Source organism: Dermacentor andersoni, chromosome 8, assembly GCF_023375885.2.
Source record: "Dermacentor andersoni chromosome 8, qqDerAnde1_hic_scaffold, whole genome shotgun sequence".
Taxonomy (NCBI): domain Eukaryota; kingdom Metazoa; phylum Arthropoda; class Arachnida; order Ixodida; family Ixodidae; genus Dermacentor; species Dermacentor andersoni.
Genome location: NC_092821.1, coordinates 11,941,050 through 12,013,138, shown reverse-complemented (window position 1 = coordinate 12,013,138; position 72,089 = coordinate 11,941,050). Strand labels below are relative to the sequence as shown.

Below are 72,089 nucleotides of genomic sequence, written 5' to 3'. Positions count from 1 at the left end.
GTGCATGCTGATCTGCGCGCGCTGCGCCGAAAGTGACAAGGCGCACCGCAACACACACAAAAGAAGCGCTGACGCGAGGGAAACATGTACTTAGCGGTTCAGCATGCTCATGCCCGACGTATCCGAACGTAAAACATTGCAAAACCATTGAGATACGTCATACGTACTTCCGTAAAGACAAAGCCGGATCCGTCTAACCTATCTGAGAACAAAGTTAGAAGGAGACGTCGGACGTACTTTTCACAACAGCCTTATTGTGACCCGAATTTATCACGCTGAAGAAATTATCAGTATCAGCGTTTTGCATGTCTCTAACCACCGTTGTGCTTCTGAGATATCAGATTTGAGCCTACCAGTAGGATTAGCCGTATAACTCATCAGTTAAAAGTACTTGGTCTAACCTTCATAATAATGTTCCATTTTGTACCTCACTGTGTATCATATATGTGCCTCGGTATTTAAAATTACTGCCTCTGCACGTTTTTTGAGGAATTACGAGGGCATTTTCTAAATACACGGTACGAAGCCTACGTGCATGTGTGAAATAACGATCAGAGGGATGTACAGCACTTGTCGCTTCCGTGTTGATTCGCTGATTACGGGTATTTATGCAGTATCAGGCTAGCTAAGCAGCCGTCCCATTGGATCAGTGCGATGGTTAAGTCTATCCGGAAAGTGAAGGCCATAAGGGTAGTGGACAGACCGAAAGGTGAGTGATTATTATTCCCGAGACTGCAGGCGGTTTACTCGGCATTTTGGCGCATTGAATTAGGTAAGAATTTCAGATGATACGTTAGCTTCATCCCATGCGATTTGCACTTCCCAGGGCTGACTGACTGCCACGCCAGCCTTATTGTGGCGCCCGAGTTAGAAAATTTGAAAGCAGCAGCGTCACTAAGTATTGGTTATTTCATTGGCAGGTATACTTGTATTGACAAAATAGAAGATTTACTTAATTCAGGTACCATTAGCTCTTGCGCACTGCAAAAGGTAGGGGCAATGTGGCACTTGTAGGCAAGACCTTGTAGCATTAAGGTAATAATCTTTAAAATCACAAAACGATCCACGTAGACACGGTAATTGAAGAGTAATAAATTTTCTGAGGTAGGTAAAATAGTCGGGAGCTTGCTTAACGTTGCGCAAAGCCCTTCAGTATCTATAGCATAGTAATAGGGCCAGGAAGAAAACTTAAACATGAATTTGTAACACTATGGCATTGACCGTAAATACAAAATCAGCAGATTTTTGAGATTGGGCATTACAGGTCATAATATGGGAACGAAACTGATTAACTAGTCGACACAACCTAATAACCACAATTGTCAGCAATGTCACTACCCCTCACTATCTGTCACTATCTGTCAGCAGTGCGACCATCTCATCTGTTCGGTTGTCTTATAGGAACACTTATTGTTTACTTCTCCAAAGGGTGCAAACTTTTTAAGAGTGTATAATTGTGGTAAGCTAAAGAAAGCATGCATAGAAGAGTTTTTCAGGCTGCCATTACAATGGGGCATCTGTGGCTGTGAATAAAACTGCGTCATCGCGTTCAGCAGCAGAACGAACCGCGGGCGGCTTCGAGCAGTTTAGTAATTGAACGTGCTATTGAAGGTGATACAAGCACCAAGCACTGCATAAGCTAGATTACAAGGAATGTAAACCTGCTTACAAAATTTATTCGCATAGAATGCGAAAAGGCATTATAAAATGGGAGCGCTGAAAATTCGATGTTTAATTTCTTGGCGCTAGTGAAGCGTGCAAAATTTTGATGTTTATGGAGACCTAACTCCATCCGGAGACACACCTGTATTTGCTTTTGTTTTGTGCCTTTTCAAACGTGTAGAGATGCTGCAATATAGCAAAACTATAAGTAAAGAACCTGGCAAATATCCACGGCGACCCTGAGAAAAAGGTAGACCCAGACGCAACGAGTGTACAGCTGCGCATAATGAGGAAGTCGTCCTAGGGGCACGCTCCAGTCTTGAATACTGTCCAGGCTCCAAAAAAGGTGGCAAATTCTGGGTCGGTAGGACGCCACACGGTTGAAAGCGTACGTTGCTGCCATTGTGCGCAAAAATTCGACTCCAGTCTCGCCTATTTTGCCCTTGCCGAGAAACACCATGATCAGCTTGAGCAGCAAACGGGCGAGCCATAGGTGGAGAACGATCGAGAATATTCTGGTTCTTCCAGTGGGCTTGAGAGTCGAGGTGGTCTTGCGGCCCCGATCGATGTCTACCACAGTCTCCACGGCATTGAATGGCCCGATGCCGAAGAACCGCAGAGATGACAAAGCATCTTTGAGAATAATGCAAGTATTGTTCGCGGCAGTCTGTAGCTTAGTCTCTTTCGGCCATAAACGGTGCATAGTAGAAGTTATAGGTGTCCCAACGTTGCGCAGACCCTGGACAAAGAAAGTGGCAATGTTCTCTTTACTTGAAGTCATATTTTCAAAAAGATTTCTTTCGCTTCTTGCTCAATGCAACATACGCGCAATGAGTGCGGAAATGAAAATATGCAATTTTACAGAAACATGTAATCGCCATGCCACATTGTCATGGTAATAATGCAGCACGCGGAAGCACAATTTTGCACAAAATGAAAATATATTTCACAACCATCACGTTTTTTCTTCGTATACACATAAAGATGGAACTCGGAAACAAATAACCTGCGCGTGGCGCGGCGTTCAATAAAAAACTTGCGATTGAAATCCAGGAAAAAAATTTACCTTGAAATCGGAATTATAGCTGAAACAAACTATTGCTCATTTGTGAGCTACTACCACAGACAAGTTGGTGATTAAACGAACGTAAGAGCAAACAATTTCTGCCCTAATATTTGGGTAACATCTTTTTTTACTAGGACCGAAAGAGTAAAGGCAGTAAATTAACAGCAAGATAGCGGCACCATGTTTGACCAAATGCAACATTTTCAAATTTCTCACGTTTTTCTCCTGCCTAGCAGCAATGCCTGAAGAAGATCAGCGACGAGCCCAAGCCCTATGTGGTTTGAGAAATGCGGATCTGACGATCAGGGCGCTGTATGCAGAAGTTGTTCCATAGATCGAATGAAGTGATAGAGCACGGCTGAAGTGCTAGTCATTAGAGCGACGTTGAATGAAAATGAAGCACAATTCTTTGAATCTTTTTAGCATACATCATGAGTTTCATCGAAGACCTCGGAGACCATTATCAATCAGCTCGACAAATGTTTGCGAAATGGTAATGAACTGTGTGACAAATGAAGCTCACTGATAGACAAAAGAATGATTTGAGCTTGTTTTAGAACACACAAGTTCAAAGTCATGGGGGCCATTAGGCTGGCGCTTTCATATTTTGCTATATAATGAAGCTTGCAAAAACCATATATCCGTTTGTTCGTAATTTATTCTGCAAGATGTAGCATTTGTTTAGAGTTTTTAATTGTCTTTGTGGAATAATGATGATGGCATACAAATTCTAATACAAGAAAATAAATATGAATGAGCGATTTCTAGATGGACTCAGAGCGCATGACAAATATCGATGTCTTCATCAAACGAGACTAGCGAAAAAGATAAAATGTGATAAATTTAATAATGATAACATTGTGACGAGGGTTCATGTGAATTTACAATACGAAGAATGCAAATGTTTAGCTCAGCGAAAGCAGTTCACAGAGTAGCACGCGCGCCAGCACAGCTTCGTTCTCCTCTCCATCCAAACTCCGCTCGCACGTGTTAGTTCTGCGTTGGCAGGCCATGCACACTGGACGAGTCATTCAGAAGATCGACTGTAGAATGGCTTAAGGCGCGACATGTGTCAGCTGTGTCCTTCTAGAGTGGCGACCATTGCTTGTTACGAGGGAGACTACATGCGTGACGTCAATGAGGCGGTCGACAATGATAGTTGGACCGGAGCAGCGGGCCAAAAACTTCCGACACAGACCACGTTTGCGGGCCCGTGTTCAGAACCACACAAGGTCACCTTCGGTATAAGACTCGGACCGATGGCGGGCGTCCTTGAACGCTGTTGAGACGCCAGCGTTCGGAGGCGTGCGATGTGACGGGCTTCTGCTCAACACAATGTCCCGGCAACCGAAGTTTTCACGTCCAGCGTAAAACTAAGAATCGTGTCGAGACATCTGGGAGGAAAGCGAGCGTAGAGAAGATAAAATGGAGAGTACTCTGTGATTCTGTGCTTCGCGATGTTTTAGGCGTAAGTGATATAAGGTAGCATTTCGTCCCAGTTTTTGCGCTTGTAATCGACATAAACGGATAACGTGTTCACAAGAGTGTTGTTTGTGCGCTCTACGTCCATTGGTCTGCGGTGGATACCTAGTGGCATGGCGGAACTGACAGGCAGACAGAAACATTATCGTCTCGTCGACGTTGTCGACGAACTGACGCCCGCGGTCCCTGATGATGACTCGTGGAGGACCCTGGCATAGAATTACAAAGGGAAGCATAAATTGCGATACGTGGAAGGCCATTGCTGCAGGTATTGCAGCCGTTTCTGCGTAGCGCGTCAGATGGTCGACACAGATGACTACCTAACGATTGGCATTGTTCGTGGGAATGGGCCGAGGAGATCGACACCAACAGACTCGAAATTAGATTTAGGAGGCGGTACAAGATGAAGGAGCCCGGACGGCGTAGTCGTGAGACGCTTGTGACGTTGGCATTATTCGCAACCCAACACGTGTTCTTTCGAGTCGTGTGGCATCTTGCGCCAACAGGACCTTTGCCAGATGCGGTGTAACGTCCGCAAAGCCCACATAGCCGCAGGCTGCGTTGTCGCGCGTGAAGCGAAGAACGTGGCAACGTAGAGTATCTGGACCGACGAGAAGTAGGCAGGCTCCTTGGCCTGAATCATGTTTTTGGCAGAGGATGTCGTGTACCACAAAACAGCTTGGTTTGGGGTGCTCATTCGCAGAGGGAAACAGAGGATCTAAGCCACTCTCGTCATGTTGTGCTTTCCGGAATGTCGCTAGATGAGTGGTGCATTTTTGTAGGAATTCTACTACTTGTTTTTATGCCTTTTGCCGCCATCACCCCGCTAACATTGGTCGAAAGTGACTGGGCCGCTCCCATTTTATCTGTCAATAACGACACATCAGGAACCCGCAAAAACTTGATACGTCAAAGGGACATTGACGCACTCATTATGCTTGGCATAAGGCATAAATTTATGGCACAGCCAGAGGCAGGGGCCCTATAACGTAAAACTATTCCAATGTGTTTTTATTCCAATCTCCTGACGTCAAATTTGCGGAACCGCCGACGCAAGCATCGGGCGGTCACCCGCCGGGTTCTCTGAACAGACCAACCAAACGCTCTCCTCGTTCATAGGAGGTCACTTTTGTTTGCTTTAAAAACGAATAACATTGCCTTCATTGAGCGGCTAGTCTTATCTAATTGGCTCACAAGAGGCGAGGATCACGCTCAAGTGGAGAGGGATTCGATAGGGCCGAGCCACTGCACTGAAAATCGATAACCGGATGAAGAGGGTGGTGCCGGCGTCTGCGATTGGTCCGCTTTCCCTTACTTAGCTTGCGGTGGCTCGCCGACAATCACGGCGGCATGCAAAGGAAGCATAAGAATGACGCTAAAACGGATCCTCAGCAAAGGAGAGTTGGCAGAACGAGGTCATAAACGGGCCGAAAGTGCTCGAAAATGTTACACGGCCACGTAGAAAATTCTATTACAGGCAAATAAACCCATGCTCTTCGACAGGTGCGAGTAGCCAGTGCCTGAGCGATTGGCGGCAGCCATCTTTTATTCCTTTCGGAACGGGGCAGCCTGCGGCTATTCAGAAGAAAATTAAGTTTTGTTCGGCATATTAACGCATCTTTACCGCGTACACGTCACTTTGACGCGGTGAGTTTTTGCGGTTTAGGTGACGTCGCGTGAGAGGCAGGTGAAGTGGGCACAGCCCGAAAACTTTTGACCAATGGCCGAGGGCTAATGGCGAAGAGGCGTCGAATCAGAAATAACTGTTTTTCTTTTGTTCGGTCAAATCATGCATAATCTCTGTGTACACGTTATATCAGATGGGGAGCTATCACGGTTTTCGTGACGTCGCGTGACAGACAGGTGAAAAGGGGGTGGTCCAAAAAGTTTTTGACCAATCGCGGAAGGCTGATTGCAAAATTGGAATAGAAAAGTTTGGAATAGTTTTACGTTATAGCGCCCAGGTTTGACTCAAAAGCAATAAAAAAATGGCTGCCCCGCTCATCGCTACGGCGGTGGCTCTTTGCCATCGCCGACGTGGACACGGAGAGCCAGACGACGGATTTGGCATGCCGAATGACCATTTTCGACGGCATTTTTGTCTCTCGAAGGAAACGGTGCGCTATGGCCCGGTGTGGAACGCGGTATGGCCCGTCGTACTTCGGAAGGAGTTTTGAAGTGAGCCTAGGCGTGCGGTGTGGCACTAACAACCAGACGAGAGCACCCGGGCGAAAAGTGGGAGCAGAGTTCTGGGCATCGTGAACGGCTTTTTGATGGTTGTGGTCGCCCGAGGTTAATCGGCCGGCCAGCTGGCGGCATTCCTCGGCGTGTCTGGCGACTTCCGCGATCGGGAGGCATTTAGATGGGTCCGGCCGGTAGCGCAGAACGGTGTCAATTGTGTGCGAAGGATGACGGCCGTAAAGAAGGTAAAAGGGTGAGAATCCCGTAGTGGCCTGAGTCACAGTGTTGTAGGCGTAGGTGACAAACGGAAGAACTAGGTCCCAATTAGAGTGATCAGGTGAGACATACATGGCGACCATGTCACCAAGAGTTCGGTTAAAGCGTTGCGTGGTACCGTTAGTCTGTGGGTGATAAGCAGTGCATTTACGATGAACAATATCGCATTCAGCAAGTAGTTTTTCGATGACTTCAGATAAGAAGGCGCGGAGTAATAAAATTACTCCTTTGGAAGGAGTAATGAATCAGTAAAGAATTCAAGCAGCATGATATCTGCGAGAAGAAACTTGGCATAGGAAAGATTGAGATGTATGCACTGAAAGAAAATTAGGGCGATTCAATATTCTACAAAACATTCACCAAGGTGATTTCCGGGAAAGTCACAACAACATTTGATTCAAACCAACCCAGACAGAAACAGCCTCCAGGTATGAGCTTTCTATAATGGAAGACATTCATGTCATCGATAAGGTAATCTAAAAATTTGCAGAGCACAAGAAACTGTTTACATGGCTTCATATATAGCAAAAAGTAATTTGGATTAATTAGATACACATGCAGTCATAAACGTTGTAGATCATAGAGCAGAAGAAGCAGAATGCCCTGGGAAATATCAAGACTATGCAGCTATATCAATTCGCCACGCAAAGTGGAATAGCAATCAAGAAAAGTGTAAGGCAAGGAGACAAAGTCCCGCAGCTGCTATTCAATGCATGGTTAGAAGTGTTCAAACTACTACAGTTAGGTGGACCTAGAGTGAGTATTGGAAGGTTGAATAATATGGAAAAGATATAGGTAACCTTCACTAACTTGGTGAGATAAGAAATTCATGAGTGACATTCAGCCAGCAGAATCTATGGGGGCGAAATGCGAAAACACCCGTGTACTTAGATTTAGGTGCACGTTAAAGAACCCCAGGTGGTCGAAATTTCAGGAGTCCTCCAATACGGCGTGCCTCATAATCAGAAAGTGGTTTTGCCACGTAAAACCCCAGAATTTTTAAAATCTATGGAAAAGTATCTATCTTTACCCAGGTGAAATATCAATAGCAGGTACTGATACAAAGCAAGAAACTTATACAAAAATTTAATGGGTTGAAGAGCACATAGAAGGCATTACCGAATCGTGATCGCCATGTTACCGATATCCTTGAAGAAGGTTTAGAATCACTGCATTCTACCGTTTATACAATATGGGACATAAACATGTAGGTTAACAAAGGCACTTGAGAAGTCGAGGACTGTGCAGAAAGCGAAGTAACAAAAATTGTTGGAGATAGCATTAGGGCAGGAAGACAGCGGCGTAGTAAATCGTAGGAACTGATATGCTAGTTGAGATTAAGAAAAAAATGGAGTCGGCAGGCAGGCCATGCATGTGTTCAATCAATTGTTTCTAATTGATAACAGGGGATTACATAAGCGTGACCGAATGAATGACAAGGAGAAAGAACGGCAGCTGAGGATGGTAGAAAATTGCTTAATGGGACAAAAATATGTTTGTAGGCATAGGATGCAATCAGAGCGCATAAAACGGGATTGTAGGGAGAGGCATTTGTTTTGCAGTGAACAAAAATAGGTTTGTGGTGCTGACAGTAGAGACTCGTGAAGGTGCAGAGACACCTCAGCTGCTGGCACACTAATCAAAATGACAATTGGCTCTGAATAAGACCACCCCAGTTATGAAAAATAAAGCAACGTTGTCTTGACATCTTGTTTTATTATGCATACTACACTAATGGCTTCCACAGTTAAGGGCGCTTAGTACCAATATTGCAACGTGCATTTTTCTTTGTAAATAATGATTTATACGCGGTTGATTCATTCCAACAATCCACTTTTTTTGCAACAAACATTCTGCTGCTTGAGGCACTCTACCGCCTGGTGGCAGTAGGCGAGCGCCAGGCACGTGCTTTTGACAGTGTGGCAGAGGTCCAGACGGCTGCTCTGCAACAGCAGTATCGGTGCCCTCACTGCTCTCCAGTCAAGCCCCAGAAGACACCTTATAAAGGAGCTTTCAGTTTATTATTTTGTTTATTATTGAAGAGCATGAATAAAATTACTGCAATAAACATTGTGCTATGCATATTAGGACACTTGCATCACGCACTTGTGTCTTCAAAGTGGGCAAAAACGTAAGACGACCTGTGCCACTCTTGGACCATGTGAATGAAATATACACTATTGCAGCATAGACGTCATTCTGCTGTTTGTTCTTTCTATGTGCAAGAATACAGTGCGTGTTGATTAGCCACAAAATTAATGGTGTGTGCGATTCACAATGAAAAGACAGGGAACATAGCAGGAGATCAATAATGCTATAACCTGTACACTGTGCATATGGATGCAACACTCTCCGATTCAAACGTGCCATTACACGCATGTTCGATACCACATATTCTTTAACAATGTCATATATTCGCATGTACTAATTTTCACACAGCTTAAGGCCTTCAATAGCTCACTTGTTATATATCTGTTTCATAGGCCCAACTAATTGTACACTTTGTCCTTTTGTGTTCTACGGAAAGCAGCCTCCTCTACAGTCGCATACAACTTCAGAAGGCAGGAGAGGCCTCGCCCAAATGACCAAAGCGCAGCAGCCGATTGCCTCCACGTCTAAAGAAATAGTCCCCCTCCAACGAACGGGTATAGTGTGTCCGGCGGCACGACGTCAGCCTAGAGTGCGTGCCCATTGGTGCAGGCTTGTGTTCAGCTGCCTTTGAAGTGCAGATTCCGCGGCCTCCTAAAGTTGTATCCGACTATAGAATCAAATAATGCCTTGGACCGGTTGCATAGACTTTAGCAACTTGATAGCATGCAATGATCATTAACACAAATCTATAAAGGCATCCAAGCAAAGCTGGCTGGCCACACTTCCATTATGAGGGGCTGTAAAAAGGTCTCAGCAAATATTCGCATGACGTCCTTGAAGAGGTTGTGTTTGGTACTTCTTTAGAATCAAAAACAGATTACAGTGATTGTTGCGTAGAACGTCAAAACAAGCTGAGCTTGGTTATCTGCACAGCCCGTAATGGAAGCTTGTGCTTCACATGAGAAACAAACTGCTCTGTCCAGTACAATTGCTGAGTCCGGTGTGGCGCCTATTATGTGAACAGTGTCAACATACAACTTTCACTTTTCAAAGGCCATTCATTTCACCATAATTTTTGCATGAAGCTTGTTTCAAACACTCCTTGTATTATATGAACAAGAGAATTTGAAAGCGAAGCTTTGTTTGCAAACCTTCAGAATTCCATAGTTGTGTGGCAAGACACTGGCATGTTGTTGGATAGCTCACATTTCCTCGGTCCTGCACCAATGAAGCCCAATGCTCTACATTAAGTTGAATCGCGTAACAATGCGACGGCACACAAAGAAGAGTAACACACACAGCAGAGCGTTCTGCTGTGTGTATTTCTCTCCTTTGTGTCCCGTCGAATTGTTGTGCAATTCAACTTCAAGCTTCTATACCAATGCACCCAGTCTTCAGCCTCATCAATGCTCTAGTTATTAGGCCACAATGGCACACGTCTTTGAAATGTCCTAACAGAAATTATATCTCCTAAAAATCACCATAAGCGTTAAATTTTGCAGCACAGGTGTGTGCAAGTGCAATAATCTTTACCACTAAACTCACAGGAATCAAGGGAGAAAGTATTAACCAGCCTTACTGCTGCCATTACCATCGTCATCATGACACCAATAGAAACAGTACCACGTTTCAGTGAAGGGAGTGCCGGAGGGAAAGGCGTGAGAGCGAGGCTTACAATAAAAATAGCAGTTACAAGACATGTTCAATGCAAAAATATGCTACATGTCGCTCATCCTACTTAGGCATTGCGGCAAGCTTTTACACGTTTGAGCATATCACGTTTTCTGTAATCATCGCTCTAAAGCTGTACAAAAGCTCTACTAGATCTGCAATTTGTATTTTTATCATGGCGGCTTAGAGACCTACTTTTCATTGGCATCTGCACCACACTTCTCCCAATATGTAATTTTGCCTTGGTCGTTCATGACACCTTAACGCACACCGAGTTCTGCAGCGCTTTGGATCTGCATTGTTCTACTGCTTAATAATTAGAGCCCAATTATGAGACGAAAACATACGATTTGTCCATCCACAATAACGCTGTCCCCCCTCCAAAAAATACACTGAACCTCTGGCACATGCATCAACAGCGAACAGAGCAAACACCCTGAAGTATTTCAGGGTGTTTGCGCCTGCACCTGTACCTGAAAGTCATGCAAGCCCGCACAATAAGATTCTCAATGCATTTTCATTTCGCCACAAATGCATAGGCTCAACCGGCTTGGCGCAACATCCATATCTCGTGCTGCAATTGTGCAATGCCCCGCTGTTTCATAGTGCGGCCGATTGATAACGCATGACCAAAATTCAGCATTATGCACACTAACTCCACCATGGAAGAACCCCAAGTTTTTATGAGATTAGTATTCATAGGGTGCTTCACACAATTTGTGATATCCATTTATCTATTTATACTTCATTAACCTGTTTCCCAAGAAAGAGAGCCATTTGGAAAGCACCCTGACAGACAGGTAAAACAATAGGCAAAACGTCAGCAACCAGCGAAAATTTCAATATCACAGGCAGCCGCATGCGAGATGTTGGTAACACAAAATTTAAGTCGGCTACACAGACGTGACAAATTTGGCAATATGGTGCGTCTAGACATTGCTTCAATGCTAATCACAGCAACGCTTATATTTGAGGCGCCTTAATAGCTACGTACGTTCCGTCGACACACCTGACTGTAACGTGCCAAGGGAGACGACGCTTACAGCAGCATGGTCAGTGCAGGAAAGAACAAAGGCTTATTGAGAGCGTGGCTTATAAAGACATGAATGCAGCGCGCTGTACACACTGCGCATCACCAATGCGCATCCGCGCTGATATAATCAGTACACGTGTCCGATACATCCTCCCTCGGGCAACAAACAAAAGAGACTTAGATACATATACACATTTGCCAAAACTTATGACACTTGCTGAAAATGTTCACCATAATGAAGCTTCTGGGGAGGCCGGACGACACGAGTCGACCTTCTAGTAGCATGCGTCGGTTGGATGCCAGGCGAAGGATCGCCGTCACTTGCTGGTAGCATTGATCCTACGGCTGTTTCTAGAGATGACGCCTCGGAGGCTTGCGCTGTTGGTTCAGGTGGTGCTGCAGGCGCTGGACTGCACCGCATGGATCTCCACGTGATCTGTGGTACCAGAAGTAGTGCCAACTTGATCTTTGCCCTGGTCAGCCGTTGAGCGTGACAACATGTCAGCGAGAACTTGCTGTTTCCCGGGAATGTACTGCAATACAAAGTTGTATTTTAGTAGCCACAAAAAGAATCTTTGCACTCGCGGTGGCATGTCGGCGATTTCCTTTTGCGCGATTGCTATAAGCGGCTTATGGTATGTTTCGATAAGCACTTTTCTTCCGTACACAAACTCGTGAAACCTTTCACAGCCAAAACAAATTCCGAGTGCCTCCTTTTCAATTTGTGCATAGCTTTGCTCGGCTCGGGTTAATACACGAGATGCATACGCTACTGGTCGCCGTTCATCATTGTAGCCTTGCAATAATGCTGCACCGACACCTTCCTTTGATGCGTCGCACGTTATCTTACTTTCTCGTTGCGGATAAACGATTTGAAGCAGGGGGGCAGTAGTCAAAACTTGCGTTAAGATTTGCCACTCTTGCGCGTGGTTTGCTGTCCATTGGAACTCTGTGCGGGACTTGATAAGCTCTCGTAAAAGCGTCGTTCGCTCGGACAACCGTGGCACGAATTTGCTGAAATAGTTCAGCACTCCCAGCATCCGCTGGACGTCAGTCTTGGACGTTGGTGTCGGCATGCATGTTCGCCAAGCTTTCGATAAGCTTTGGGTCAGGCTTATGCCCGTTCGGCTTATGACGTAACCAAGGAATTTGACTGATTTCCCACCGAGCTTGCACTTCTGCGCGTTGAAAGTCAATCCTGAGGCCGAATCTTATAACGGTTCGGAATACGAACCGTTCACTTCGCCGCTTACGTCACTAGATGTGCCACTCCCAAGCCGGTGGTGTAAGAAGGGGAGGACGCGACCAATAGATGAGAGGGTGCCACCTCTGAAGTGTACGTCATTATATGACGAGCTAATCGAGGAATTGCAGAATGTTTCTGCTTGCTAAATAAATGTAAAATATAAATTAAATATTATACGCCAAGTTCTGAAGTATAAACGTGTGGTGCCGGGCGTTTACGCAATGCAGAAGTAATTTATTAATGTCATTCTTTTTTATTCTCAGCCGACAGGCGGTATCGCAAGCGTAAATGAGTTGGCAGAGCGCAGCGCTATGTCGTCTGCTACCAGGAGCTCGCACGATGCACGCAACAGGAACGCACTGCCGGCACTTCTCAAGTAGCGAGCGCGACAAAACCGTGAACTGGTTCTTAGGGACACCTTTACTAGCCGACTATATCAATTTTCCATCTTTTTCGCCCTTCGTCATCGGCTCGGACATGACTCGCGCGCCGCCGCGCTGCTGCTGTCCCTGCGATAAGCCCCACGGCGCGTCGCGTGATAAAAGCAATGGAACTTGAAATTGAACATTACGATACACGGGCCCTGCATTGCCTGCGCGAAGTCAAATCGAAGAGTGTGGTGCTGACGGTGTGCGCTGTGCCGTAAAATTGAGTAACAAAGTGCGGCACTCCCGAACCAGAGAAAAAAAAGGCAGCCAAATAAGAGATCTCCACAATATCTTCCCGTCCTGAGTGTATAGTTTTATCAGCCGAACGAAGGAAGTGCTGAACCAGCCTAGGTTGAACCCTTCTGACTGCTGAACGGCGATCTGCCAGCTATTCACGCTGGCGATAGCACTGAGAATTCGATCTCATGCAAATATCTCCTTGGCATTGGCTTTGAAGCTGAGGTCACGGGAAAGCTGACCCAGCCCTTCAACCGGCCAACACAGTAATTGCGACAGCAACTTTGTGGACAGTGTCGGCAGCAGAGATCTAGGTCATTCCGATGAATGCTTCACGTCCGACCTACCTCTGGGAGCTGCAGGCCGGTGGCGATGAACCGCAGCGCGCAATATTCCTTCCTCTGCGTGAAATGGCCACTCGTACGCTTGCAGCTGAGTCCCCTCCATTTGATAGCGTAGCCTGCAAAAGGTTTACTTAGAAAGCCAGCAAGGGCGGTGCAACTCATTATCCGTCACTTCTTCGAACGCGTATCGCGCTTCCAGCCGTGGTCGACACCGAAAGAGGAACGCCAAGCAGACGACGAAGGCAAGTAATAGCCTCCGAAGCAACCAACGCACGCGCGCGCAACGCCCGCGTGTCTCCGGGGTCGCGCGACCGGCGCGCGCGGCCAGGGTCATAAGCCCAAGCCAAGCCACAGCAACGGAACCCAAAGCGGACTACCTCTTCGCCGGTTCCTACGACCGGTTCGCTTTGAAGATGATTGACAGATGCGCGACGTATTCAAAAATTGTGATACCGCCCCGCTGCCTCTGACGACCTGCGACGTAATCAAAATTTTGGCCAATCAGGTGAGGCCAAAGGAACGGTTCCCCGACCGAACCGTTATAAGATTCGGCCCCTGCTTTCTCGGCAGCCTTAAGCACTTCCGTCAATCGTTCATCGTGTTCTTTTTTACTGGAACCCCAAACTAAAATGTCGTCAATGTATACCAGCACCCCAGGTAGGCCCTCGAATACTTGACTCATGGTTTGTTGAAATACCTCCGGTGCGGACGAAATGCCGAAGGGCAGACGCAGAAAACGGTATCTCCCAAATGGTGGAGAAAGCGCAGATCTTAGATGTGCGCTCGTCAAGCGGTATCTGATGATAGCCGGAGTTCGCGTCAAGACAGCTGAAGTACGCGTCATTGGCTAAACGGGCTTCCAAATCCTCGCGCCTAGGAAGCGGAAAATGCTGCCGCTTTATGTACTTGTTAACAGCTCTGGGGTCCATGCCCACCCATAGCGTACCATCCTTCTTTTTTGCAAGAACTAAAGGACTGGCACAGTCGGTAGGCTCGTTCACTTTAACAATTATGCCAGCACGCACCATTCTTTCGAGTTCCTTCTTTAGAGGCTCTTCCAGTGCCAAAGGAACTCGTCGAACTGGTTGCACGACTGGCACCGCTTCAGGTTGCAGGACCATGCTGTATGCCTGCTACAAACAACCTAGGATCTTGAAGACATGCCTGAATTTCTTGAGAAGTCCGTCGTCGGAAACCTTGTCTACGGCACCTACTTTACGCTGGACCAGCCCCAAAGCCTCACTAGCTTTTAGCCCGAGTATGGCCTGACGGCCATTTTTCACAACAAAAAATGTGACATGAGTATTGTAGACAATGTAGAGACAATGTAGCATGAGTATTACGAAGTTTTACTTCCTTCGTAGACGTTCCATAGCCCGCTATGGTACCGCCGTTATACGCCCTCAGCACCGAATTCGTTGGCTTCAATTCTTCAGCTCCCCTCAGTTGGCGGTAAATTGACATGGGAAATAGGCTTGCCTGCGACCCCTTGTCCACTTTACAGATTACCTCGCGATTGCGAACTTGGGCTTTAGCAGTCCAATCCCTTCGTGACTAGATGTCGCGATCTGGAGAATGTCGAAGTCCTCGTCTTACTGTTTTTTGACTTCGCTGACTACCGCTGACGCGCAACTACTTGCAAAGTGGTTCAGCTTGTGGCACAAACGACACCTCTTTCCAAACGCTTGGCATTGCTTCGGTTTATGCCATCGGTTGCACTTACGACAGTGAAACTGTTCTTTTCCTTGCTTCCGCTCTTTTCAGGGTGGCGCCGTGCGCCTCGATACGGCATCGACTCTGTCCTGCCCGCTACGCCATACTTCGTTTCGCTGCGCTGCCGTCTCCGCTGCTTTACACATTTCCTCTGCTTTTTGCAAAGTCATTTGGCTGTCCCGAAGCATTTTCTCCCGTAGTCTAGGATCGTGCGTGCCAAATACGATCTGGCGTCTTATCATGGATTCTTGCAAAACGCCAAAATTACACTGCCCGGCTTGCTTTTTCAGGTCACGAACAAATTTTTCAAATGGTTCTCCCTCCCCTTGCTTTTCTGAACGGAATACATATCTCTCGTGCGCTTCATTGCTCACTTCGGCACAATAGGCATCAAACTTTCTTACCACTGTACTGTAGTCGGTCTTGTCTTCATCCAGCGCGAACTAGAAGTTGTTGAAGATGTCCAGCGCGTCGTCACCCGCCATGCTCAGCAGGAGGGCTGCCTTCGATACTTCCGTTTTCGGCTGGTCCTTTGCCGCCATTGCCTGCAGAAATAACTCAAGTTTCTGCCTAAAACGCTTCCAGTTTCCCGTGACGTTACCCGTCAGCCGCAGTGGCTGTGGTGCCTTCAGCAGGTCCATAACGTGTTCTTCGCGGGTACGATTCCCCTCAGGCGTCGACAGGCAGCGGAGCAACTTCTGACACCATGTAACGTGCCAAGGGTGACGACGCTTACAGCAGCATGGTCAGTGCAGGAAAGAAGAAAGGTTTATTGAGAGCGTGACTTATAAAGTCATGAATGCAGCACGCTGTACACACTGCGCCAATGGTTGTCTTGCCTTCTCATTACCTGCCTTGGTCATACCCATTTCTTATTGATTTCGACTGAAATGTCCTTAACTCGTGTTTGTTGCAGAATAAGGGAGATTTTGGAAAGTTGGTACGGTGTCGTTTATGAATTTACCAGAGTGAAAGACAGGGACATGAAGTTTATTGAAGTAACCGCACAAGCATGCACCAAGCGTGGCTTTAGGACCGGCATACCATAGCGGAGTTTCAGTCGAAGTGCGAGTATGTGTGCAAACCTAAAATCTGCGGTCTCTAGCTGGAAAATATGCACGTCGCTCTGAAATTCTTCACCTCAGTATATCACGAGCTGCAAATACCTTAGCAGCTTTCGCTCAGTTTCTCATTATACAGTGGTAACTGCCCTGTGAGTGCTTTGGTTATTAAATTCGATGCACCAATTTTATTGCAGCTATGACGATGAAAACGTCCGCGATGTCGCAGCAAGCGGGCGTGTCTCGGTGAACGTCTGGGGTGCAATAACCTACGCCGGTCTGGGTCCGCTCTTCCGCATCCCAGGGAGGCTCACGGCCGAAGTCTACAATGAGATCGTCGACACTGTTCTCCTTCCTTTCGCCGTGAATGGACCTTTCCCTGACGGGTGTTTTTATTTCCAACACGACGGCTGCCCTGTTCACACTGCATCCTCACTGCAGGAAAATCTGAACAAGTCTGGAATTGCACAGCTCCTCTGGCCGCCAAAGAGCCCCGACCTGAACATAATTGAAAATGTTTGGGGTTTAATGAAGGCACGGTTGGCTCGCTCCACCTTGACGAACATTGACGCAGACACTCTGTGGGCAGCCGTTGAGAGGGAGTGGAATGTCCTCCGACAGGACCCAGAACTGGCAGAATCTCTGTTCGCTTCTATCACGAAAAGGATAAAGGACGTGAAAGAAAGAAAGGGCGCCGCGTTGAAGTATTAGGACCGAGGTCAAAGGGTTAGGCCTGGGATAATGCATAAGAAGCATTAGTCTCTTTTGGAAGCCAATAAAGAAGGGTTGAAATGAATTTGCGCCTAATGAACATTAATGGGTAAGCATCAATGACACGGCCATTTTCAGAGGCAGTTCGTTGCTTAGCCCTCTCCCTATACGATGCCACTGACGTCGAAAGTGAAGTAATTCTTTACATAACCATGACTGAAATTCGCAGCACCATTTAGAGACCATAGCAGCCTGAAGAGATATCGAAACGGTTAGCGTTTGTCAAATTCAAACGCCTTAGTGACTGTCGTTCCTCGTTTGTCTCTTATTTGTGACCCGCTGCTCTGGCTTGGCGGCAGCACACATTCTAATCGCGACCTCATTGTCTGATCTCGGCCTCAGGGACCAGCTTGCACATGTGGATCCTTTCATCGGTGATGATTTCCCTCTGCTTCGCACGTGTGTAACAACAGAGCTTTGAAGGGAACGGGAGCGCTCATCCTGTGGTCGCTCCTTGCAACAGTCATAATAAGATGGGTCGTGCTGTAGTCATAAACACAAGAAAATCGTGATGCGCCGGGACAATCGGACAGCTCTCGACGACCGCACATAAAACATTCATTCTTAAAATGTTTAGGGCATACCTGGTTACAATATTTCGTCATAGTACAATTGGCGGCGCGAAAGCTAGGAAAAATAATAGAGATATCGAGCATATTATCCAGACTGGAGTTTATACTTCCCGCGTCCTTCGTCGTTTTCTTTGGTTGGAGCCTTCGCAAATAAAATAAAGAAACAGTAGAGGGAGGCCGCACATAACCGACGCATCGCGGGCTTAAGCTAATGTTCTTGGTCACCCATTCTTCCTGTCCCAGCAACAATGGCGTTACATAGGCTAGATACAGCTTCGTAACGTCCAATTTCAGATAATACCGTAGAATACGTCGTGCGCACTACGACCACTGCCTGTTCGCAGAACCAAAAAAATAAAAAATAAGACTGATAGCCCAGCAGGGAGTGACGGCTGCTGAAGGAACAGCAAAAAGAGTGAGGGAAGCAGGCCTGATACCACCCTTGCCTCGGCAGAGAATTCTGGGCCATGGCGCTGTTCGCGTTCCCGGTCGGCGCTCGCGCGATAACCTTCAAATCGCGCTCGACTGTACGTGAACGGGTCCAGACAGTCATACTGACGCTTGCTGCCGCTGGATGCAATGGCACAGGCTGCTGCTGCCGCCGCCATGTTCCCGAGATGAACTCGGAGGGGGTTCAGCGATGTACGAGTTTTGCACGAGCTTGCCTGTCAATCAAAACCAGAGGTCACGCCCCACGCTTGGCTTGTACCCCTTGTGCGCACAGCCACCACGGTTGGGCCACGCCCAACATATTTTTCCGCAACAGCGACGTGCCGAGCTGAGAGGTGTAAACAATCTTGACCGCCGACATAAAACACGCACAACGCACTGTCATCGTTGATGTACTGAGCACCACTGTCAAAAACAAAGCATTGACTGTCGCTGGCTTATGCCTATATCGTCTCGGGCTGGGATGGCCCCACAACACGGTTTCATTGCCTGCATTGTGACGACGTAGCGCACAGTAAATAATTATCGGCACGTCATTGTATCTGCTTGCAAGGCGTCGATGCGACGGGGTGGACAATGATGCTGCGGAGTGCGTATCGCAGCAGTCGTTTGAGATGGCTGCTCTGTCGTCGGTGATGTATCGGAGCGACAGCGGCGCAAACACGACCAGCGTCCGAGAATCGCTCGCTTTGCGAGACCCAGTGCAATGGAATTTCTTCATCACAAGCACTGAGCACTCAACAGTTCCAACACCTTTCTCCATTCGAAGTCTCATTTCATAAATGCACATAAGAGACCTCACCTGTCAAAATGCGATTGCTGCGGTGTCATTACAATATCCATCTGAGATCACTGCTGGCTCCAGCAGTGGTAATCCGCAAGCACCTAAGAGTGCACACCACACTCAAATACTGCGTACGTGTGCTCAGAGGCACCTTCACTGGGCCAGCGATGACAAGCGATGAATTGTGTCGCTGGGAAGCACGCACGTCTTCACAATGCATCGCACAGGCTTCGCGCACAAAGATAAACTGGTACATTTTGGCTGTACTGCGTCACTATGGACCCTAAAATAACGTACCGTCATTTTGCAGTGACAGCCGTTGCTCTCGTATCAGACTAGTATGTCGTTTTTAGTTGGTGAAGCGGCGGCCTTAATAGCCTACTGAAGCGCCTGCGACGAACAGCCGTACCACGGCGCTGCGTTTCTATTGCCCTAATAGGGAAAGAGTGGTCATGACTGGCTTTATTTGGAATAGCACTGCAGCGCCCCTATGCGACTGCTCACCGTATGAACTCCATCGTGCGAGCGACCCTGTTCAATGCATCCGCCCAGAACACCTATATACACTTAGAGAAGGGAACCTGTGCCTTCCACAGTGCATCGAAAACAAGAGTAGCGGTGGCGTTGCGAACTCAACTACGCAACCGAGAGATGGCGCTTGCACTATCATCATCATCATCATCATTACGTAGTGAGCAATATGGCCGCTACGGTAGCGGCTGCTGGGGTTCGTTGTGCTGCTCACTCGCTGGTTTTGGGTGTGTTGCTACCGCTTTCGGAGCGGTGTTCGTGTGTACGATACCCTAAAATGACTATCGATACCTTTACTATATCGCCAGGTGACCGAGAGGACTCAGCTGGCAAAAAAACATGTGAGACAAGTAAGCTTACATTGTTTATTCTCAATCGTGAATGAAGCAGTAAATGACCACAATTTTCGTACATGTCAGGTGAAGCTAATGGTGTCAGTTACTTTGTTTACAACATACAGAAACACAGATAGTAATCTATTTAACGGAATTGAAAGCTGAAATCGAGCGAAGTTCTTTTAACGCGTTTGGCGTGCCACTAAAGCAAGGACAATGATATTGTGCTCCCCTACGGTAGTACTGGTGTTGCATACAGTGTTTTTTGACGTGTTCCATACTATATGTATGTTGTCTGCCTTCGACAATTCCAGCTAGATTAAAAACAATAAACATAAGTGCTCAGAAAACATGTACTGTCAGTAAGGTAAGCTCGAGCTGCAATGTCGCATTGTTTTCTTAACACATTGGCGATAGGCGCGAAGTCTAGGGGGGAAAAAAAAACGTTGTGCTAAATTTTAGATCACATATTTTGCGTTCTTGATATTTATACTGCACATTTAGTATTCAGCTGCAGCAGTAAAGGCTTTGACACAAGTGGAGTACTCGTAGGTAGGCAATGAACGTTATGGAGACGACAGTGCTTACAAGCACCTCTGCCAATATTGTATGTAAACAAGGGCACTAAATAAACATATAAGTATGCCCAATTATTGCTCACGGATCCTCGTAAAATGCAATGTATGGTGTCATGTTGAAAAAAAAAAAACATCTTGGTTTGCGTGTTAAAACAATGCAAAAAGGTTACGAGGAGATGAACACGTCAGTTGAGTAACAGAGGTGAGCAAGGGAAGCCTGAGGCTGCAGCCAACGTTTCAAAAATCAAACATATTTGTGAGGGCGGTGATGAAGATGAGTTCCCATGCTGAGGCTTCCCTTGCTCGTCCACTGTTGATCGGCTGAATGTTGAGCCAAACTTCGAGTATATGTCAAAATTTTTTGTGAACACACAAAAGGTATGTGATCTGCTGTTTGAAGAGAAAGAAAAATTGATTTTATTTGTTCGTCATGATTGAGAAGTGTGGAGCAGGCCAGTTGTGTGAAGTTGCCTGTTCTAGCCATTTTTACGGTGCAATGCAAGCCTAGTTACTGATTTTTGCAAATGAAAAATGCAGTATCCAGATATAATTGTGACCCTATCACTTACCATCTTAACAATGGTCCCTCAGATTTCATTATGTCCTATAAATATATTGGTGTACACATTACAAATAACTTAAATTGGATAAATATAGAGTATGTCATTAACAATGCAATTCACCTGCTCGGGTACTTACAGTGCAACTTTTCCAAAGCGCTGTCTACTTTAAAACTACGCCTTTACAAGACGCTAATATGCTCAAAACTTCAATATGCATCTGCAATATGGGATCCCAGTCGCGTTAATCTTACTACTTCATTTGAACTAGTACAAAATAACTCTGCTCATTTTATTTTTCTAATTATAACTGTACCGCGAATATAACCTTAATGAAGCTAACCAGCACTTATTCCTCTAGCTAGTCGCCATGATTCGCTATTTAATAAAATTTTCCGTCATACCACACTTCACGACGACTTCATACCGCGCTTCAAGTACATTTCAAACTGTATCGATCATCACAGTAACGCAGGGACTGATTCTTGCTGCACGAAGCCTTTCTTTCAATCTTTCATCCCCCGTACATCTCAAGAATGGAACTACCTTCATCAAATTTCGTAGCCATCATCGATAACAAATTTTTTTTGCAAAACATTAGCTCACATTGTATAATCAGGAGAATCATTGTATTACCAAAACTCACTGCTCTTAGTTGTTTTGCTCTACGGCTTTGTAACCACTCCCCTCTTTAATGGCATACGGCCCTGAGCGCAATTTAAATAAAAAATAGAATAATAAAGTGAAGAGTGACTGCCAGAGTTTCAGTGAACATGAAGCATCATTTCCTCAAAAATTGCACTGAGCAGTTTTGAAGGCTTTAAAATTCTTTGCAGTGTCGTGTAACAAATTAACGCTATGAAGGCGGATGTGATACTTGTTGGTAATGCCCGTCAACCTGATTTTCAAATAGCAGATGACAGAATTTGTGCATTACCAAGTGTGAGCTTGCTACATGACGAGAAAACAAACAAGTTGGGACTCAACTTGTTACTTCTCCGATTGTCATAACATGCACTTAAAATCAAGCAAGCTTGTATGTCAAATTTTAGCATTCCCGCTCGGTACGATACAAAACTGTAGACTGTTACTTTCCGGATAGGGCTCACAGCCCTCTATTTGGTAAACTTGCAAACATTTCATGGTGAGGCACATAGTTCAAGAGGACCTGTTGTCATTATGGCGTCCTCTGAGCTTCTTATGGCTTGGCGTGGGCAGCTTGCAAACCAAAAATCTCTCTTGTCATTCTTCCTGAAAAGAGAAATCATGAAGCCATGACGAACATGCAAGCAAAAAAATGGCGAAACAAGAGTTTTTCCAATAAATGAACAAATCACAGTTCTAGTTGAAGCTTTCAGAAACATACCTTGCGAGGATTCTCGGTCTGTGGTGAAACATTCACTGGTGACTTGTACGTCCAGAGACAATAGAGTCCAAAGTGGGGATCAAATATGAGCAGCATCTTGGAGGCTGGAGGGAAAAGAAGAAAGCCTCAGTTACTATGGTGGAAGCGTGGGTGAGTTTGTGATTTATGTATGACAAAGAAGAGTGCACAAAACGCTCCATGACAGAAAACATACACACACAACACTGTCCTGAGTGTGCACTTCTTTCCATGGTGTCCTTGTGCGAGCTGTGCTTTGTGAAGACCCGATTAAATTTTTTGCCAGCTACTAGGTAATAAACGCAATAATTTTATTATGTATCAAATGATAGTAATCCAACTGTATCACCGGAAGTACACTTGCACTAATGTGCTGCGAATTTATCGCAATGTATCATTCATGCAGACACAGCCAAAATAATTCATTTTTTATACTGCACGCCGTGTTAGGAATTTTTGCAACTTGGCAAAATAACAAGAGCCTTGTTTGAATTGCCTTTGAAGAGCAATAACTTCATTATGATTTTCCACTTTGAAACAATAAATGACTACAGCAATCTGTTTTACCCACCTTGCACCCGAAGAAATTGAAAGTTGAAAGTGCGAAGCAGTGCTTTTTGACTCACCGGTGCACACAACCAGAAGCTGCAAGGTTAATCCCCTTTCTTGGGTAGTTTCCAGACAGACTGTGCTCGGTTCCAGCGATGAGTTTTCACGCTACCTAGCACATTTTTTTCAAGCAACCCGTCATAACGCGGCTAGATGCGGCAGACCACTGACGACGGAAGCCGTGTATGTACCCATTACACCAGTGAAACGCCGCAGCTGATAAAATTGACTTTCTTTAAACACGGTCGTCTGGTAGCGGCTATCAAATGTCGGATGCATAAACTGGCTGTGATGTTATAGTTGGCTAATTAATACGAACCTGTGTGATGGTGCACAAAGGAAACGACCCGTTCGCAAATATAACCGCCGTACAATTTGAATCGATAAACGGCACGGACTGCAATCGATACCACTGGGCTGCTGCGTATCACTTGTCGGTGAGGTCTCAAAACCATTATTAAAGTAATAAAGCACAGGCTTTAATAACGTAAGTTTAATAAAAACAATGGTCTGTTTATTTTGCAGAAAGTAACACGTTAACTATTTTTGACGGTTATTATGTGTACATTTATAGATCAAATATTGAGCCGCGTTGAGCGCCCTTAGCAGAACATAAACAAATAAAGTATGCGACCAAGGGTGCTATTCTCGACACGCATGGCGGCTGCACGGCCGCCATTATCAACCATGTTGACTCTCTGATTGGCTGTCGCGAGCTCACGTGCCTTGAAATTTGTGCCGGGAAACGGAAGTTTTGCGAAATGTCATTTTGCGTTTTCATCAAGATGACGAAACGTGACGTGGAGCTGCAAATTTTATAGACTAATACATTATTTTGGTCCTTGGCAGATATATTGCGATATTAGCGCTTCAAAAAGAATGTGAGTGGTAGCGTGCAGAAGCCAGTGCAATGCATCTGCAATTGCGCGAATATGTGGTGGCGATCCAAGATGTGCGCCATGCCAGCTTGCTGATTGGCTGAAGGAATATCTCGTGAGGAGCGTCACAGGAAGGGCTGTTTCGTAAACGTCATTTTGACGATGCTTGACGGTGCGCTGGGCCGCCATTGCTGAGATTTTCCGCCATAATTGTTGCTGCAACGAGCCGCGCGAATTATGCTAATGAGCATAATTCAATATGCAATGGCAGCCGAGAGAAATGCGTACCGCCACATTTTGCCCGTCGTGTGGCGCCACGAAAATCTTTCTTTCATAACGCGTGCTCATAGTAGTTGCATCGCTCTCGGGTGGTGTTGGCATTTGTGTTTGGGGCCATCATTTTTTAAAGGAACGCGTTTATACGAAATATTATTCGTTGAACATAGCAAACTTTCGGCACTGTTGTCCACTTTTCACTGCTGCATTTGTATTGTAATTAAGATTAATGTCTTTTCGCACAATCAAAAGTTATGACAATGGCCTCTTTCTAATTTATAAAAAGAAATGTACGCAAGGCGGCGCCTTGAAGTTTCCTCCCGTGGTGCGAGTAACCAGCGAAATGAACAAGAGATGGCAGCGCCGGCGCTTGCGTCGCGCTAGTGGATATCTCTGGCGCGCGCAACGCTATCGGTGATATTCGGCCGTTTCTCAGCCAGCCGAGTCGGGCTGAGTCACTTGCGTTTCATTAGATAGCGATAACGTGGCCTAGAACGTGCGCGCATCACCACTGGTAGGTCGCGTGTGTTGTCTCAAGCAAGAAAACAAGCGCGTTGGCACCAACATGCGATGACATTCCATTTTCCGGGGACACGCATCCTAGCTATTGAAGCAGACGACGGCTTGTACGCAGCAGACGACGGAAGCGAGAAGCGTTTTCGATGGAATAATCATACGCTTTGAGATAGCTGCTTTATTTTCACTGCGGAGGAAAGCTGTTTTGCTTTAGTGATAACACTACATTCAGTGCCTTCATTTCAGTTTCTTAGGCGAAACGTCAAGTTGGCGTCACGTTACGTAAGCAAGACTGGGCCACCAGCGCCATTTTGTTTGCGTCGCGCCTACGTCAAGCACCGAAGAAAATGGCGGAATGTCCAGAATAGCGCCCCAAATTACAGCAGCTCCACTTACGCGCTTATGCTGGAACGCGCCGCGGTTGATTTTTCGCCCTCTGTGGCGATCGCTAGAACATGAGAGTGTGCGGGGCCTGTTATCCGCTTCTAAGCTTTCGCCGCACTGTCGCTACTCGCAGCAAGAAGTGCAAAATTTATTAATCTCAGTTTCTCATCAAAAATTTCTAACATTCAAAACGAAAAACAGATACTTAAAGAAATAAAAATGATTGTTATTTTAGCTGTTGTATTTTAGCGTATTCGATTGAGCGAACGTGTAGGTGCAAGGATAGGCCGCTTGTACCCTCTTCGCATTCGACGAGGATAGAAAGATAGTGCCCGAAAGAGGAGGCACGCCCTTGGCGCGTCCGGGAAAGGCGTGACAAGCGGCTCCCGGCAATTGAGCAGATAGACTGCGGGACAGTCACGATATTGCTAAGTTACTATTATCCGTTGATAACAATACGCAGCGCTGGCGCGTTTCGTTGTGTAGCCTTCTGCGTTGAAACGTGGAAGCAGCGTGCCGCGCAGGAAGCGCTCATGTTGTCATACGCGACTTTTTGTCTACATTTTTTTTTGCCTGTAGCTTTTGCGCGTTGCACGCTATCTCTGTTCACTGACTGCCGTCGATCAAACTCTGGTAAAACTCGGGTGATCTCGGCGCATCCTGCTTAGCAACCCTGGTCGCCCAGTAGTCTGTGAGTGCTACATCGCTTCCAGGTGTGACATGCTGCCCCTGAAAAGCAGTTAGAAAATTGGAGGACGCTTAAACACCGCCTTTAAGAGTGGGACGCCATAACATTTAAGGATCCCTGACTGTTACTTACGCTTCCCGGCGACAGGAGCTTATGCAACCGTTATGTTTACCGGAAAATGCCAGTGGCGAACGCTATGCAGAAAGGCGAGCGGTCTGGATGAAATTTCTGGCCTGTGGCGTGGACCAATCACGGAGATAGTAAAGAGCCCCGCCAAAACATTACATCTTTTTTCAGGCTTCTGTTACTGTTTCACACTTCTTATGCTTAAGTTCAAGAAGATTTAACATAAAAGGCATGCGCTGTCGGTGTTCTGTTTCATAGCTGTCGTTCTCACAATTCCTAGAAATAAATTTGTCACGAATGTAAGACAAGGTATGAGCCACTTCAGTGATAGAATGGTGTGGCAATATAACCCGCATATACCGCATATGATATAGCGAGTAAATATACTAAATATATACGGCAATTTTCGCTCACTGGACGCCAACACCGGCTTTCCTGCGAGATGCGGCCCTTAACGCGTTCGCATTAACAATTATTCCCGCTCCGCGAAACGCACAACCGACGTGCACTCAACCTTGGCTCCGGTACACAAACCAACCGGCCAAAGCCCTGGCACCCTTCAAAAACGTTTCCAGCGGCGAGCACAGAAAGAGGCCGAGGAAAATAAGAAAGGGGGATTGCACACTAATGCTTTCGCATTCACAACTCATAAGTGCTTACGTGCATTCGGATGTTTATTTACTTTGGCGGGCTAAAGCTTGCTCCCAACTTCCTTCACCGGCATGATATAGAGTGACGGTGAGTGACGAAGGATGTGATTAGACCTGAGTATGAACAGGAGTGAGTAACTCGAAACGCGATCACGAACGAAAGTCAGCAGCGGTGAGTTCGAGTGCGTGTGAGTCAATGTCGGCGAATGTAAGCGAGTGCCGGCGAGTGGGAGTTGACGCGACGGGAGCGGAGACTGGTCGCCGGCAAGGGTGAACGAGAGAGTATAGAACGTTTTTTCATGGGTGCTACCATACTGCGTGCGCACCTGGCATGCTGGCTTGGGCCAGTTATGTCCGGTATACGCTCGGCGCTGGTTTCTGGTCTCTGTTTGTGCCCTCGCCCGGTCTGTTTACTATGACGTCGCGCCTTCTACGTGGAAAATGGTTCTGGAAGGCGTGGGTTAAGTCGGCATTACCGGGCTTTCTGCTGGCGTTGAGACAGACGGACCATGCAGCGTGTTGTGTGCGCGCGTGTTTGAGCCTACAGTCAGCCTCGGAAATCAATTGTGTATTTCTGATAACTCCATTAACTAATGTGACCTTATAGCAGTATTCTCCTTTACTTCTAAGCTGCGGTTTAGGAGCAATGAAAGATACACGATGATCGTAACAGCATGGGTACCGTTCTGCTACGATAGAATTCGTGCTGACCCGCCGTGGTTGCTCAGTGGCTATGGTGTTGGGCTGCTGAGCACGTGGTCGCGCGATCGGATCCCGGCCACGGCGGCCGCATTTCGATGGGAGCGAAATGCGAAAACACCCGTGTACTTAGATTTAGGTGCACGTTAAAGAACCTCAGGTGGTCGAAATTTCCGGAGCCCTCCACTACGGCGTGCCTCATAATCAGAAAGTGGTTTTGGCACGTAAAACCGTAATTTTTTTAAGAAGTCGTGCTGCTGCACCTTAAAGAGAGTTGAAAATGCTAGCTGTAGTTTAGTCATGCCATATAGGATGACTAATTGGTTCGGCAGACGTGGTTTCTACCCGTGAACAAAATAGTTTTCGTTAGTAATAAGAGCCTACCATACACTGATAATTACACTTGCCCGGCCGTTTACGAACTGTGTGACCGTCCGAACCAGTGGTAGATGCTAGATTACAGATATCTTTGCTCTATATAGCCCATGGTCCAAGCATGCGACATCAACGGTTATAGATCTATAAACGTTGTGCCGCATGACCGAGCGGTCTTATTGCGCCGTTATTCCGTTAAATATATATATATATATATATATATATATATATATATATATATATATATATATATATATATATATATATCTTTTTGAGAAAGAAGATCGTAACCGAATTTTTTTTTTCGATTTTCTTTGTCCCGTTATCTACGACGCACCCAACCGTATTACGGAAATTTTGTCATCACAAATAGCCATCGCATTCTCTTTATGCTATCTCTCTCGCATATTATGATTTCACAGGGCAAACAAGGCAAAGCTCACCCAGATACCTGATAGGTGTATGATGCTGGTTCACCAACTAAAGTGGTCGTTGTGCTAAGCCGCGCCGTCAGCCTCATACAGGAGGCTAGCGTAGACGTATTATAGTGATTTCAAGTCTACTAGACTTGAAATACGTCGGAATGACGCCGGTGTATCACAAATATTTTGTAGTGCCTGGCGCTTAGATGTTCCAGGGTGCCTTAGGTTGGTTATACCCGAGCACGCTCGTTCATGTTTTAGTTCATACGATAAGCGATCAGATAGTATCAGATCTTTAATTTCCTGACAATACACAGCCACCGGTTGACATCGTTGAATTAAAACCGATACACCCAAAATAGTTCACAACACACACACCGCGGCTTACGATGCGTGGCAAATGTTTGCGCCCCAAGAGATATATCCGCATACTGTAGTTACCGATGTACCGAAAGGCTACACACTGGTTCCACGACGACCTTACAGGAGCAGACATTGCGTAAATTTCACAAAGTACGAGCTGATGGATCTCCAAATCATTCCGCAGCACGCGACGTCGGATGGATCGGTAGCTGCTGTGAGCGTCCCCTTTGAAACACGGTGGTGCGTCGCGCCACCAATCTCATGTTATTGTATTGCCTAATTTCCTACTTATGTTAACGAAGAAAAAAGAAAGAAAAAATCCACGATGAATTCCTATAACCCAACTTTCTGAGCTTCTATTGCGAATAAAAACGACGCACAGCGTGAAGGACAAGGACTGCGATATGCGACGTACACTGCGCTTTATGAACGGACATTGTCCATTGTATGTCGCCTGTTGCAGTCTTTGTCCTAGGCGCTGTATGCCGTTTTTATCATGAATTACCAACTAGCCCAAGCAAACACCCTAGTTCTATTGTGAACTTTGTTTTCGCATGCCTCCGTTGTTTGTCGTATCCCTACTTTTCCTCCTCCAAACTTCCTATCGCCGCTTTCTGCGGACATGTTTACTTTATTTCTTTATTTATTTATTTATTTATTTTACAATACTGCAGGCCCTCGTCGGGCCCATGCAGGAGTGGTTACAACATGGAATACAGTACAAAAAAAGAAGAAAGTGAAACTACTGTTTCCAAAATAAAGAGCATTAGCACACACAAAAATGAACATACCCAATAAATATATACACTCTGTTTAAGTTAGCGGTTCGGGAAGCAGGAGAAACAGCGTTTACCATAAGAATGCATCTACAGAGGCAGCATATGAAATACGGGTAATTTCACCAGCAGCCCTGTCGAAAGGGCTGCTGCTTTTATCCGGGTGCCACGATGTCTCCGTCGACGTCACCATACTGGTCAGGTGCTCCCAGTGCAGTGCACGTGGTATAGTTTCTTGCGACATGTTTCGTCCGATGAAGCCAGCAGGGCTGACAGCCGGAGGTAGCAGCAGATAGGCCTTTCCCCTTCCTCTGCTTTCGCTGAACCCAAGTGGTTTAAGGAGGGCAGAGATGCATAAGTAGACCGCTGGTCAGATACCTTCACATTCTAAGAAAATATGGAGGGAGGGGAGCACCGAGACCCGCTGCTCACCTTCAACGAAATAACAACACATTATCAGCTGTCGAGGAGGACCTTCCCGCTCCCCCACGCTAAACTTACTAGACCACAGTCATCTGTAGTCAGAATGCCGCAAACAAGGTCGTTCCCCTCGAGAGGCAGAATGAGCCTTTATTCACCGGACGTAGAGCCGCAATGTCCGGATTGCTGCGAATTGTACTGCTCGCTATCGCACATGCTTTGGCAATGCTCCGCGTTAAGCGGCACCGTGTTCAGCAAAGAAGACTGGATGGACGCCCTGCGAAGCGACGACCACCAGACCCAGCTCCAGGCCGTCCAGAGGGCTCACGAAAGGGCGGAGGCTCACGGGCTTCCCGTCCCAACGTGGGTGCGGCCCGCGACCCCTGCCGACCACTAAACCAAGAGTGGGTGGGAAGGGGTTCCTCAGGACCCAATAAAGTTCTTTCCTCCTCCTTTCGACATTCCCTTCAGTGGACTTGGAAGCACCGAACGAGCACGGATGCTGATCAATTTTTTTCTGATCGCAAAGGTTATTGACAAGCATTTAGTCTCTTCAGTTAGAGGCAACGACGTAACATTAACGGTGCTCCCAACTCCACAATGCTGTGTTGCTATTTTGCGGGATTGTTTTAATGTTGTCCGCTTAATGTTACTAACATCCGGAGACGTGGAACAAAATCCAGGCCCTGACTCTGATTCAGATGAATGTTCGCAGCGGGAACTAATGAAACGCATTCTAAGAGAACAAGTGAACGAACAAAACACTGGTCAGATACCTTCACATTCTAATAAAATATGATCCATTCTTTCTCTCAATACTTTCAAGCAGCGACTCATCGGATCGTACAAGCCACAAAGGAGGAAAGGGTCGCAGCGTGCCCTTTCCTCCTCGCCCGTTGAAATGGTCTATATGAACACGAATGAATGTTGATGACCATGAATAGGAGTAGCTGCCGACGAGTTTAGAGCCCGTGGGTATGGAGGAGTACCCAGCCAGGAAAAGTACTGGTGAGTGACTGTCAACGAACATCCACTTTTTTGTGTCCATCTGTGAGCGTCATCACTAATTACTGAAATGGATTCTAGAATCCTCATGATGTAAGTACCATTCCGTGCGTGACAGAAGCCGCGCCTGCCAGATCGTAGAGCTGTCCGTTTACGCTGACTGCTGCTGCTTGTCTTGCTCGTTCTGTGAATTTTGCAAAAAGCAACCTAAATTTAACTCGTAACTTACGGTACGCAGGACCAAGGTTTCACGGAAACACACGACGCTGAAGTCATTGTCTTTTAAACATAAATATATTTGCACTAACGGTGATGTCCATAACCATGGCCGTAACCATGGCCGTAACCATGAGCAATTCCGACGCCGTAGCCATAAGCACGGTGTCCATAACCCAATCCATGCCCGTAGCCCAGTCCGTAACCGTAGCCATGATAAAGGGGAGCTGGGTGAATTGTCTTGGCGTACGATGCCGATACGGCCACTGGAGCGACCACTGGAGCAGCCACGGCTACAGGAACTGCCGCAACAGCAGGTGCCAGCGCGACACCGTGACCATATCCATGGCCGTGACCATAACCATGGCCGTGACCGTATCCATGTCCGTAGCCATATCCGTGCCCATGTCCATGTCCGTAGCCATAGCCGTAAAAGGGATAGCCACCATAGGCTACGTTAATAACGCCAAGCAACGCCAACAGGACCTGCACGAAAGAACGGATCATGTGTATCTTTTACGAGAAGATAAGCTAGAACATTTCTACGTATATAATGTTTGAATTAATGTCTAAAAATCTCAACATGATAGCCGTTTAAAAGTGCACTTGGCAAAGGAAATATGTTGCCAAAAAGCTGTCTTTTATCTGAGCCGTTCCCTGCCTTCCTAATGTTTACTAACATCGACACGGTATATTTGTTTACTGAGAACCTGCCGCGGCGGCTTAATAGCTTTCGCGCTACATTGGGAAGCATCATATCGCGCGATCAAATGCCGACAGCGGCGCCGCATTTCGATGGAGGCACGAACACCCGTGCGCGCTGGAGAACTATTGGAGGTCGAAATCATCCCGATACCCCGCTACAGTGTGGCTCCCAATAATATCGTGGCTTTGGCAAGTAAAGCACCAGAATTCGTATTGACTTTGCTTAGACACGCATGAATGCATAAAATGTTAAATTATTCCGATATATCGGATCTTACAGAAGATAGTGGTGGTGATAGGAGCATGGAATAAAGCAAAGCTTATGTGTCTTATGATAAGCTTTCACCACTACTGAGACTAGAGACCGCCTTTGCTCTACCTTGCAATGGTGAATGGAATACACATCATTGGCAACACTATCAGTTGAACAAATATTGAAGCTTTCGAAATATATTGAAATTTAGAAATGCACTGAGCACTTTAATGTAAACGGTGCTTCCTGCTGTAATGACTGATAAATATGTGGGATCTTCTCTGGGACGCGTACACAGTATTACACGTATTAAACGAGACTTATGAAGAACTTCTCATCGCAACTTATACTCATTCGGAGCTTTCTCCTAGGGCAGTGCGAATATTTGATAACCTTGAATAGCGAATCAAATATTGCACTAATTGATTCGGTCTTCGAATAAGATAGTCGGTATTAGGAAACAGAACTAGGCTCCGAATATAAGTTATTAAATAAATGATATAGCGTGCAAACTCAATTAAAATATTTGAGCAAAATTGCCATAAATGTAATCTGGCTGGGCATAGAAGGAGTACAACGCAAAAGTTACGCGGTATTTATCCCTGTAAACCACAAATATTCGCAAATTCCGAAGAATTAAGGGAATGCGAACAAACTGTCCGTATGCATCATTTTCGCTTTAAACGAACAATGCTTCCAAAAGAGTAGTGGTATGACAGTAACTTGTGGAGAAACCCGAGTATTATGATATTAAAATTGTTTGATAGTAACTGCCAAAAGGAATGTCTGGTATTCGAAAACAATTCGAAAAGTGATTAGTGATTCGATTCGTTTATGGCACTGGTTTATGGCATTGTATTTGATTCGGTCTCAAAAACTATTCGCACGTCCACACTCCTTTCACACGGCTGCGTATACTTACCAATGAATGCATGTCTAGAAGGGACAGCTGAACTGCGCTTGTGGCTATGCACACTCCGGGTACTTTGCACGCCGAGGAATGAGCGAAGGCGTCACTCGCGTCTCTTATATGTGGTGCCCCGAGACAGCAAGACGGACGCGCTCCGTCACCAATATTCCAAACGGAACCAGTTCAGGCCACCATTCTCAAGATCGTGACGATTCCTTAGTTTAGTGGGGCTCCCACGCAGCAACAGGTGGGGCACACTTCCTGTACAAAGAAACCATTGTGCACGCTGCTCGAGATTCCGTTTCTCGCTTTCCTCTCCCGCATCATTTCCCGGGTGGTCGCGAGGCGGTCCAGTCCCATTAGAAGACGCGTAGGGCATTACGATGCTCCTAATGGTGCGCTACTTTTTGTCCGATTTGTTTGGCTTTCGCTGTACTACTTTTTTTTCTAAAAGCACAGTCATGGGTCGTGTGAAAGGATGCAGAGTTTTCTTTCTTGAAAGTTTGAAGCACTTAGCGCGTAAGGTCGACCCCTTGTGACTTGCGTGGCACCGCTTCGACATTCGAGTAGATTCTTTTTTTTTTCCTTTTCTAAGAGGCGAACATTCAGTGCTGAAAGGAAATTTATCCTCGCCATTGGCACACTCTCATATGGCACGTCCTTCATGACACATCCTTATGCGGAACTCTGGCTCTCATTAGGTGCACTATAGTGCGCGACTGCAAGTAGAATACAGTTTATAGCCAAGTAGGATAGATGTATTCCAAAGTTTACATTTTGTGCGCCACTCGCGGGCACCATAGTAATTGCATCTGCGATAGTTCTGCTGTTCGGTTGTCCACTTGCTGTCGCTTCGCTTGACCCTTCTGTTGTAAGCGCTGCTCGTTGTGTTCACTAGTAAGAATGTCGAATCGCTTTCGTTGCCCTTCCCGGCAGCAGCTATGAGCGGCGTTCCAGTCCTCCGTCGGTTAGGCGTCGTAAAAGAGGCGTTCTGCAACGGCACTTGCTCGTACTTCGGTGCGACACCTACTTAGAAGATCACTTTTCTCTTTGGATGTAATTTCAAACTAACGCTATAACTACCCAAGTTATAGTAGACACGGTGAACTTAGTCACTGAAAGATGTGCACTGCCTTCCCTGACCGCGCCGCCACAATGAAGGCCCATTACCGTAAGCCCCGGGGGTTGAGGCAAAAATGGTTATGAACTGCCGAAAGGAACGATAGGATTGAGATTGAAGCGCGGCTATTGAAGAGAGAGAAACAGCCTGTAGAAAATTTATATTTATACTAAAGTGCAATGCCAATGGTATTGAAGGGTATTGGCCTCAAGAAACCATTGTACCTCTCACTTTCTGTTCCTTCATCTGTCCAGTTACTCGAGTGCACGCATGACGGTTTCAGCAGTAATTGTTGGCCTTTGAAAAAAGGCTTGCTACGTCGTTCAGAGAAATCCAGGTGCGTTTGCATGTTTGTTGTGCACGATGTGATAATATTTGTCAGTGGAACCAGTTACAAGGCTGTATTGAGTTAGGCACATCCACAAAATAGTGTCGACTATTGTACTTTATTTCAAACAAGGCTTATTGTTGGACAGAAAAATCACTTTCAGCCAAGGCGCTGATAGGAAAGTTGAAAACAACGAGGTTGGGCCTCGTGAAGGCTCTGCGTTTCCAGATCCGAATGAGACCCGATTGCTCTGGCTGAAAAGAACCAGGGCCAAATCAGGCTGGCCGGAGCTCTTTCTATACTTGTATATCGGATAAACTGTGTCCCCACACTGCTTCAGCCGATGTCAGTGAGGCATTTGTCATTGTATGCCTGTGTTGCCGGTGCTTGTATGCTTATGAAAGAAAACAACCTTTATTTGTACAAGAACGAAGAATGTGGTGTACGCACTGCTCGAACGTTCAACATAATAGAGTTAAATAAAATACTAATAATACTATTATCGCAGTTTTCATCAGAATGACCAAAAATTGGCGCTTTTTTGCAATACATGTTAGACTTGTAGCAGCCAACTACCGTCTGGATTTGCTCTGTGCACGCTTTGCTCCCTGCCTAACATGCAGGAAAGTGTATTTACATACTGTAATAAGAATTATGGAAATAAAGCAGGCGTCAGCAAATTTCAAAGCTTTCTAGAAGAAATATAAACAAGTTCTCAGATTTCAGCAAACCTTTCATTTTGATCAATTATCTAATTTGTGGATAAACATGTTTCCTAAGTACAAAAAGAGGGAGAAAACAAATGTCAGTTTTTCTCATTTGCCAATCTTAGAAATTCAATGAAATAATTTCTTGTGAATTGGTGCACAAGGTGAAGACAGGTATATCCTTTTTATTGTAACACGCATTTGGGTACGCTACTTGTTCTTCGCAGCTATGTGGATTAGTGGCATAGGAAGAACCCCGGACGTGAGGTTGTGGGTAGACTGAACACTCGATTTCCAGAATCAAAATTAATTTTGCTTTACAGAGCAGACTATAGGTTTACACTTGGCTAATTTACTGAAAGCACGACCGCGTTTCACTGGATGTTCAGTGTGTTTCATTATGTGAGCTATTAATAAAGTATATTTTTGCTCCCTCGTTACGCCTCAAGGTGATACTTTAGTTACCAAAGTATTTTGAGCTGTATTTCCGCTTATCGAGAAGCAGAATTTGCGTTATTCTAGGCAATCTGCAGTAAGTAGATAGGCTCCTGTTTGGTCAAGCTTTAATAAAAATAGTGGAGCAGTGTAAAAAGTGAAGTAGTGTAGAATAGCGTTAGTGGAATCGAACATATGCCGTCGAGCACGATCACTAGGCTACAATCTGCTTTTACAGCGAAGCTGTATATGGTTAGTTAGTGTATATGGCATAGACCAAAAACATGGGCCAATCCTGAAGACACTGCAATACGGGGCCGACCCGCGGTGGAGGTGAAGCAGGCTTCAAACACTCCGCCTACTTGCAGAAATGAGTTTAATGTCTGGGCCCCAAATACAGCCTGTATCAGATATTATGCTGATAAGAACAGACACTAGACTTTGACCAGCGTCGGCCACGTCCACGTTCGCACCGCCCTCTCATTGTCCGCGTTCCAAGCACTTGCGTAACTCCTTTCCATTCTTTCCGCTCGCCGGTGCTGGCGGTTCCGTCGAAACGTCACGCGTATCTAGCTTCATCCGGCTCCTCGGGCCGGTGGTGCCGCCGTCCACGCGATTGTATATGTGAATATAACCAAAGGAGCTATTTTTTGGGGTACTAATTTAGTGCGGCCTGTGTTGTTTGTGACCCTCGTGATTTTCGAGTGACCTCAAAACCGTACTGCACTGCGGGACGCCGACCAACGCACGATTGCCTTTGCTACGATGAAGCAGTGTGACCTCGGAGTGCGGTGTGGTGCGTGTGTGTTCTACGTACCTGGATTCCTTCATAAAGTGTGTCATGCCATGTTTTGCAATACTCTCTAAGCTAAAAGAACCTACGGGGGCACAGGGGTTAGTCTTCGAGGAACTAACTGCGCTGCCACAACAATTACTCCATTTAGGGAGCAACAATAAGGGAACCAGCGTTTAGAATTAGCAGTTATTAGCAGGGAACCAGCGTTTAGCAGTTATTCTCTTCGAAATGCACCTGCAGACGAGTTACTCTCTGGACGATGAAATGTTAGTCTGCCCAGTCGCTCTCTGAGGGCTAACTCTTGGTATTTGGAGTTACTCTCTAAGGACCAGCTCCCTATGCTTCCCGTTACTCCGCTAGGAATGGACTGCCCAGCCTTCCATATCTGCAGTTACTCCTTATGGGGCGGAATTTCTATCTCGAACATGTTTTTTAGGCGCTTCAAACACGACCAGAGCTGCTTGGGTGCTTGTAACATAAAATATGGACAAATTGGAACAAAGCAACACTTTATTTTTTTTCACTGCATCAACATGTGTGCAACATGCTCAAGTGGAGTTAGCCGCACGCCGCTGTGAACACATATCAGGCGACATATTAAATCAAATGTTTCCTGTGCCTCCAGCGGGAAAAAAATGTAAAATGACCAGTACAGGGTAATCTGTCTTGTCAGGGCAGAAAGAAGGCTATCTTCCTGTATTGTAATCCTCTCAAGCTACACATTGAGGGCTGTTGCTCCGAGCAGAGTAGCACCCTCGAATGTCACTGCAGGAACCGGATGAGGCATTCGGGTGCTGCAAAAAGGAAAATATGTGGTTTTACATGCCGAAACCAAGATGTGGTTATGAGGCATGCCGTACTGGTGGACCAGGGGTTCTTTAACGTGCTGCTGCAAAAAGAGTTGAGCCAAACCTTTATATTCTGCGTGCACTCAGCCACATTGCAGCCGACAGAACATTTGTACGAGTCAATCTGAATTATACGCTTCTATGCAACTCAAAAAGGTGAACTGCAACTCAACATACATCCTATCTATACAATTCAGCAGCAGGTCAGATCATCTTCGTACTTATGGATTCAGACGTTCTTGTGGCTTTGTTTATTTCCTTTTTATGCCTTCAATGTCGCAAATTTCAAGACTCTCCGAAGTGCACAAGGTGCTGCGAAAACGCAATCGTCACTATTTCGAATGATTGAGCTTGTCAAGATGGCCAAATCGAAACGTGCCAAGCATCTCAAGGAGCTGCCATGCCCGCAATAAATTAATAAGGGCGTTTCACATCGTTCCTCGATGGACGAGTCCATGCCTTAATGGTCAATAAACAAAAAAAGTGCCCGTGGCTTAATAGTTTCAATGAGAGGCTTCTCTGCTAGAGGTCCTGTGTTCAAATACTGCGGTGGAGCAATTTTGATAATGTCTATATAATTATTTATTACCCAACAGACTGCTCAAGATGGTGAGTTTCTAAAGTTATAAGGCTCTTTGAAGCAAGAAGGACCAAGTTAAGGCAAATCCACGTACTTTCCATAATTCCCATCCTTGTACAGCCACTCCCATTTTGTAGATCCCGTAGATACTAGCGTCTGAGTTCCCTCTAGTAATTATTCTATTGACACGTGTACATGTTTATCTTTCTCGGGTGACCACGTTTCACCAGCGCGGGACGCGCCTTCCCGTATAGGAAGTTTCTGGAATGTTATCGATGATTCCATCCGCTGTCTGTCACCGAACCTTGTGTAATCTGATCGCATGTATACCCGGCGCGAATAGTGTAGAACTTTGTGGAAGACACGCGGGTCCCAGCGATTAGACTGGAACGTTCGACGATTGATGTATAAAAGCCGCCGCGCTTGACCCGTTGATCAGATTTTCGACGACCGCCGAGTGTATTCGCCGCTGTCGTTCTTTGAGTGTACCGTGGTTTTGAAGGCACAAGTTCACCCAATAAATCGCTAGTTTCTTTAATCAAAGTATTGCTGCCTTTTTCACCGTCACTACCCCGTGACAGCATAAAACTCCATGCTTTACGCCACTCGTAGCCCGTGCAAATGCGAACAAAATCTCGCTCCGCCGATGAAACGTCGAGAGATGGCAGCACCGGCGTTAGCCTAATGTTTATATTGTGTTTGCCTACGTCACTCAAGAAAAGGTTGCTCGTACCAGAGAACTTCCATGTTTTTCTGGTCACGAAACTCCACCGTCACGCTATGGGAGAGGTTCATATGCTACCCAAAGATGCCGCGACGCGGCGCCACTGTGCCACAGAGGGCATCGTTCGCTTAGCGAAACGCTTGCGCAGTGCGAGGCGAGCTGAGTGATCGGGTGGGTTCTGTGCATGTGCTGCGCTATTTTTCGAGTGCTGGGCTGTTTAGTTGAAGTGGCAGGGTGGGACAACGATGACGAACACGTGTTGCAAGTAACAGCTGAAGAAGTAGAATGGTGGTATCTCTAACAAGCCATTAAAAAAAATTGCTTTATTTGTGATGTGCCGACTTGTGTTCGTTTCAGAGTTGTTTTGCCATGTGTTATGAAATGCTTATGCTTTACACTTTCTTGTTTATAGCAACAATCGATTATGCATTCTGTATTTATTGTCATTCGTTTGCTGGTGTTTGTTTCCTGCCCCCCAGTGCATATCTCTCACGTTTTATGTTTTTTTACGCCTATTATATCAGTGTCATGCTTTTAACAAACTTCTTGCATAGTGAATGGTGGACCATTCGTGACCGGACGCCTCTGTGCTGTCTATATTTCGCTCCGCTTATTTTACATGATAAATAAATGATCGTGCTTGTATGTTGTCTTTGCACCAACACGTTCTATTTCTTTTCTTAATCGAGTTATAAAGTTGTTGTTTTTTTTCATTTTTCGACCATGATAAGAATATCAGGGCCGGTCATTGTAGCATTTTAACACATTGTAAATAGTTGCGCATTAGGAACCAAAATACCTAGTCTCGTCGTTTCTGCGTCGAAACCACGAGCAGCGTGAATAGAGCAGCGAGCAGTAAGCTGGGCTTACTGACGCTTCTAAGCGACTGCTTGCTAAGGCAATTGCCTAATTACAATATAGCTAGTTTCAACTGTGCAGGTCCTAACAGTTCACGTTCGCCTTAATTCGTTGCTCAAAGCCGCACCGAAGACATTTAGTAGCGAAGTTTGTATTGCATTAATCCTACCTAAATCTCATTCAGAAATGGCATGGCTTTGCAGAGAAATCTTAAGCGCACGGATTCTTTGTCATTAAGCATTCTACGGTAGCAGCCCTTTGTAATAACAATTTCATTATTTTGATCTCCTTATAAGTTACTGCCCACAGTCAGAGTCCTTCTCTACCACAGTTTAACAGAAAGTGAACAGCTGTGCTCGGCGAACAATATGGCGCTATGTGCAACGGAGAGTTGGCGCTTATACTTACGGGTAAGCGGGGGTGCAACAGCCCATATGTTTGCATCTGGTGATAAGTGGGACCATTGGCGCTTTGTTGCGAATGCGCGGTGTTTAATTTCAGGCAAATATTAAAGAGCGGAGCCCACCGAAGTGTTGGGGCGAACGGCGATGATGAAGAAATCTGAACCGATACCCCTCGGCCGAGTACAGCGGACGCATTTCGACGGGGGCGAAATGCGAAACCCCCGTTTATTTAAATTTAGCTGCATTTTAAAGGAATTTAGTAGCCAAGTTTGTCTTGCATTAATCCTACCTAAATCTCATTCAGAAATGGCATCGCTTTGCAGACTTTTAGGTGCATTTAAAGACATTTAGTAGCGAAGTTTGTCTCGCATTAATCCTACCTAAATCTCATTCAGACATTTATTTACGTTTATTTAAATTTAGGTGCATTATAAAGGATCCAAGTGGTCAGAATTAATCCTGAGCCCCCCACTACGGTGTGCCTCATAATCGTATCGCGGTTCTAGCTCTTAAAATCCCAGTCTTTTTTTTCTTTTTTGGTCTGAGACCGCCGCAAGCTCCATGTTATGAGCGGCTTTCTTTTCGTCCCGGGCGCTCATATCATGGCAGAAGACGCGCTCAGGCAGTAGTTTAAGCATATTCAATGTAAAAAATAGTTACGTGAAACTCACGCGACGGTTCAGGAAGTTGAGCAAGCTAAAATACCGAGGCGGCCCCACACACAACCACAGCGGTAGCGGCGTTCGCATGCCCTCTCATGCACGGTTGCGCCTCTAGCGGCGGGCGCTGGCTCTATATGAAACTGAGGCGGCAGTTTCGTGACCAGAAAAAAAATGGAAGGACTCTGCTCGTACTCTTTCATCCTATTTTAAGAACAAGCCACATTTACACAAACACGCCATACAGCATCAAAGTTTAAGTGCACATACTTATTCAATATCTATTTATTAAAAAAGCAAATCGCATACTTTGTTCGCGCTAAGCTTACTTATCTGAGGTTCTCAAGTTGCGCGTGCGGCAGCGGCACCACATTGAGTGTGATAAACTTTGTTCGCATGATAAAGGGCGTGTTTTGTCAGATGGCTTGTTCCTGCGACGCTCTTCCGCAAGAAGAGACAAGCGCGCGTTCTGGCACATGTAACCGCAGACCTTCTTGTGTTCCGGGTGGCTGCACCACGTGTGGTCAGCCAGCGCAGTTATCAGCAGATGCTCACACAGAGCATAAACGACACGGCACAGATGTGGAAAGCCGGAGACGATCGAGAGACCTATGTATGCGCGCGGGTGCGATAGGCGGTTGTTTCATATTTTTCTTTACTGCCATCAGACGTGCGGTTGTTCGCGGTAGAATCGCCTCCTTTGGGAAGACAACTCCGCCTTAACTGATGCCATTTATTTGCACTTGACAGCATTGTCCTGAAAGCGCACGCAGTTAAGGAGAATGGTAAACCCCCAGACACGAGTGCGCTGATACAGCGGCGTGATCTCACTGTCACGGCTGTAGTTGTCCTAGCTTAGCGCGATACAAGCAGCAACCTTATGCCATCTTCGACTGGTCGTTTCGAAGCGCTCTAGAGCGCTCTCGCGAGCAGCGTTGTGTTCGGCTGGTTGAAAGAGGGTGCTCGGGTTGAGTTCGGCTGGTTCTTTTCGATCACTCTCCTCCGTCTTCGAGCGCTCCGAGGCGCTCCGAGCCCTGTCGTCGGAGCAGTCGTCGAGATTGAGAGCCTTTCCGGTCACGTGATTACAACATGCCGTCGCGGCGTCGTCGTCTGGTATTCCCGTGTCGTCTGGTGCCTGTATTATTTCGCTTAAAATGCTACGAAAAATCCGCTTGAGCGGTGCGTTGATGCCCTTACCTTTGCTGGCAAACGTGGAATCAAGCAGCGAGAGCTCTGAGAGCGATGACGACGACTTCAACCGTACTTGTGAGCAGAAATTTGCCCAGCTCTTCGACGTGCCTAACAGAACACCGAAAGTCACAGGCTACGTGAAGAGCGTTGTACGGACGTACTCGTAGAAAGAGGTGGGTCGTTACAGCGAACTATCGTGTTGTAAGTAAACTGAATACGTTTTTTTCTCCATCAGTTTCGCAAGAATTTCCGGCTCCCCAGGAAATCGTGCTACGCCTTAATTGAGCGTTTCTCCAAATCCAGCTTCTACCCCTCGGACCAACGGCACGGTGGCTCACCAGCCAAAACGGCCGAGGAGCACATGCTTACCTTCCTTTGGTAAGGAAACCGTAATGCGTAAGGTTTACTCTGTTTCAAGCGTGGCTTTGGATGCGGAATGAAACACGGATTGGAAAAGCATGTGCGCAATGACTGAACTGCACGATGTGTCACCGCTGCGTAGCCGCGCGGTGCGCATGCTGTAAAAATAAAAGATGAGCGTCTGCCAATGAATGAAGCAAATATCAAAACAGTGGTGAACGCTTTAAGAGTAATACGTCTGCATTTTCCGGCCTAATAACACACGCCTTGTTTCTGACGGGCACTGTTAACGGTCAGGAAATGAAACGCGTGCTCTAGCCGCATAATATTCGAGTATGCATAACGCCCCTGTGAGAGAATTCTTGCTACCGGCCATGCGTATTTTAGCACATATATGGCCATGTTTATATGTAAGCTACTCCCAAGTTTGAAAGTATGCGATCTGACGTGAAGAGCTGACGAACGCACTGCGATGAAGGCACAATGCGAAACATGTTATAGCATTTCGTTATGGGGTAGTGCAGTTCGCTGCTCATGACCTGCTTATTGCTTTTATGTTACCAGGTACGCGGCCAACAAGGCTTCCATGAGGGAGGTGTCCGTACTTTTTGACACAGCTGAATCAACGCACGTAGTGATTCTAAATAGGGTTCTCAACTTGATGTGCAGCATAGCACCAGAGGTGATCTACTTTTCAAGCAACAACAAAGCTGTTGCAAAATAATTTGAAAAGGTAAGGTTACTTTCTTGGTGCATGCGTTCAAGGCAAACCGAAAAAGTGATGGAAACGGTTACCATTGCATACGTACCGAGCACTAGCTACTTTCCTGACCACTTGCATTCGCAATCATACAATGATATAGAGAACGTGTTCAGGCCAATGTGGTTAGTCAAAATGAGCAGTACAGGTGCTAGTTGTGAATTTCATCATTGATCTAGGTTCATTGCTTCTGGCTCGCATATTTGGAAATATTGTGCTTTAGCACTGAATAAATTCGGTGGATGACAAGCAGAAAAGCATTTTCTATGGTTACTGCACCTTATATGTTGCTTTATATATGTGTTATATGATATGTGTTATTGAGCAGCTGTGGGTACTTCATAGTAAACATACCTTTCCTCAGGTTGCTGGATTTCCCAACGTGCTTGGGTGTATTGATGGGACATACACTCCAATCAGATGCCCCAACAACAAACTCAGATCAACATACACAAACAGACATGACCAAGTTTCAATCACCATGCAAGGCATATGCGACAGCAATGGGAGATTTGAAGACATTTTTACAGGCACCCCCAGCAAGATCCACGATGCCAGAGTCCTTAGGCTGTCAACAGTGAATGAGGACCTACCAACAATCTGCCAAACCAACCGGTACCACATTCTTGGAGATGCTGCCTACTCAATAAGGGAACACCTTCTTACACCATACAAAGATTATGGCGACATGACAGATGCGCAGATTGTATACAACCACCGTCACTCTTCAACGCGAGTCATTATCGAAAATGTATTTGGGCGTCTCAAACAGAGGTTCCGCCAACTGCGGTACATTGAATTCCAAACTGTGGACAAGATAACGCAATTCATCATTGCTTGCTGCACACTGCACAATATTTGCCTAGACGTTGGGGATCTAAATGTCGATGACATTCGAACAGATGACGACCTGCAGGAAAAACAACAAGACATCGCTCAGCATCACATTCTCCAAGAGGAAGAACTCAGGGAAGCAAGCCAGTGTGCCCCGACACAGAGAGAGTCAGCCCTGCTGCACCTTGGGGAACTGAAGCGGAGCAACCTGGCACAGCGTTTATAAGTTTGCTCCTTCTTTTGTGATGGCGTGAGAAGAATGTGTAAGCACTTCTCCTCATTTAAAACAAGGCATTGCAGTAGCACGTTTTCTTTTTTATTAACAAAAGCAGTTGTTACAATTTTGTTGTACAAAGCAAATGTATGGCAGACTTCCTTCTGTAATAAAAAAAATACAACTCGCGTAAAGAAATGTCCCACCGCTTTGGAGTTAAAATAAATATATGTTGGAAACATTATTTACAGTGTGCCTCACTGCTTCAAGAGTTATTGGGTTGCGCTCACTCTCCCTTCCTTGGCGATCTCCCGCAGTGCCTCCGTGTAATCTGCGTGTGCTTGGAGGATTTCTTGATGTCGCCGTGCACGTGCTTCCTCACGCTTTCTTTCTGTTTCTTCCTTTCGAGCTTCGCGCTGTTCATTTGTTTTGTACATCTCATCAAAAAACATCTTCATGTGCTTCATGCGGTCAGTACTTGGCCGTTGATTTCTTGGGCGCTTAGGTCTTTCTTTGGGTGTAGTACCATCACAATCCAGCCTGCCATTTCCCACCTGATCTGGAGGTGCTGTGTTGACGGAGCCGTGGCTATGTTCACCCGAGTTTGATGGTATTGACGATTCAAGATTTGGGTCCTTTGCAGTGGCATGTGCAGCAGAAGGCAGCCTCTTGTACACCACTTTCTTAACTCCCCGAAGAACTTCTGGTTCTAGGCTGTCATCTATAGCTCGAATCGATGCAAACTCTTCCTCAAATGCCACATTACAGCGTGAATGGCCAGATGTGCGATTATTGCGATCCTCATTGCGTTTCCGCTTCGCAATGGTCTTAAAACGACTCTCGCACTGAATACCAGTTCGCACAACATTGAGTAAAGCAAAAATATCGCGGGCAATTTGCTCAAACATTGCCCTCTTGCATTTGAACTTCTTCATTAGCCCTACATATGGCGCATACTTGGCATAATAATCGAGCAGCAGCTTTGTCTCTCCATCACTCCAGGCAGCTGTAAATGAAATGAAAAATGTTTAAAATAAAGTATTAGACAAGTGGCAATTACAATTGTAAAAGAACCATTGTATAAAACATAGTTTGTTGCACAAAGGGCCGAATACAGAGCTAAAATTTGTATTGTGAACTGAATAGGTATACGGCACTGCTCCAACTCTGTCACGTGCACCACCAGATAACCTTGAACAGAGGAAAATTACCAGATAGTACCATTACATAATGTTGCTCTGTTAAGATGATCAGTGCAGTCAATTTTGCCTTACATTCCTGAACGAAGATACAATTGAGATGGTAACGGAACAAATACAAAATAACACTAAAAAACGTCAGTTTAGCCTGACTTGTTGTGTGCAAGAATGTATCTGCATTGGTTCTGCAGACTATAGTTGGTTGCTAGCTGAAGAAACGTAATGTAACGTTTTCCTGAAAAATTATTCGTCTGAATATGGTGTCAGCACATGACGGAGGCCACGGCGCTCAGTGCTTTCCAACACTTCAGCAGTTCTTTTTTTAAAGGAAGTGTTCTGAAAACTGTTGTTACTTTGCATCTTAAGAGGAGGGAGCAAGAAATTCAGCAATTATGTGGGCTTGACGGGTACCATGCCCCATTTCCAGGCATCTGCTGCAACATATGGAACACAACTATCAGGTGCCAACAGAGGGTACTGTAAACTTAAAGCCAAGTTTACTAGAATATATGCCACATGTAAATCACATGAAAATTATGGAAATACAATATCATAAAGTAGAAACTAGTGAGAAAAAAGTCTGCTGTGTACACGTATATAGCAAGCATAAAAAAATAATTTAATACGGCAATGACTTTTCAATTGGGTATTGCAGAATAAAAATTAGCAAATAACACTTCTTTAAAGTGTGAAGAATATGAGAGCGTAAGTGGTGAGAGCGAAAATAAAATGGAAGCTGTAGTAAATCCAGTCATATGTGCACTATGTTAAAGTATACTTTGAATGAAGTGTTCTTTCTGTGCTTTAGGTATGACAGCGTCAGGGCTAATGCTAAGTGCTAGCAAAGTATTTGTGATGGACGGTAACTGGGACTGTAATTTTCGGCATCCATAGTTGATTCTGCTAAAGAGAATGTGCCAAGCTGGAGACCGACAAAAGTGGCATGTGTGTGGATTTTGGTTAGTTTAGAAATGTTCTGTAGTAGTGCACCATTTCTCTCTGAGCCTTTTGCGTCAGGCGAATTACAGATATAGGTAAGTATTTAAAAAGAATCATCCTAAACTCTTGCAGCAAGGGATTACTATTAACCATAAAGAATGCTGGCTATGATGCGAATCGTTTTCTTTTGCAAAAGCTGCCTTAAGGTTAAGCTGCAGTGGTGCCCCATGCAAGACGAGTGCATCCAAGGTGGCTGGAAAAAGGAAGTTGTAAACAAGTAGCCTGATTACCTGAGCTGGAGTAACCTTCATTAGCATGCACGCTTTGGAAAGGTTGCTATTTTTATGGCTGACTTTTGAATTCTGTGACAAGAGGTTCAGTAAATGTCCGTCACACTTTATCTCACTTACATGTTGGATACTTGTATTATCGGACAATTTGATTCGCGTTTTTTTTAATACTGTATTTCTTGTTGTGAAGACAACATCTTTAGTTTTCTATGTGTTAATGATGAGTAAGTTGGCAGTGCCTCAATTATGAAGCTTTTTAATATGTGGCACTCATAGACAAGAAAATTCATTGTTAATAACTGCATTCAGAAAAAGGTTACCTGTGTAGCAAATGTCAATGCTAAATTTTTTATAGAATTGTTCCTGTAAAGATGGAGCTATAACAGACCGAAAATGGCACTTTGAGGCACTCCTGCATTAATAAATAAGAATTCAGCTTGGTTTCATTGATTACTATAAATTGGGTGTGGTGATTAAATAACTTCACATTAAGTTTAGAGCTGTACCAAGACACCATATTGCTCAGGTATTGAAGGCAATGTAAGATGGTTAAGTCTACCGGAACCATGCGATAAATATATAAATATACCCATTGGCAGTATTTTACATTCAAATCCCTGCAGTACTCTTTCTTTGTTCAAGGTGTGCCGGAGTGCATGGGGTGGAGACCTAAAGTGGCCAAAGCTGAACTGCACATTAGATAGAATAAAATATATCTCGCAGTAGGTGACAATTATTCACGAAATCAGTTTTTCTATGCTTTATGACATACTGGCAAGACCAATATCGAAAATTCGGTGCAAAGAGGTAAGTGACTGCTAGGTTGAGTCCTTTTAGCAAACTCCTTTTGCTTGTAAACAAACAGTGAACTAACCCTGAGTAGATGCCGTCAAGAATCATGTCATGAGGAGCCTGTATGGGAACTTACAAGGTGGCATTATCATTTCACTTGTTTTTGCATATTTGCCAATTTTCTCATGGCCGCACTCAAGGTGACGTGGATAGTTTTGGTATTGCAGCTAACGAATCCAGTCTAATTTATCCCTCTTTAGCGTCCCTTGTAAAGTTTTGCTTTCGAAGAAAAATTACAGTTATGAACATTGTTTACAGAATCAAAGTATGTTTGAGTCAAGAAAGTTCAGAAACTGAGTACCTAGCTACAAGCAATGAACTGAAAACGATAGGATAAATTTTAAGGAATATGGAAAGGCTAGTACAGATTGAACAGGTGAAAACAGGTTTAGCTTATATTTCGAGACAAACAATTTATACTGAATTTTTTGCTGAGATAAAAAAGCCGAAGTTGAGTTTTGCGGACCATTTTATGTGCACAGCAGATAGTCACCAAGGGAAACGCGTTGAGGATGGCAGAAAATTAGGCATGACAAGTATTGGAAATCTGAAGGGAAACAATGACATCAGTTGACACAATGTGTGCAACTGCCGCAAGCCTTGCAGTGGGCGTCCAACAGCTTGGTTATTATTGCTTTGACACATATTGCATTACAAATTTTAAATGCATTATCAGGGCAGCAGAGATGAGGCAGTAACAGTTATGATGGCTTAGTCGGGTGCATTTTGCTACATTACTGAATGTTGACATAAAAATTTTACTGCTACAATGCTTTCACAATTACTTTTTTAGTGGTCTTTCATCTGCGTACAGTGCACTGCAATGTGATGACAAGAATGCTTCATGTTGTAGGCAGCCCCAGCGCAGGTGATGTTGAAATATTTAGGTAATTACTGTAGCTGGTTTGCTCTTTTCCGCATTGATGTGGTATTACACGAGTCCTTAATAAATACAATCAAAAAGCTGTAGCCGAAGGCATACACACTCAAGTGACTTCACTGCTTGTTCAACAAGCGAAACTTTCAGGAACGGTAAACAGCCTTTCAAATTCAAGCTGAAAACCGTAGTCCTGCAGTTGTGCCTACAGTTGCTATTCTAACAAGTTGGAAATGTTTACATACCATTTACTGATGAGGAACCACCAGGTTGTACATGTTGCTCTACTGCAGGACCTCCTGACAGGGCATCAGTTGCTGCGCTGCCTGTGGCACAAGACAAAAACATAGACAACTTTTATACATGGCTACTTCATCGCTAAACAAGTTCAATCAGTCTGGTCGAGCAGGCTGCTTAATATTGCTTACACAAACCAATGCCAGATTGTAGAACAAATAACTGGGCTAGTTCGTAATGATTCATTACAAGTACAGCAGCGAAACACATGATGAGAACAAGAAACTAGGCAGGATGAGTGCTTATGAAGGTTAGCACATATGAAGGAGCCCAGGGTACTACAAATAACAGACAACAGAACAGAATTCTGAAAAGGCTAGTTGGTAGCGATGCATGAAAAGTGCGAAAGACAAGAAAAAGGAAGTAAAGAGGAAGGGTGCCCGCCCAATTTACTTCCTTGAGCTCATCCTTTGACAGCGCTGCCATACTCGTAACCAATATCAGATTATTGCATTCGCCAAAATACTTTCTGCAGTAAGAGCTCATTGTTTTTAATGTAGAACTGTATATGGTAGCACAAGAAAACCCTTAGCCATGTTTGTGGAGGCAATATGCAAGCAAAAAAAATGATTTATTGACAAGCCCTCAGTGACCCAAGGTCAATATTACACCTTATTTTTACTAGTTATGATAATCCAGCTAATCCTAACTTCTGTGATGCCACACCTAGAACACTTAGCATAACAATATGCCAGTTACCACAGATATCTGATGAAGCAGCATGATGTTATGTGCAAGATGAAGTGTAGATACATGGAGTGTATTTCCACTAGAGTTGGTGAACTTGAGAAGCTAGTTGTGCAGTGTGAATTGATATGACTTTCTGAGTCACTAAAAAATCCATGGCGCAGCACTGTCTAATGAACAATATGCACCAATGTCGTCAGTTTGCAAGCCTAGATGGCTGTGAGAGAGCAATCTCTATTTTGCCATGTTAACTAGTTCAAACAGCTGTTTTATGCAAACCGTGCTGAATTACAGACGCATTGTGGTTACACAGAAATATAGCGCGCTGGGTATCATATCTGCTATGCCAGATGTTCGGCTTCAAATGGCTATAAAATCGAAACGCAGTGTTCGTGTTCAGAAACAGCAGGAAAAGGATCAAACCCAATACTTAGGATGCCTTTGGATGGATTCTGGCCTTTCACTTTTCGTGAGTCACATTGTAAGCACACTGCAACCTTACATTACAGTGCAGCATTTAATATAATTGGGTGCCATAGGGAGAAATGGCATGCATGCCTACAGTCGCACAATATGGGCAGACTGTTGCTATAATAACTACACAGAAGATAGACTTAACAAAACAGCTACTACACATGTCGAAGTGAAAACCTAGAAGCTCCCTGAAAAGGCATGTATTTTACGAAGATGGCTATTATAGCAGATGAGCATAACTTTCAGCCACATAGGCAAATGCCCCATAAAACATAAGCACATTGCAACAAAATCTAGACTTATTATTATGTCTTCGGTTGTTTCGGCTGTTTTTGTTTTTCTGGAACAACGACATATACACATCAAGCGCACACGCCTGATAAAAGAAGCATTTGCCAAGCATCACCAGTCCAGCTAGCAAGAACATGCCAGCGCAACGTTGTTTGGATCAGTAACGTTTTAAATGGTTAACTGCGACACTCGATACTTTCACCAATCCGCTGCGTCCCCACGAATCAACTGTTTACACTGAACGGCTACAGTAAACTGATTATTTTAATGCAGGTTCTCTGTCAAGACTAGTGTTTGAGCAGAATTCCTGGTTGCGCACTGCTAAGGAAAGAGGCTAGCGACTAATGGCAGGCACGTTAAACAACCACAGGTGGTTACAATACGGAGTCCACCACATGCGGGATCCTGTATAATTATATCCTGGCTCTGTAACGTGAAACCTCACAATTTATTTTTAACCTATCACAGGAGTACCAAACTACAACAACAAAGCCGGGGCAATATAACTAGTTTGCAGCAGTTCAAGAACTCATACAGAGGTTTGGTGCAGTATTTAACAAAAAACTTACCGTCCACAATTATTGAGGCGAAAAGAATCTGCGGAGTTGGCGACGATACACTGGATTCCAGCGTCCCGCCCGAGGTCTCGCTGAACGGCCACGCGTCCGCCATTTTGCTTGAAAGCGTCAGGAGCATTGGCTAGACTTCGACACGGCTTCGACTAGAAACCGGATTTTTGCTATAGTCACGTGCTTCCGCGTTTGCCGTTTTCCCCTCTGAGAGGGAGTCACACGTTCGGCATGTGTGCTTGCTCTCGGCTTCCGAGTTCGAGGCACGCCGGATTTGCCCTGCTCTGCTTCGGGGGATGGAGGCGACCAGTCGAAGATAGCATTAGTCGCGGCTTTTGCTGAGATACTATAGGCAATTGTACAACACAGAGTCGTAAATGAACAGTCATTCGACCGTACTTGCTATCGGCTGCTTGTCGCGGCGTTCTACGGGGTCCCGCTTATCTTCGCATTTCCTTCTGACGTTATATTTTTCACAGGTTCGGGAATCCGCTGACTCACGACGAATGCAGCGTCAGGCGCTGGCGTATTAGTGCTACCGTGCCTTTTCATTTGTATCTGGGTGCTCTCCAGTTTGCAACACATAATCTCCTTATGCCAGCCTACAAGAAAATGTGGCCCGTGAATATACATGCGGGCGCGTGTACATTTGTTTGCGATGTCCTGCAGGAGAGCAAAGGTAGCGAGACGAGAGCAAGCGTTGCCGTCCCTCTTTCAGTTACTCCCTTTCCAACCGGAGACTAAACGCTTAGTCCTCTGATTTCGGACATGGCAGCCATATTGTTCCAGTTGGTCTCTCTGGAAACTAAATGTTGGTCGCGGGGGCAAAAAGCTGCAGTAACTGTGATTTTGTTCATTTTTGGCTAATAGTGTCCATGGGTATGTATACCCCCCGGTGCCTCATCATCTTCCAAGGTTCAACACCGTGGAGCAGCGACTAGTCGCGCCTCGCCTCCATTTATGTTCAGACGGCGTTTGACGCACGCCAATGGACAGTTCGCCATACACAGCTACGCTTGTTATCCGCGTTCACAGAGTGAAATGGCACTGAATTTTTTTAGTGCCTGACACATAAGAATACAAAACTCACTTTGTAATAACACCCAATGGCAACACATGCATAACGTGTACTCAAAATGAAACTTTTGAGATGTGCATGTGCATGTGCATCTTCAACCAAAACATGCCTCGACTGAGAAATTATCAAAGCATATTGCGCCACGATTGCACGCATATTTGTCCGTTCAAACCCAGCCAACTCTTTCGGACATTCGGTGCATGCGTCCGTGCCACTTTCTTGTCTTTCACCGGGACGACTAGTGCTTTAGGCCCTGTGTTGTGCTGCACTATATCTCTGTGATCGGACCCGCTTATCCCAGTAGTTTCTTCGTAGGAGTTAACGTTACGTCAGAACTGTCCGACGTTGTACAGAGCTCATAATCATCTAAAGTTAATCATGACCTAATGATTACTGGCAAGAGTACAAAAGCGATTTGCATAAACCGCTTTGCATAAACATATTTCCCAACATTAGGCCCGTATAAATTCGCGTCTGCGACGCCAGTAGAGATCATGCCTGTGCCACCAAACAGTCGTCTTCACGCCGCTGCCATTCTGCCGCTATGGGCACACATGCACATTTGCGTCACACACCACTACTCGGTTTGCACAAACACGTCGGCCCACCATGCAAAATGCATCGAATAACATAGATTCCCACAGTGAGGAGCAAATGCGTATTTCTAAAACAGATTTTGCGATAATGCTGTAAAGCAGTGATTTGGGCTTGTTGATAAGACATCGTGCGGCTTATAGCGCGTTAAAAAAACAAGGACGAAAGTGAGACGTGGCACACACAGGCGCTATTTGCGCCTGTGTGTGCCACGTCTCACTTTCGTCCTTGTCTTTTTAACGCGCTATAAGCCTTACGATTTTGCGATAAGGCGAAATAATACACCTGCCATATTTGCCGATGCTATGATGTGGTTCGGGGAGTTGGGTTAAAAGTGAGTCAGAGACGCTTCTGAGGAAAACAAGGGACGAACAGCAACACTCATCGTACATGAACATATATTACAAACATCCAAAAGACAAGTACAGAGGCACAGGGCATGGGGGCAAGCAAGATCAAGCGTTGCTACACAGCGTTCAGGGCGACTACCTCCGCGCACTCACAGTTTCGTTGATGTGGCGTCGCTCGACGAACGGTAAGAGTGGAGGTGGCAGGCGGGGTCTCGAAGACCACTTGGTTAGCTGGTTCACGGGAGCGGATTACGTGCCGATTAGAGGACCCCTCGTGTGTGGGCACTCATTCGACTGGGTCCCGCCGACAGCGCTTGACCTACCGAGCGTGGACGTCCGACCCAAGCCAACGCGTCCCCCGTCCAGGCTCCTCTTCTCAGCTCCCTGCCGACTCTTCAGCTTCGCTATGCTGCCTGAGGCATGCGTTTCTTGCCGATTTGCTGAGCGCTGTCTTGTGGCGCTTCCTCATTTGTAGTTTTTAATTATTATTTTGCTACGCCACATGCGCACTTGCAGAGCGCATGTGCAGAGAGGGGTCGTCCTTGCAGAGAATGCAGTGCCGATGAAGCATACGCACCGCGGTGCACGTGCTTCGATCTTGTCGACGCCACTTCGACGTCGTCATCCACGTGTCTCTTTGCACTTCGTCACAGCCTGATGTATTATTATATTCAAGTTTAATGCCTATGTTACAAATGGTATATAGTTGTACATATACAAAAGGAGTTCCCAGGGTTTATTCACCCATAGCGGGTGCTCCTGTGCAAGTAAAATGAGTAGAACTCCAACGTAAGGAAGCAATGCAAACGAAGGAGAGCTTATAACAAAAGAAAAAAAAAAACTCAGTGGCCTTCACTCTGCGAAGAAGCATGATCAGCAAAGCTGTGTATGTAGGCCCCTTAAAGACGAACTGCACCTCGGATGTTAGTCGGTCCGGTATTTCACTATCTTCGGTATCGGCCCACGTATGGGCAGTGTCTAACACCGCCTTCACCCACGCCGCAGGTCGGCCCGGTACTGCACAATGCTCGGGATCAGCCCACGTGTGGGTAGTGCTTAACGCCTGCTTCACCCCCACCGTGGGTCGGCCCGGTATTGCCCAATGTTCGGGGTCGGCCCACGTATGGGGTGTGCTTAACGCCTGCTTCACCTTCACCGCGGATCGGCCCGGCATTGCACTACCTTAGGGATCGGCCCACATGTGAGGAAATTGTGGTCTACACGAGGACGCGATCCACCAGATCCTTGCCATAGACAATTGTGCTGTAAAATACGTATACAAGTAGATGAATAACGTTCCCTGCTAGATGGCATTATTTATAGTTTAAAAACTAAAGCTTTTTCAGGGTTTTCTTAGACATTTGCAAGTAAGCCACAGATTTCTTATGTATGTCTAAACTATATTCCAAAAATGATACCGAGCCAAAACGCAAGGTGGATCTGCCCTAATTAGTACGGACACTAGGCAAGAGCAAGTTACCATTGGTAGAGAAGCGAGTAAAATTAGAATTAGACAGTACACGTAGGGGGAAGATATCTGTAGATAGGACATGGTTGTAAGTGTAAAAGAATATAATGCCTATATTATACAAATAAAGGCTAAAGAGAGGCAAAATCTTAAGATCAACAAAAATGGGAAAACAAGGTGGAAAGCGCGGAGTGAATCTCATAATCCGAACGGCTTGTTCCTTGAATTTAATGAATGGACAGAAGTGAACGGAGCATGCATGACCCCATGATGAGATGCACTAGATTGCATGACTGTGTATAAAGGTCTAATATAATGTTGCGAGCACATGGATGCAAAAGTTGATTGAAGATAAACTGTGTTGATCTATAGCTTAGCACTAGTGTATCATCTCCTAAAACTAAGGCAGGGTGTAAAGTTATGTATCAATTGTAGAGCTTGCGCAACCGTTTTCGTCTGTTTCAATTTGTTTACATGTCAGTAAAATGTGCAGCCCTGAGAGCAGTTCTTGGTATTTCTCGCATATTGGTTGGTCATCTTGTGTAAGTAAACAAATTGTAAGCGAGGTGTGTGCGCTCAATCCGTAGTCGCCATAAAACTACTTCAATGTATCATTCCTTGTAATTACATGACTTCCACTAGCCCAGCATGCGTTTGGTAAGGTGTAGCTTGTCTGTGGAAGGGTCGCATTCGGGTTGCCGTTTTAGCGTCGAGGTCTTCTGAATCCGAATCACTCGGATACTATTTTTGTAGGGAAGTGTTGTGTTTTACATGCTTTTGTACGCTGTGAAAGATGAGCATCCATCTTCTGCTCTGTTATCCGGTATCCCAACGTGGCTTGCTAGTCAGCAGAAACGAGTTGATCAGCCGTATTTATTGAAACATACCATGTTTAAATTATCCGCTACTAGGTTTTCACATTCGGTTTTGAGTGTACTTAAAAATTGTATTTTCTTGCTTGTCGGTGATAATGTTTTAGCTACAGCTCTTACAGCATGAACTTCAGCAGTGAAAACAGAAGCATAATGCGTTATTCGTATACTTGTTTCGCAGTTTTTCGTTACGGCTTCACACCCACGTGTTTGTGTTTTTTAGAACCATCTATGTGAAATTCTATATAATCTTTATATTTGTGCAGAACAGCGCGGAAATCTCATGTAATGTGTTCTTCCCGGGTGTCTCTTTTCTTTATATGTGTCAAGGTACAATCGCGTAACTTCGTAAAGTCGCACTACGGGGGTAATCGCTCTTGCTTTTTAGTAACCTGAGGGACATTGTGAGGAATGTCATAATCCCGACAGTATTCTTCATATCGCAAGACAAGTGATCTAATCATGTTCACTGTATTTGTGCAGTGTAAGCGTGAGTTGCATTGAGTGACAATGTTCTGACATCGGTGCTGTGGGGATAACTTGATTCTGTGTACATAACGAAAAGTCAATAAAGCTCCTCGCTGCTGTACAGCATGTTCATTACAGTCACCGTAAAACATTGGACAGGTGATGTTCTGCAAGCACAACTAGCTAGTCGCAGCAGTAGATTATGTACTCGACCAAATCGTGGAATGTATGACTGTCTGGTTGAGCCATAAATTACGCACCCGTAGTCCAAAACGCCACGCATCACAGACCGGTAAACATGTAAGAAGCATCTTTGGTCGGAACCCCAGGGCATATGAGACAACACTTTCAAAATATTCAGAGCTCTATTAGCCTTAATTTTTTCGTATTTATGTAGGCCAGGAACTTTCGTTTATTATCAAAGATCACGCGAAGAAATTTGAATTCTTGTTTTATCGACAGCATCACATCAGTTCTATGATCGAGTCCAAGTGCGATTCTCCTTCTTACAAAAATAACACTGTAGCTTCTATTTTTTTTTTTTTTGCGTGCAGAAGTTCAAGTCATTTTTGTCAGCCCATCGTCATAGTCTTTTTATTGTAACCTGGACCTGCCTTTCACATGTGGGTAAATTTGAGGTGGGATAGGGTATTTGGAGATCGTCGACGCATATTTATTCCGTTTATCTAAAAATACCCCCAAAGGCCCTTACTACGATGGTATTACATGGAGGGGGGGGGTGCGATCACGGGCACTGGTCGTAGTTTGTACATCATACTAAGAACAAGAGAATGTAACAAACGTAATAATACAGTGAAACATAGGTAATATGCAAGATAATTAAGTCACAATTATTACTGAGCAAACATTAGTACATATTAGGGAACATAAGGCAATTGCAATAAAAACACCAAAAAACATCGAAAACACTGTAACGTCGCCAATGATAATAGTATTAAGATTATTTGACAAGTCGTGAGCGAATTAAATCTTGAAACATAGTGAAGTCTGGTTCCGTGGCAATGACTAATGGTAAGGCGTTCCATTCAGTTATTGTGCGTGGTAAGAACGAATATGCATAAGGGGTTTACTGGCAGTTAATGCGTTTGACTTTGTATGGATGGTCATGGCGTGGAAAGATTACTGGTGGTGACTGAAAGAAATCATCATGAAGTGATGGATGGTGATAAAGCTTATGGAAAAGTGTAAGCGAGAAATTTTACGGCGAAGTGCTAAGTTGTCCAACTCGGCTTTATTCTTTAACGAGGTGACGCTAGTGTAACGTGAATAATCTGAAAAAATAAATCGTGCAACACCGTTCTGCAAGGTTTCGATTTGTTTATTAAGTCCGAGAGTAAGGTTTGTAGAGGCAAGGGTAAGATTAATATGATTATTTCATGATAAGTTTGACTGAAGAGTGATGCCAAGGTATTTGTAAGTTGTTGCGAGTTCCACAGCGTTGTTATCACGGGAATAGGTGGTTGGAATTAGTGGCCTATAGGTGAAAGACATGAGTTTAGTTTTGGAAATATTTAATGGCCTTTCCCAATTAGAACACCATGCACTTATTGCGTCCAGGTCAGTTTGTAGTAGGTGGCTATCAGTGTTACTTGTTAGACATCGATAATGTACACAATGATGTGTAAATAGTATGATTTTGGATAACGCGCAGCTGGTTAAATAGTTAATACAGATTAGAAAGAGTAAAGGTCCAAGTACGCTGCCTGGTAGAACTCCAGACGTAACCTCAGCATAACATGAGTTGGAATTGTTAACTGATGTAAACTGTATTGTAGATGAGAGGAAATCGATCATCCATGCAATTATAGTCGGGTCAATGTTAAGCTGCGAAAGTTTAAGTAAAAACTTATGGTGTGGAACACGGTCAAATGCCTTAGAAAAACCTAAAAATATTGCGTCAACTTGGAACCCAGCGTCTGTCAGTGCGTGTATGTCGTTAATAAATGCGGCAAGTTGGGTGTCGCATGAGTTGCCCTTGCGACAACCGTGCTGATGCTTAAAAATAATGTTATGGTCTTTAAGGAAGTTAATGACTTGACTGTGTATGATATGTTCGAGTAATTTACATATAGTGCTGGTTAAGGAGATGGGACAATAATTAAGCGGAGAGATACGATCACCTGATTTGAAAATCGGTATTATTTTAGCAATGCGCCAGTCATTAGGAATACCACCAGTTGATAGTGACTCGTAAAACAGAGCGGTTAACATAGAAAAAATACTATGCGATGTATTCTTTAAAATTTTATTATTCAAACCTAGATGTTCGGCACTAGATGAAGTTTTAAGATTGATTAGTAGAGATAAAACACCATCCTCACTGATGACTACCTCATGCATTGTCATTCTCACTAATGTCTTTAAAGTTGGCAATGAGTTAACGTTTTCATGAGTGAAAATTGTTACAAACGTATCATTAAGAAGTTGAGCGCAATCTGAATCGGCGATAGGAACACCATAAGAGTCAATAAGACTGATGTCAGCTCGAATTCCAGGGTTCACAACACGCCAAAAGCGACGAGTATTATTTTTTAGCATGGATGGTAAATCAGGAGAAAAAAAAGTTATCGCGAGTAGATTTTAGCAAAGCCTTATAAGCATTTTCACACGCTTTGTGTTTATCATGGGCACTCGCTAGACCAGTCAGCTTTAAGTGTTTGTACAGTCTCTTCTTTTTGTTACCAAGCCGCCGAAGCTTGTTGGTAAACGAAGGAGAACTGTTTTTCCAGAAAATAGACAACATAGGAATGTAGGTGTCAATGACTGAACTGAAGGTGGCTTTAAAAAGGACCCAGTTCTGCTCAATGGAACGTGAATGAAAATCATGCAGAAATGGATCTGAAAATGTTGCTAATTCATGGTTAATTGCGTCGAAATTGGCTTTATCGTAACATCTTACTTTCTTTTTGGTAATTATTTTTTTGCTCGCGCAAAAGTTAATGTATCCAGTTATAGCCTCATGGTCAGCGATGCCTGCTTCATGAGTTATGTCGGGAAATATATCAGGATTGTTAGTTAAAACTAAGTTTCAGTGGGTCGTGTTGCTTGACTAATAAGTTGGGTTAATGAAAAGTCAAGACAATTGCTGAGAAAGGTATGCGCGGCAAGATCCGTGGCCGATACGGAGAGCGTCGACCAATAGATATTTAGAAAATTGAAATAACCAAATATGATAATTACTGACCTCAAAATTTAGCACCCATACATTTCTACTATAAAGCATTCAAACACAAGAGATACAGCACTTTAAAAAATGTAACTGATGCGCAGTACAAACCACGATGCAGGTGAGAAATAGCAATGAAAAGCAATAAGTTGGTGAACAGATTAAAAGGGTGTTATTGAAAGATGACTGCTGACTTGGTTGCGGAAGGAATTATGGTTTGTTAAGGAAGCCGGGAAGCAACATCACATAGATGTTGCCAGCCGGTTAGCTGCTCCGGGTCCAAAACTGGCGGTAGCGTCCAGTGATGGGGATGCGCAGCCCCCGTGACTTGCCCGCGGGAAAGCATGTTCATTACCGGAGCAGGAACAGCAACGCCCAGCAGCATGGCAGCCTGGAAGAATTTAAATGGTAAGGGCTCCATTCTAGTCACGGTGTCGTGCCAGACGTGGACACTGTAGACTCATGAAAGCAGTGTGGCGCTGCCTCATGCCGCACAGCACTGGCATAACTTACATGAGGTAAGTGACCAAGGCTTTTCCTCGCTTCATATAACGAAATGTTTTCCTTTACAGTGATTGCGATGATTTCGTTTTCTCTTTTCCAGCAAGGGCAGCGCCGTGAGTAAGCTAGATCATCGCCCTTGTAATTGACGCATTGTGCAGGGCCACTGCAAATGTCAGATGGATGGCCACTGGCACTACACTGCACGCATGTTTCTTTGTCTTTGCATAATTACGATGCATGTCCGAACCTGTCCCACTTAAGGCATCACTTCACATTCGGTATGTATGCTATGACGTTGATTTTTACATATGCTGTGTCCAGTGCACTGGGCACACTACTATCCGGCAAATGCGTGGCCTGGGCCTAGGCTGCCCCCGAGTAGGTCTGGAGATCCTGTCTCCTCGCCAGCTCAGGAGATTGCTGAATGGCCCATAGTTGATTTTGGAGGTTCGAGCTGTGCAACGCGGCCGTCCATCGCGCCGCATCTTCATCTGGGGAAACTGCATTTTCTCTGCATATAACCTCACATTCCCAGAGAATGTGTCTAAGAGATGCGTGACCCCTGCAGCATAGTTTGAAGTTACCGTCGGAATAGATGTCTGGATATATCCTCCTGAGACGGACCGCGTTGGGGAAGGTCTTGGCTTGTAACTGCCTGCAGTCTACCGCTTGGGCCTTGTCGAGTTTGGGTATGGGGGTGGATACACACGCCTGGAGGTTTGATAAAATTTTGTATTATCACAGTACCTGGTCATTCTTTCCCTCTCTGTCCATGCCTCCGTTGAATTTCCAACACCAAAAGAGGATCCTTCTACGCGGGCGCGGATTATGAGACCTCGCGCTACGCGGTGGACCTCCTCGTTGAGGTTGGGTACGGGGGTGTCGGGGTACGTGTGATCCGGAAACCATATAATGTGTAAACAGAACTGCTTGTTGGCCTAGTTGGCCTAGTTGTTGCCTATATGTGTGTTCCTTTTGTGTGCTTTAAATTGCGGCAAAAAACGTCTTTTAGCATATAATGTGTCGATGCTCCGTCTCCTCGGGGGTGACATAGTTCGCGTTGGCTTTATGTATAGCCTCAGCCTTCGGCAAAATTCTACCTTGTGCATAGTTTGTGACCGCCGTCTGCGAGTCACTGAGTACGTATCTGCCACTGGGGTTAACGATAGCTAGGGCTATCGCCACCTCTTCCGCTACCTCGGGGGTTTTGCCCCGTATACTACAAGAACTGACCAATTGTTTGTCGGTATTAAGGACTGCCACTGCGAAAGCACGTCGACCCTCGTATTCTGCAGAGTCTGTGAACAGCGCTTCCTTGTCCCTACTGAAGGCTTGTAATAACGCTTTGGCTCTACTCTCTCTTCGACCCTGATTGAATTTGGCGTTCATGTTCTTGGGTAGATTAGCCACCTGCAGCTTTTCCCTGATCGCGCTTGGACTGAATGTCTTGTTGCCATGCTGCTTGCGATAACTTATCCCGAGATTGTCCAGGATGCTCCTGCGCGTTCGTGTCTTCCCTAGTCTCTCGAGTTGCGAGATTTGGTGTGCCTCAATTAACTCTTCGAGCGTGTTGTGGACGCCCAGCTGTAGCAGAAGTTCCGTGGTTGTGCTGTCTCGATGGCCCAGTGCCATCTTGTGTGTTCTTCTAATGAGGGTGTTCAGTTTGGCATATTCGGCCGCGTACCAGTTGTGGCCGGCGGCCACATAGGTAATGTGGCTAATAACGAAGGAGTGTATGAGTCTGACGACGCTGGCCTTCCTCATACCCTGGTGTCTGTTGGTGATTCTTCTGATGAGCATCATCGTGTTCGTGTTCTTAGTCTCCAAATGGCTCACCGTTTCTCCGTTGGTGCCGTTCGATTCTATGATAAGTCTGAGCACCTTAATCTGCTTCACCCTGGGAATTTCTTGTCCGTCTTTTGTGCGTATGCAAATTTCTTTGTATGCAGCATGCTGGATGTGAGCCTTGGGAGGTCTTTTTCTGGCGAGCAGACAAGACCGGTTCCGACGAGGTACTCTTCCACCACCTCGACCACGCTCTGTACCCACTGTTCGATTTCTCCATCGCTTCCCTCGTACACCCAGATCGTAATGTCGTCGGCGTATATTGTGTGATGCACTCCCTCGATGGCGTTGAGGCGCACGGGGAGGCCGATCATAATGAGATTAAAGAGCATCGACGAGATGACCGAGCCGTGCGGGTTGCCGACACTACCCATGTTCCTGTCTTCGGATGCGAGTTTGCCCAGCATTAAGGAGAATTTCCTGTTTGTGAGGAAATCCTGAACATAGCTGTGCGCTCGGTTTCCTAGATGGAGTGTGGCAATGCAGCGTAGTATAGCTGCGGGAGCTTCATTGTCGAAGGCTTTCTTGAAGTCTAATGCTAGAATGGCCCTGGTACCTCTTGTCTTGTTGTCGAGTATCTGGTGTTTGATTTGCAACATTGCATCCTGCGTGGAGAGATGAGCTCGAAACCCGAGCATGGTGTCCGGATACGCTTCGACATCGTCCAAGTGTGCGTTGATCGGGGTGAGGAAGGCGTCCTCCATCAACTTGGCGACGCACATTGTAAGAGATATTGGTCAAAGGTTGTCGATATCTGAGGGTTTCGCTGGTTTGGGGATGAGCACCAGTTTCGCTCCTTTCCACTGGTCGGGGATGCATCCTCGGGTCCAGCAATCGTTAGTGTACTTGGTCAGTTCGGAGATGGTCTCGTGGTCGAGATTACGAAGGGGCTTATTAGTTACGCCGTCCGGTCCCGGGTCCGACTTGCTGTCTAGCTTTTGCAAAGCGGCCCAGAATTCCGCCTCGCCAAAATCTCTGTTCAGAAAGAAGTTGGGTTTTCCCGTTTGTTCCTCTTGCTAAATAGTCGGGTTCTGCGTATCTGTCGCAGGGTTCGGAAAGGATTTCTTCCTCATCCTTGACGTGTGTGTTTATTAGGTTGCGCATGGTTTCCCTATGTGTTTCCTTGGTCTTGGTCGGGTCTAGCAGGTGGCGGAGTAGGCGCCATGTGTGACTGGTGCCCATCCGTCCGTCTATCGCGTTGCAGATCTCACCCCGTTGCTGTTTATTAAGTGTTCTACAGTGTTCTTCTATTTGTTTGTTGAGTAACTCTACACGTTTCCGCAACTACCTATTGTGTCTTTGTTTCTGCCGCCAGGCTTGAAGCAATCGTTTGGCCTCCCACATGTGCACCAGGCGGCTGTCAATCTCCTCGACCGGAAGTTCTGGCCTCACGGTCTTTTTTACTTTATTGATGTCAGCCAACACTTTTTCGGCCCATTGTTCAATGGCTGTAATGGGCGCGTGCGTCATGCCGGCTCGATTCTTGCGGTACTGGTCCCAGCCCGTCCATTTGAATGTTTTGGTGGGTTCGATCTTTGAATTCTCCAATAAGATTGTTTCGAGAATTCTGTGGGCACTACCAAGGTCTTAGAACGCGTTATTCCAACTGGCTCTTCTCGTGGCGTTCACTAACGTTCACTAACTTGTCAGCCCGGTTCCCATTGTGGTGAGGGAGCTGGGGTCGGGGATGAGGGTCAGGCCTGTCTCCTGTATATTCTGCCATAAAGCCTTGCTTTTGGCTCTCGTATAGGCGTAGCCCCACTCTCCGTGCGGTGCGTTAAAATCTCCCCGATTAGCAGGGGATGGGAGCCCGCAATGTCGGTGGCCCTCCTAAAGAGCGTTAGGAAGCGCTGTCGTATGAGCGCGGGGTTGCTGTATAGATTGAGGATAAACGTGCTGGATCGGCTCTTGCTTTTGGGTATAATTTCTACGAAAGATTGTTTAATCTGCACTACCTTAATGTCGTTAAGAACGACCACTAAGCCTTTCCTGATCAAAGTGGTTACCGCGTGGTTCTCCCCGGATGGGAGACCAATGGCTTGGTAACCGGAGAGTTTTGCTAATCCGTGTGTTTCTTGTAGCATTATTACATCGGTTTTCAATTTGCTTTTAAGGTGCTTTTGCAGGACCGCTTTTTTTAAGGCATAACTCCTGCAATTTCACTGCCATATCGTCAGTGCGCCTATTTTACAGTGTTTGCCTGTTTTGGCCTGGTCGTTGGGTGGTGGTCTGAACGACCCCAGATGTTGCTACAGTGTTTGCAGCGGCGTCGTAGAATTGATTAGATGCGAGGCCAGTTATGGCGGCCCCTGCGGTGGTAACTGGCTGCAGTTTGGCTACCCTAAGACTTAGGTTGTCCACCTTGTTTTCGGATTTGTCAAGTCTCGACATTATGATCGACATTATGCCGATGGGTTCCGCTTGTTCTTTAAGCACTTTTTGCATTTCCGTTAATTTCTGCCCTAGGTCTGCCAGTTGTGATCTGGTTTGGCTGCTAACAGCCGGAGCCTTTCTCTTAGGAGGCGGCAGGTTGTCCTCCTCCTCCATGCGATTATCAGGGGTTACCGTGGCTGCATCTGCACTACAAATACTCAGACGGGGTGATATCTCCACCCTTTGACTATTCTTAAGATCTTGGATTTCTCTCGTGAGGTGTGAGATTAATTCTCTCAATTATGCATTTTCCCGTCTCATTTCTGCTATTACCCTAGAAGCTGCAGTCTCCTCAGATCCGCAGCGGCGCGACGAGCCTTTGACCACGTCCGCCCAGCTCAACTTGTTCGTGGCCTCTTCTACCGCCGGGCCGCCTCCGTCGCGGCGTTACCGCGAACGCATACGGCTTGGATCTGGTTCGGGCTGGTCCGGGTGTGCGGCTCCGCGATCTGGACTTTCTGGTTCTCTTGTGGGCCCTCGAGCGTGATCGGGGCCTGGTCTCGCGGGAAGGGCGTCCAACTGATTCCCTCATAGCCTCCGATGCTAGGAATTCTTGCTCTTCTCGTTGTCCTTACCAACGTCGTCTCTTGACTATATATGGCGTCTCGAAGCGAGCCTTGCAATTCCTATCGGCGGTTAAAAGCTCACCCCCGCAAAGTTGGCAAAGGGGATTGCACTGGTGGTCGAGGCCTGTGTTGGCCGTGCTGCAGCCTTTACAGATGCGGTTCTGCGGACTGGGGCACACGTCCATGCGGTGGCCCAGTCTGCCGCATTGGAAGCACAGGTCGAGTTTTTTTCTGTACAACGCTCACCTGATGAGTGCGCCTCCAAAGCGGGCGAAGGAGGGAACTTTCAGTCCGGAAAACAGCACGATAACCGTGGTGGTATTGCGGAGTCGTTGCGCAGTGATCGCCGTAAAATTCTCCCCTGGACATCACCGGGGCCGTGATTTCCCGGAGTGAATCTTCGAGAGGTATACCCCTGATGACTTCTTTGGAAGTTAAATCGGGTGCCGATTCGTATGTGTTGGTCTCATAGGCCTGGCTGTTGGCCACGAGGCGTTCGACTCTTTGGTATAGGTCTGCGTTGGCTTCACTGGGGGTACTTACTATGATAATGTTCTGCGGTACGTTTAGGCACACGGTGTCGTCTTCCCTGTGCTCCCCGGGTATATCAGCAGCTTGGTAGATGCACGAGGCTACTCGGGTCGCTCCTAATTCGCCAATCCTGGGCCTCCCTTTGGGTGGATGATTGTCTTGAAATCACCCTTCGGTAGATATGGCATGCGGCTGGCCTTGATTAACAACTGTTTCAGCTTCTGCTCGCGCTTCTGCTTCTTTCCGCCGGTGGCGAGGTGGGCGTCGAAACTGCTCCTATCGGATGTCCCCACGGCTTGCATTTTTGAGACGACGGTACTCCAGCCCGTGCTGGCCTCGAATTCTTGGGAAATGTTCTCCCCTTGTACGAGAACCTCCATTTCTTCCGTCAGGAGCGAGCGTGGGCGCGCGCCACGTGTACTCTTCTTTCACAGGTGCGCCTATAGGTAGGCTCGCGGCAGCCACCACTGCGGTTGCCGGCGTGGCGCAGACGAAAATTTGTCGTAGAAATTCGAAAAATGGGATTCCCACCTCGAAGTTGGTATCAGTAGATTCTTGGTAACGTGCTGCGTGAGATGGTAGCAAAAACTCGGTGATTTTCTGTGATTTCCCTGCGAAATCATTAAACGAAGACGGAGCCGACGTGAAGTACATCTGCTTTCTTCGGCCACTTCTTCCGCGTTTGTTTGTGCGGGGTCAATATTTTGATTATGGTATTGTGACAGCATATGTCGGTCAGCAGTTGTGTGCTCGTGCTAACGGAGAGTCCGAATGCTAGTTTGGCAGCCTTGCCAATTAACGTATCGATGCGTGCCGTGTCTTGTTTGCGGAGATAGGTATAAGGCAAAGGGCATCGGACTCTGAATATAGGCAACGTGTCGCGAAGGTGTAGCATGGCTGCTTCTTTTATTCCACGGTTTCAATTCGATACTCTTCGCATCATGTGAAGGACTTGCTCTCCTTGTCTAAGCAAGTGTTGTATTGTACCGGCGGGCCCACTGTCTTTCGGTACATGGAGCCCTAAAATCCTCAAACATTTTGGCTGCGGTATCGGTGTGTTCTCGCACATAATCATGATGCAGGAGAGTTTCCACCCGGTGTCATTTATTTACAATACTGTTGGCCATAAGGGCGTTACAGAGCGGGATTTAAGGCATCACAAATACAAAACTGGGTGTTACAACAATAAATTAGAACGATTACGTGTCAGTCATAGAAAGGGCGGAAAAGTAATAATTTGAACAGCAGGTAAACAAAATACAAACTGGGTGTTACAACAGTGAAACCCATCATTGAAGTGCCTGTGACAAAAAAAAAGCAGGCAACTTGTCATAACACTCCGACAATTCATTTCGAAATTACATCAATACCATGACATTGATAGAAATCAGATAAACTAATAATTTTAACAGTGGCAAACACTCTTCTAATTCATAAAAAAACATTCGAATCCATAAAACAGACGATATGTGGTACACCTACAAGTTGATACAAATATATGTACAAGAATAGAAGCAAACAAATTTTCCGGTTAGTAATAACGTCATTATGCGTTTTCCAAGGTTTCAGCTGAGGTGCACAGCATAACCGGTGATGGGAGGGCGTTCTATTCTCTTATTGTTCGAGGTAAGAATAAGTATGCACATGCGTCCATATGAAGCTGTGCCTCAACAAAGATTGAGTTATGATTTTTTCTGAGAATTAGCTTTTTTGGGAAAGCTAAGTAATCTGCAAAGTCAATGTTAAAATGGTGCTTAGAGAGCAAAAATAGGAGTTTTAGTCTTGCCACTATAGGCACCGCTGGGATAGAGGTGGTAGTTGAAGCATGTTTAATACCTTTGTTACCGAGTCGACGGAGGAATGCTTGGACAAAATGAAATGTGCAGCCCTTCTGTGTACCCTTTCAAGTTAGTTTATTAAACGCATTTGGAACGGGTCCCATATAATGCTTGCGTACTCTAACGCTGGCATCCCATAGGCAAGAAACGCGGTTAGTTTGACAGACTGAGGCGAAAGCTTCCACTTCTCGCGCAGAAACCAAAATTTTTTTGAGGTATTGCTCGCGATATTTGGGTTATGCATTTTCCAGCTTGGGCTCTTGGTAATTAATAGTTATCCGTAAGTATTTGAGTGTAGCAACTGTAGCGAGTATTCGGGGGTTCGCAAAGTATTTGTGGTCTGAAGCATTCTTTATCATGTTGGATACCCTGAAAACAACTATCCTTTGTTCATTTATCTTCATTTTCCAGTTTTCACACTACATTTCAATTGCAGCAAGAGAGTCACTCAGCAATTTATGATCATTGACGTCATTAATTTCCCGCTAAAGTCGACAATCATCTGCGTACAAACATACTAATACTACAAACATACGTCACTAATAACGGAACTGATATTAATATATGCCAAAAATAAAACAGCGCCTAAAACAGAGCCTGCGGCACGCCTGAGCTCACAGGAAGGGTGGTCGACTTTATGGCATTCACTTCCACATACTGCGTTATACCGGACAGATATGCTTGGATCCCTTGTAACAAATAAAAATTAATTTCCATTTTTGCCTATTTACTGATTAATAGAGAACGAACCCCTCTATCAAAGGCTTTAGAGATGCCTAAACAAATTGCGTGAAGTTGTTTTTGTTACTCAAAGTGCTAGAAAAGTCGTTGATGGTTTCCATTAGCGGCGCGGTGGTAGAAAGGCGTTGCCTAAACCCGTGTTGATATCGAAAAATGGTTTTGCTAAGTTCAAAATAATTTATATGGATTTCGAAATATGTTCGAGTAGCTCGCAGCAAACACAGGTCACATATATGGGACGATAATTTTCCATTTGCTGCTTGTCGCCTGTTTTGGGTATTGGGATTACTTTTGCCACCAGCCTATCGTCTGGAAGTTCCTTTTGAGTGATTGACACAGTAATTATTATTTCTAAGCAGTGGGGTACCCTTTCCGCATGTCATCGTAAAAATACGTTCAGTCTTTTATCCGGGCCAACATATTTTTTTTATCCATGTCTAAAACAAGAGACAGAATTGTTTCGTACGTTACTGTTATGTCAGGCATTAGTGGGCAATGGTACTGATGTCGAGGAAAGGGCAATGAAGCAACTTGATCTGAAGCAGCAAAATCTGACTGGAAATAGGAATTAAAGCATGATGATATAACCCCACGGGGTCAGTAAGAAGCGCATTGTTTACGCCTACACTGTAAGATTCGTTATGACTTTCCGATAAGTAGCGCCAAGAACGTTGCGGGGATGATTTCATGAAGTTTGTTAGGGTTTCTGCGTGATGTTTATTTTTGGCTTCCGTTATCACCTTTCGGAGTATCGCTGACATGCTTGATATTTTTTGACGATTTCTTTTCGTTTTCTCTTTTTTGCGATTGATCCTGCGCTTAAGGTGGATGATCTCGCGGGTAATCTATGGGTTTCTCTTGTTTGCCTTTTTCTTTGTAACTGGTATGAAGCTGTTAGTGCAATAGAAAAGAAGAGCTTTATATTCAGCCGACATTACCTTGACGTCAGACTCAGTGCTGAAATGACCTAAGGAGTATGAGAGATAATCAATTACACTAGTGTAATCGGCTTTCGAGAAATTAGGCACAATATGGCGTGTTCTTCGAGTTTATTACGCACAGTAGTGTTCTTTATTTGCGCGAATGCTAATTTGTGATCTGGTACTTCCTTGTAAATTGTTACTTCGTTATTGTCGAAGCACCCGTGGAGATTCACTAAATCCAGGATAGATTCCGCAGCGCCTGCCGGTCGTGTACTTTCCTGAACTATTTGCGTTAAGTCATAGTAAAAGGCTATATCATTGTATGAGTCACACTCTGAGCGCTCTTGTAAACCTATAATAACATATAATAAACCGTCAAAAAACATTCGCTTCGAAGAGAGAAACGGTGTCCTATACCGTAAGTAACAAGTTAGGCGAGGACAGTCTTACGATAAACTGGTGGCGCCATCTCCGCTTACCAAGGACTTGCTCAGCCTTTTTCATGACGACTCATGGGCAGGACACCTAGGTATAAATAAGACAAAAAAAAGTGCTGCAGGAATTTTATTGGCCGGATTGTTTCAGATAAGCGCAGGAATTCGTCCGCACTTGTGAAACTTGTAAGAAAGCAGGCAAGTCTAATGACAAATAGAAGGCACCCATTGTAAGGGTGTCCATTATTTCTGAGCCCTTCCGCCCAATTGTTGTGAATTTAGTGGGACCGTTGCAAACAACAAAGGTGGGAAACATACATACATTTTCACCTTATTGTCCCGGCCACAAAGTTTCCTGAGGTGGTTACCTTAAGGGCGGCAGCTTCGGTCGAGGCGCTGGATGCTGTGCTTTACGTATTTTCAAGTCTCGGTTTCCCGGTAGAAGTACAATCTGATCAGGGAACAATTTTCCCGAGTGCACTCACGACAACGTTTCTCGAGAAATGCGGCGTTACAATTTTGCATTGCTCGGTCTTTTATCCTCAGAACAACGGCGTAGAGACATGGCACTCCTTCCTCAACAAAGTTTTGATAGCGGTTTGCCATAAGAGGAAGTGTGACTGGTACTGTTGCTTACCGGGCAGACTCTTTGCTTTGCACACGGTGTCAAACAAGGGAACAAGGTTTGCCGCGGCAGTACTGCTATATGGCCGAAACCTTCGAGGTCCCTTGAGGCTAGTTCGTGAGCTATGGGATGACATATCCACCAGTGTGGTGGATATGTGCTGGACCTGATGAAAAGGTTACACGAGTCACGTGAGATCGTGAAGTCTAACGTAGAGGCAGCGGAGGACGCTTCATAGCGATATTACGACATAAGTGCGAGGAAGCGATCTTTTGACACTGGCGACAAAGTGATGATCTTGTGGCTAAATAGCCAAAGTAAGCTGGAAGTTCACTGGGATGGACTCGCCGAGGTTATTGATTGCATTTCAGAAGTGAATTACACCATGAGGTTACGCAGACGCGAGGACCGGGTCTATCATGTTAAACCCTTCCTGGAGCAAACAGGTATTGTTAGCATAGCTATGAATGTTTCAGAGGAGGTTCCTCTAGAGTTACCTAGTTGTTCACGGGAAAACAGAGCCTAGTGTGGAAGAAGTAATAACGCAGTCTGTTAAAAGGAAAGAGCTAGGAACTGAGAAAGTGGAAGATTTTAGGAGCCTTATTCGGTATTATGTGGAGTTTTTGGGGGAGAAACTAGATAGGGCTCATTTGATACAACATGGCATCGATCTAACAACGGAGGTTCCTTTTAAGTCCAAAGCTTACCGGATATCCCCGCAGCAGGTAGACATAATGAAGGTAGAAGTAAAAAGCATGCTTCGTCTAGGAATCTTCGAGAAAGCACATAGTGAGTCTTGCTCCCCTCTAATGCTAGTTGAATTACTAGGGAAAGATCCACGACCATGCGTGGATTGGCGAAAGTTAAATGCCATCACGAACGAACAAATATTCCTCTCACAGAATATGGAGGAGAGAGTAGAACTTGTAAGCAGGGCTGCATTCATTTCAGCACTAGACTTAGTGAGGGGATATTGGCAGGTGCCTTTAACAGAACGAGCCAGTCGCAGCGCGGCCTTTGTAACCCCTTTCGCAGTTTACCAGCCAGTTAACATGAGTTTTCGTTTCAAGAACGTTTTCTGTTTCGATTGAAGAACGTCCTTCTCAAGAACGTCTCTGTTTTTCAAGGCTTATGGATCAGATGCTTGAAGGACTAGAAGAATTCGCGCTGGCCTATCTGGATGATGTGGTCGTGTTTTTTAATGAATGGGAGTCTCACTTTCAACATAGAGGAATGGTGCCTGAAAGAATCCGAGGGGCGGGCTTGAAAATCGAAGCCGAGAAGTATCAGTTCGGCCAGGCTCGTGTCAGGTATTTGGTGCACAATATGGGACAAGGGAATCGGGAACCTAAGAAAACCAAAGTGGCAACCATAGTTAGCTTTCCAAGGCTTGTAACAAAAAAGGACTTGCGTTCATTTCTGAGAATGGCTGGGTATTACCAGCACTATATTCCAAATTATTCAGAGCTTGCTAGTCCGCTAACAGACAGCCTCCGGAAGCGTGAACCAGAAGGGGTCACATGGAGCACCGATAAGGAAGAGGCTTTCCAGAACCTGAAGAAAGCTTTGTCTTCATGGCCTGTACTTGTCTTGCCAGACATTCGCAGAGAATCCTTTCTCCAATGTTACGCCAGCAACCGTGGTCTAGGTGTCGTCACTGCCGAACTAAATGAACTCGGAAAGGAGCCTCCTGTGCTGCACCTCAGACGAAAACTGACACCGCGAGAAGCGGCGTTTAGCAGCTCGGAGAAAGAGTGTTTGCACATAGTGTGGGTCATTCAAAAGCTAGAATCTTATATCGAAGGCACTAAATTCACGATGTAGCTATAGGGAAGTGTAAAAACGCATCAAATGGAAGCAGTGCCACCACTAGAGCAAGGAAAGTTGCTGTGTACCATGCTTTCATTGTATTTCACATAATCTCAGCAGAATAGCGGCAAAATCTGGGGTTAACGTGGCTTTCTCTGCCGCTGAGCGTCTACAGAAGCTATGCAACAAGGTTAATGCAGAGAATAATAAAAGGCATGTAATTTCTACTCAGCATCGCAAACAATTTGTAACCTGAACTCATAGCGTTGTCTATGGGATTCCACTTTCGAGCGAAATAATGTATGTTGGCCAAACCGGCAGATGCATCAATGAGCGTATAAAAGAGCGTCGATATACCGTCACTAGGGTAATCTCGAATCATTTGGGTATTCAGTGGCGAGATTGTTCTTGCTAACCCATGTTTGAAAGGACTTCTATTCTGTATAGTGCTCTCAGCAGGATGACAAGGGTAATTGTGGAAGCCTACGAGATTGCGAAATTACAGGAAAGGGACATGAGCAAGCTTTCAGTGTCGCTATCTGAAAAGGAGGTACGGTTCCTCGGTTTATCTTTGTAACCATAGGAGTGTATGTTTTCACCATGCCTTGCATACGTGTACGGTTCATCGATGTGCACCACTCAATGTTTTTTTTTCCTGTCACATTTGTTTCCGCTCGTACGGTATATATACACTGATGCGTGCGAAAATAAAATCTATAGTTGAAAGTCAAGCGCTGCCTCTGTGTAGCTTTTTCTTTGTACGTCCTCGTTCAGTCGTGCTTATGCACTCTATCATGGAAAGGGTGGGAGCCACGACAACAAATTGAGAGGCGCAGTTAATTGGATGAATCATAATGCGGCCACCATGGCCAGGATTCGATCCCGCGACCTCGTGCTTAGCAGCCCAATACCATAGCCACTAAGCAACCACCGCGCGTTCTCTACCAGTGACTTCCGGTGTACCGCAAGTACTTCTTCTTGGGTCCCTACTTTTCTACACATATATTAATGACTTACCTCTTCATGTGTCTTGGAAACTTCATTTGTTCGCAGACGACTGCGTCATTTATCAAACAATTACTAGCACATCTAATCAAGACTTACTTCAGGAGGACATTAACTGTTCACAGCTATGGCGCGACGGTTGGTTAAAGGAACCTAATCCTAAGAAATACTTCTTGCTTATATTTTCTCGTTGGCGCGATTCATTTCCTTACAAATTCACAATCTATAACATTCTCTTATGAGCGTCGCAGTGTTATAAGTACATAGGTGTCGCCAAATCTAACGACTTATCCTGGCACACCCACGACACTAACATCATTTTATCTTCTAACAAATCACTGTGTTTTCTCAAGCGGCATCTAAAACGCACCCACAAACCGGTTAAAGTGAAAGTGAAAGTGAAAGTTTATTTTCTTTTCAACGAAAAGAGGGCGCCAAGACAAAAGGCAAGAGCCTGACAAGGTCCCGGTCACCCGTAAAACAGCTGGCATTGTGCACAAGCACTTCACAACAAATACACAATGAATTTCTCAAGCATTGTAAAAGCATGAAGCAGTAAGTTAACATGCACAAAATTTGTACAAGAAAAAAATAAATTGAATACACAACTTATCGTATGAGCGGCGTAAAGATACAATATCTTTTTTTTACAAACATAAAAATATCAGTCCTAAAACACAAAAACAATATCACAGAGCTGACAACATGTGCGTTATAGAAAAAAACATTTGAAAGGTAGTAAAATAAATACAAATAAATACAAAGTATGTCGACTAAATAAATAAAGTTCTGGCCTAC

At 45.4% G+C, this 72,089-nt stretch overlaps 1 protein-coding gene and 1 pseudogene across 1 annotated transcript; both read right to left on the bottom strand.

Annotated features, from left to right (window-relative positions):
* Positions 1-35,596: 35,596 nt before the first annotated feature.
* Positions 35,597-35,770, bottom strand: LOC126526752 (U2 spliceosomal RNA; annotated as a pseudogene).
* A 23,134-nt stretch (positions 35,771-58,904) lies between these two features.
* Positions 58,905-61,108, bottom strand: LOC140219973 (uncharacterized). The gene is made up of 2 exons (XM_072290141.1): positions 60,662-61,108; positions 58,905-58,961 (listed from the first exon to the last, which is right to left on the bottom strand). The coding sequence occupies exons 1-2, from the start codon at positions 61,106-61,108 to the stop codon at positions 58,905-58,907; spliced, it is 504 nt and encodes a 167-aa protein (XP_072146242.1).
* Positions 61,109-72,089: the final 10,981 nt, after the last annotated feature.

Excerpts from the sequence above, each read along its gene's own strand:
- LOC140219973 (XM_072290141.1), bottom strand. The coding sequence starts at position 61,108 with ATGTGCGTCGCCAAGTTGATGGAGGACGCCTTCCTCACCCCGATCAAC. Across the intron at positions 58,962-60,661 it reads GCCTCAACGCCATCGAGGGA|CAATCTCCTGAGCTGGCGAG; the intron begins GTGCATCACACA and ends TGGGCCATTCAG.